General features: G+C 42.9%; 1 protein-coding gene across 4 annotated transcripts; it reads right to left on the minus strand.

The window, feature by feature from the left end:
* Window positions 1-20,183: 20,183 nt before the first annotated feature.
* On the minus strand, window positions 20,184-58,827 carry ube2wb (ubiquitin conjugating enzyme E2 Wb). Of its 4 annotated transcripts, none has more exons than XM_060899954.1 (6): window positions 58,617-58,827; window positions 41,124-41,215; window positions 35,487-35,589; window positions 34,238-34,393; window positions 30,499-30,574; window positions 20,184-24,355 (listed from the first exon to the last, which is right to left on the minus strand). In XM_060899954.1, the coding sequence occupies exons 1-6, from the start codon at window positions 58,629-58,631 to the stop codon at window positions 24,342-24,344; spliced, it is 456 nt and encodes a 151-aa protein (XP_060755937.1). In that variant the 5' UTR covers window positions 58,632-58,827; the 3' UTR covers window positions 20,184-24,341. The 4 variants fall into 4 exon arrangements, 3 of the variants coding, with proteins under 3 accessions (XP_060755937.1, XP_060755938.1, XP_060755936.1); XM_060899955.1 differs by lacking the exon at window positions 58,617-58,827 and adding an exon at window positions 57,987-58,044; XM_060899953.1 differs by lacking the exon at window positions 58,617-58,827 and adding an exon at window positions 52,822-53,118.
* Between the last annotated feature and the right edge of the window lie 2,121 nt (window positions 58,828-60,948).

The raw sequence follows: 60,948 nt of genomic DNA on the forward strand, positions 1-60,948 counted from the left end.
TTTAACACCTCACACTTGAAAGCATTTAAGTCCCTTCTCATTTCTTCCTTCAGGCTTTTAAATTCTTTTGAAAGTTGTGAAAGATGTTCGATAATAGTCTTTTGGTTACTTTCATTTTCTCCACACGCGGTTACCTCCTCTCCACCATGCTTCCCGTCTCCAGTTTTTGAATCCGTCCTCATTTTAGTTCTGTTCAACTTCTTATCACTTTTCTGACTCTGTTGCATTTTTCCTCCCTTTGTCGATGAATTTGAACAATCTCAGTACCTTATTATCTCAAGGAGGCTTAATTTTCTAATCGACTATTGCCGCTTTTCCACTACAAACGCGGCTGAGCCGTGCCGTGCTGAGTCGAGCTGAGCGGGGCTGTTGGAGTTGCATTTCGACTACAACCGCGCTGAACCGTGCTGGCTGGAAGTGGGTGGACACATTGGGTGGAGTTAGCAAAAGTGGGTGGACGTCACGTGATGTCGTTAAGCAGCGCAAACAGTGACATCAGTGACAGTGGCGGAACAAGTCAGAGCCGGGCCAGGGGCGGGGCAAATGACCGGGCCCTTTATTAAAGCTTATCATAACATCATTTTAGGCTACAAAATGTCCGCAACTGCGGTGTTTACCAATTTCAACACTACCGGGTGCAACTATGTTATTTAGTACATCAAGTCCTTCAAACGAACATGTAACTCAGAAACAAAAAACATTAGGATACTGTACATGGCTCATAATAAAACATCAATAGCCTACTGCGCACATTATTTGAAGGGCATACGAATGAGCGCTCAGAGGTTGCAATGGTGACAGGAAGAGTCAGAAATAAAAGGAGGGCGGTGCAAACCTCACTGAATGCACTGTGTTTACCAATTTCAACACTACGGGGTGCAACTATGTTATTTTGTACATTAAGTCCTTCAAACGAACATGTAACTCAGAAACAAAAAAAACATTAGGTGACATACTGTACATGGCTCATAATAAAACATCAATAGCCTACTGCGCGCATTATTTGAAGGGCATACGACGAGCCTTGCGCTCCGCGAACTCGTCCACGATGCTCTGTATGTCACTGATTCAGTGAGCTTTTAAGCGGTAGTCTCACGACCCGAATAGTAAACAATAAACATGGAGGACATGGAGTCGTTAGTGTTGCTGGTCTTGGTGCTGTGGCTTGTTGTCACCGACAACGCCAACAGATACTGGCAAGAGCGTATAGATGAGGCGAGGCGCATAAGGCTTCAGAAATTCTCGTAATTCGTAATTATTCTTCTTCCGGGTTTGCGGTGTTTACAGATCCCAGCGCGCTCGCGGGGTGTGTGTGGGCATGTGAGGACACTCCTCCTCACCAATCAGTGCACAGGGGAGTGTCTGCTCACGCCCCCAACCTCACTCGGCACGGCTTGGCTCGCTTCAGCCCCACTCCAAAACGGTGCGAGTTTTAGGGGCTAAGCAGGGCTGAAACGAGCTGAGTCGTGCTGGTTTTTGGTAGTCGAAACGCGAGCCGTGTCGGGCTGAAGTGAGCTGAAGTGAGCTGAAAAAGGGTAGTGGAAAAGGGCCATATGAGGAGCTCTCCTCTTACACGTCTCTCTCTAGCGCCACACAGGAAGTCACTTACGAATTTTTTAATAATATTTTTGAGGGTGCGGTTGAATCGTTCTACCAAACCGTCCGTTTGTGGGTGATACACGCTGGTGCGGATCGGCTTAATCCCCAATAACCCATACAGTTCGCGCAGTGTTCGTGACATAAACGTAGTGCCTTGATCAGTCAGAATCTCTTTCAGGATTCCAACTCGGGAGATGACGCGGAAGAGCGCCTCGGCAATACTGCGTGCTGAGATATTGCGCAGAGGCACTGCTTCCGGGTATCGCGTTGCATAGTCCACCAGAACTAATATAAAGCGGTACCCTCGTGCTGACCGATCTAATGGCCCGACGACATCCATCCCAATTCTCTCAAACGGGGTCTCGATTAACGGTAGAGGGCGCAAAGGCGCTTTTGGAATGGCCGCTGGGTTTACTAACTGGCATTCGCGGCATGCCGTACACCACCTACGGACATCGCCGCGAATCCCCGGCCAATAGAATCGGGCCATTATTCGGGCTAGTGTTTTATCCTGCCCTAAGTGTCCAGCCATGGGATTAAAGTGAGCCGCCTGGAATACCAATTCCCGGCGGCTTTTCGGAATTAAAAGCTGCGTGACTCGCTCTTTAGTTTGAGTGTCCTGCGTCACTCGGTATAATCTATCCTTCATAATCGCGAAGTAGGGGAAGGACGGGGTGGCGTTCGGCTGGAGCGTTTGACCATCGATTACTCTCACTTGGTCAAACGCATGCCGCAGAGTCTCGTCTCGCGACTGCTCTAATGGGAAATCCGCGAGGGATTCCCCAATAGAGAGAGGAGGAGCTGGCGGCTCCTCACTCTGACGCGGAGATGACGTAGACGGCTCTGTGACAGCTGCTCCCGCCAAAGCGACACCGGGACCTCCCCCTGTCAAATGGCAGGACCCACTCTCTACTAGGCGTGTCATTAAACCCCGAAATCCCGGCCAATCAGTCCCCAAAATTAACGAGTGGGTAAGGCGAGGATTAACCGCCGCCTTCACTATAAATTTTTCCCCTTTGAAAATAATGTGGACCGACACCAAAGGGTAGCTGTGAACATCCCCGTGCACACACAACACCTTCACCCCTTGTGCTCCCCCCAATGCCTTGTTTTGAACCAGGCTTTGGCGAATTGAGGTCTGATTACAACCAGAATCCACCAACGCCTGATATGTAGCCCCTTGGATACTCACCGGTATGCGATACGCTCCGGCCCGATCGAGGGCGGCCTCTGGCGCGTCGGGGATCCGAACCACCGCGCCCACTTCCATTGCTGTGCACTGCTGATGAAGGTGGCCCGGCTCCCCGCAGCGCCAGCAAACCGGCCCGGGCTTTCCCTCTGCACCGGTGATCTGGGGCTCACTCACCTGAGGTGGGGGAGAGACAGACACAGAAGGGAGAAACGGGAGGGCACTGCGGGTGCGGCGGGCCGGCTGGGGTGGAGCCAGCCCCCACCTCCGCGGTGGGGGAATGGGGCGAGGACGGGACACAGGAGGAGAGGGAGAGAGAGAGAGAGAAGAGGAGAGAAGAGACAATGCCATCTGCTGTCCTGCCGCCGGGACAGCCGCCAGATGATCCTCCGCCAGTTCGACTGCCTGATCCAGCGACGCCGGGCGGTGGCACTGGACCCACTCCGCGGTTCCGTCTGGTAAGCGGGCGACGAACTGTTCCAGTACCACCTGGTCGACGATTCCCTCAGCGTCGCGATCGTTGGCCCTCAGCCACCGCCAGCAGGCGTCCCGGAGCTGCTGGCCGAACGCGAACGGCCGGCCGACTTCCTCCAGTCGCAGCGCGCGGAAGCGCTGGCGCTGTTGCTCTGGTGTGCGCCCCACGCGCTGGAGGACGGCCCGGCGGAGGTCCGCGTAGGCCAGCCGGCGGTCGGCGGGGAGCTGTAGCGCGGCCAGCTGTGCCTCTCCCGTGAGCAGGGGGAGGAGGCGCGCCGCGCGCTGCTCCATCGGCCACCCCGAGGCTTCGGCGACCTGTTCGAACAACGTGATGAACGCCTCGGGGTCGTCCTGCGGGCCCATCTTGGTGACAATGAGGGGAGACGGGCCGGAGCGCTGGTGGACCCCGCTGACGCAAGGAGACGCCGGAACGCCTCGCGATCTTCCTGCTGGGCCAGCACCAGGGCTTCGAAGCGCTGCTCCTGCTCCTTTTGGAGCGTGACGAGTGCCTGGTGCTGGCTTTGCTGAGCCGTGGCGAGGGCGTGGACCAGATCGGCGAACGGGGAGGATTCCATGGGGCTGCTGGTTTGGTGCTCCACGTCCCGGGTTTCGGCACCACTGTAAGACTCCCTACGTGTGGGTGGAGCACTGAGGACGGCAGGACAGAGATCAGCTTTGCAAAAGGCTTTATTGCCACACTTTTCAGTGAACAATGTTATATTGGCTAGACAGACACACACACACAACCAGTGTCTAGTCCGGAGATCAGCTCCTCTGCTCTCACTCTCCCTCCTTAAATAGGGCGCGGTCACTGGGAAGACACACACAAACACAGGTTAATTGTTCTCAGGTGTCGTGATTCTGCCACTTACCTTCCCTGACTCCGCCCTCCTGTCACAGACCGGCGCTTGACCACGCCCCCGCTGCCACAGTGGACTTGTACTGTACTGAATATAGATTATTTCTCTTGGGTGGTGGAATGGTCAGCACTGTCACCTCACAGCAAGAAGGTTCTGGGTTCAAGCCCAGTGGCCGGTGGGGGCCTTTCTGTGTGGAAAAGAAACACTTCATGACTCAAATAGGTGTACTTGTACTGTACTGAATATAGATTATTTCTCTTGGGTGGTGTAGTGGTCAGCATTGTCACCTGACAGCAAGAAGGTTCTAGGTTCAACCCCAGTGGCCGGCGGGGGCCTTTCTGTGGGGGGGGGACCCTTCATGACTCAAATAGGTGGACTTGTACTGTACTGTATTGAATATAGATTATTTCTTATGGGTGGTGTAGTGGTCAGCACTGTCACCTGACAGCAAGAAGGTTCTAGGTTCAAGCCCAGTGGCTGGTGGGGGCCTTTCTGTGGGGGGGGGAGACCCTTCGTGACTCAAATAGGTGGACTTGTACTGTACTGAATATAGATTATTTCTCTTGGGTGGTGGAGTGGTCAGCACTGTCACCTCACAGTAAGAAGGTTCTGGGTTCAAGCCCAGTGGCCGGTGGGTCCTTTCTGTGAGGGGGGGAGACCCTTCGTGACTCAAATAGGTGGACTTGTACTGTACTGAATATAGATTATTTCTCTTAGGTGGTGAAGTGGTCAGCATTGTCACCTCACAGCAAGAAGTTTCTGGGTTCAAGCCCAGTGGCCGGCGTGGGCCTTTCTGGGGGGGGGGGGGGGGGGGGGACCCTTCGTGACTCAAATAGGTGGACTTGTACTGAATATAGATGATTTCTCTTGGGTGGTGGAATGGTCAGCACTGTCACCTCACAGCAAGAAGGTTCTGGGTTCAAGCCCAGTGGCCGGCAGCAGCCTTTCTGTGTGGAAAAAAAAAAACACTTCATGACTCAAATAGGTCTACTTGTACTGTAATGAATATAGATTATTTATCTTGGGTAGCATGGTGGTGTAGTGATTAGCACGGTCGCCTCACAGCAAGAAGGTTCTGGGTTCAAGCTCAGTGGCCAGAGGGGGGCCTTTCTGTGTGTGTGGGGGGACCCTTCGTGACTCAAATAGGTGGACTTGTACTGTACTGAATACAGATTATTTCTCTTGATTGTTATAGTGGTTAGCACGGTCCCCTCACAGCAAGAAGGTTCTGGGTTCAAGCCCAGCGGCTGGTGGGGGCCTTTCTGTGGGGGGGGAGACCCTTCGTGACTCAAATAGGTGGACTTGTACTGTACTGAATATAGATTATTTCTCTTAGGTGGTGGAGTGGTCAGCACTGTCACCTCACAGCAAGAAGGTTCTGGGCTCAAGCCCAGTGGCCGGCAGCAGCCTGTCTCTGTGGAAAAAAAAAACACTTCATGACTCAAATATGTGGACTTGTACTGTACTGAATACAGATTATTTCTCTTGGGCAGCGTAGTGGTTAGCATGGTTGCCTCACAGCAAAAGGTTCTGGGTTCAAGTACAGCGGCTGGCGGGGGCCTTTCTGTGTGGAAAAAAACCCTTTTATGACTCAAATGGTTGGACGTGTATTTTACTGAATACAGATTATTTCTCTTGGGCAGCATGGTGGTGTAGTGGTTAGCACTGTCACCTTACAGCAAGAAGGTTCTGGGTTCGTGGCTGGCTGGGGCCTTTCTTTGTGGGGAAAAAAAACCCTTCATGACTCAAATAGGTGGACTTGTACTGTACTGAATATAGATTATTTCTCTTGGGTGGTATAGTGGTCAGCGCTGTCACCTCACAGCAAGAAGGTTCTGGGTTCAAGCCCAGTGGCCGGTGGGGGCCTTTCTGTGTGGAAAAAAAAATACTTCATGACTCAAATACAGTAGGTGTACTTGTACTGTACTGAATATAGATTATTTATCTTGGGTAGCATGGTGGTGTAGTGGTCAGCATTGTCACCTGACAGCAAGAAGGTTCTAGGTTCAACCCCAGTGGCCGGCGGGGGCCTTTCTGTGGGGGGGGGACCCTTCATGACTCAAATAGGTGGACTTGTACTGTACTGTATTGAATATAGACCCTTTTCAGTCACGTGATCTTCGTAAAGGCGACCGCCATTTTGGACATGTTGTGGACTTCGGTTCGAATCGGTTTGAATGCGAGGAAGGAGACAAACGATAAACATAAAAAAGAAAAAGGAGCGAGATGCAGAAAACACCTTCACTATCCAGCGACGTAGGGCATTTACAGGGCGAGCAGAGGGAGAGGTATTTGCAAAAATTGAGGTTAGCAGGCTTAGAGAACGACGTTTACCTGCTTCCACCAGGATTGTTCACTGACGTACGGAAGTACACGAAGCCCTCGTCTTTACCTGACTTCGGTCCACATGATCTGTATACCTATGTCGTTAAAAACCCATCGCCATACACAGGTATTGATCTGAAAGCGTATAAGAGTTTGAATGCCTACAAATATTTTGTGTCAGGCTGGGTAACATGCCTACATCAGTGGGTCGTCCCTGGAGCCGGTGGTCGCCATCTTATTACAGCTAAGGTTTGTTCACATTTTCATTTACTTTCGGTCCTCAGGATAAACAAAATGTTACTAAATGTCATTGAAATAACTTCTTAGTCTGTTGAGACATGGCCCGTTATAAATTTGCTGTTACCAGGCAATGACCAAGAACTGTATTATTAGGGTCGGTGTCTGTGTTGTAGCAGTGTACTAGCAGCTAGCTGTTAGCACTAGCTAATGTCAACAACAAAGTAGCTAGTATGTTACTGTAGCAATGTTTACATTCAGTCATTTGGATGACTGTTAAAACCTTTCAGTCTCAAGTTTTTCCTTTACTGTATTTACTAGTTTACTGTAATTATGATGTCCGAGGTTCCGGAGCACGCTCCGGCTTGCTCCCCCTCAAATTAAGCCCTGTTTGTAGGACATTACCTCTGATCTGTCCTCCAGTCTACCAACAGCAAAGGAACACAACTTTAGCTAATGTCATTAGCTAATAGCTACTACAGAAGAACAAAAAGGTTACAATAGGTTATTTTAACCTATTTGGTTACACACTCGCCGCCACAGAATGTTAACAGCAATGTAATGCTTTCATCTCATCTCATTATCTCTAGCCACTTTATCCTTCTACAGGGTTGCAGGCAAGCTGGAGCCTATCCCAGCTGACTATGGGCGAAAGGCGGGGTACACCCTGGACAAGTCGCCAGGTCATCACAGGGCTGACACATAGACACAGACAACCATTCACACTCACATTCACACCTACGGTCAATTTAGAGTCACCAGTTAACCTAACCTGCATGTCTTTGGACTGTGGGGGAAACCGGAGCACCCGGAGGAAACCCACGCGGACACGGGGAGAACATGCAAACTCCGCACAGAAAGGCCCTCGCCGGCCCCGGGGCTCGAACCCAGGACCTTCTTGCTGTGAGGCGACAGCGCTAACCACTACACCACCGTGCCGCCCAATGTAATGCTTTTTCTGTCTAATTTTATTCGTCTTACCTCCAACAAAGTGGTCACTACACAAGCGTTGGTATGCCGACGGCTGCCAATCTTTCCTGTTAATGGCCGCTATCCATCTTCTCCGTCGGGATCCGATAAAATGATAAACCTTGCCTTGTTTGTTGATGGTTACTACATCCAGGTGCACAACAATATAATGGCATGATGGAAGTCTTGCTGAAAGTAAAAACTTTCTTTGCTGCCGTTCCTCAATGTTGGCTGTGGTAAACTACTGGTAGTACATGTCCAAAATGGCGGCCGCGTTTGTCGTGACGTCATGTGAAAAGGGTCTATAGATAATTTCTCTTGGGTGGTGTAGTGGTCAGCACTGTCACCTCACAGCAAAAAGGTTCTGGGTTTGAGCCCACTGGCCGGCAGCAGCCTTTCTGTGTGGAAAAAAAAAACACTTCATGACTCAAATAGGTGTACTTGTACTGTACTGAATATAGATTATTTCTCTTGGGTAGCATGGTGGTGTAGTGGTCAGCATTGTCACGTGACAGCAAGAAGGTTCTAGGTTCAAGCCCAGTGGCCGGTGGGGGCCTTTCTGTGTGTGGGGGACCCTTCATGACTCAAATAGGTGGACTTGTACTGTACTGTATTGAATATAGATTATTTCTCTTGGGTGGTGTAGTGGTCAGCACTGTCACCTCACAGCAAGAAGGTTCTGGGTTCAAGCCCAGTGGCCGGCGGGGGCCTTTCTGGGGGGGGGACCCTTCGTGACTCAAATAGGTGGACTTGTACTGTCCTGAATATAGATTATTTCTCTTGGGTAGCATGGTGGTGTAGTGGTCAGCATTGTCACCTGACAGCAAGAAGGTTCTAGGTTCAACCCCAGTGGCTGGCGGGGGCCTTTCTGTGTGGGGGGGGGGACCCTTCATGACTCAAATACAGTGGTGCTTGAAAGTTTGTGAATCCTTGAGAAATTTCTATATTTCTGCATAAATATGACCTAAAACATCATCAGATTTTCACACAAGTCCTAAAAGTAGATAAAGAGAACACAGTTAAAAAAAATAGACAAAAATATTACACTTGGTCATTTATTTATTGAGGAAAATGATCCAATATTACATATCTGCGAGTGGCAAAAGTATGTGAACCTCTAGGATTAGCAGTTAATTTGAAGGTGAAATTAGAGTCAGGTGTTTTCAATCAATGGGATGACAATGAGGTGTGAGTGGGCACCCTGTTTTATTTAAAGAACAGGGATCTATCAAACTCTGATCTTCACAACATATGTTTGTGGAAGTGTATCATGGCACGAACAAAGGAGATTTCTGAGGACCTCAGAAAAAGCGTTGTTGATGCTCATCAGGTTGGAAAAGGTTACAAAACCATCTCTAAAGAGTTTGGACTCCACCAATCCACAGTCAGACAGATTGTGTACAAATAAAGGAAATTCAAGACTATTGTTACCCTCTCCAGGAGTGGTCGACCAACAAAGATCACTCCAAGAGCAAAGCGTATAATAGTTGGCAAGGTCGCAAAGGACCCCAGGGTAACTTCTAAGCACCTGAAGGCCTCTCTCACATTGGCTAATGTTAATGTTCATGAGTCCACCATCAGGAGAACACTGAACAACAATGGTGTGCATGGCAGGGCTGCAAGGAGAAAGCCACTGCTCTCCAAAAAGAACATTGCTGCTCATCTGCAGTTTCCTAAAGATCACGTGGACAAGCCAGAAGGCTATTGGAAAAATGTTTTGTGGATGGATGAAACCAAAATAGAACTTTTTGGTTTAAATGAGAAGTGTTATGTTTGGAGAAAGGAAAACACTGCATTCCAGCATAAGAACCTTATCCCATCTGTGAAACATGGTGGTGGGAGTATCATGGTTTGGGCATGTTTTGCTGCATCTGGGCCAGGACGGCTTGCCATCATTGATGGAACAATGAATTCTGAATTATAGCAGCGAATTCTAAAGGAAAATGTCAGGACATCTGTCCATGAACTGAATCTCAAGAGAAGGTGGATCATGCAGCAAGACAGTGACCCTAAGCACACAAGTCATTCTACCAAAGAATGGTTAAAGAAGAATAAAGTTAATGTTTTGGAATGGCCAAGTCAAAGTCCTGACCTTAATCCAATCGAAATGTTGTGGAAGGACCTGAAGCGAGCAGTTCATGTGAGGAAACCCACCAACATCCCCGAGTTGAAGCTGTTCTGTATGGAGGAATGGGCTAAAATTCCTCCAAGCCGGTGTGCAGGACTGATCAACAGTTACCGGAAACGTTTAGTTGCAGTTATTGCTGCACAAGGGGGTCACACCAGATACTGAAAGCAAAGGTTCACATACTTTTGCCACTCACTGATATGTAATATTGGATCATTTTCCTCAATAAATAAATGACCAAGTATAATATTTTTGTCTCATTTTTTTTAACTGTCTTCTCTTTATCTACTTTTAGGACTTGTGTGAAAATCTGATGATGTTTTAGGTCATATTTATGCAGAAATATAAAAAATTCTAAAGGGTTCACAAACTTTCAAGCACCACTGTAGGTGGACTTGTACTGTACTGTATTGAATATAGATTATTTCTCTTGGGTGGTGTAGTAGTCAGCACTGTCACCTCACAGCAAGAAGGCTCTGGGTTCAAGCCCAGTGGCCGGTGGGGGCCTTTCTGTGTGGAAAAGAAACACTTCATGACTCAAATAGGTGTACTTGTACTGTACTGAATATAGATTATTTCTCTTGGGTGGTGTAGTGGTTAGCATTGTCACTTGACAGCAAGAAGGTTCTAGGTTCAAGCCCAGTGGCCGGCGGGGGCCTTTCTGTGGGGGGGGGGACCCTTCATGACTCAAATAGGTGGACTTGTACTGTACTGTATTGAATATAGATTATTTCTTATGGGTGGTGTAGTGGTCAGCACTGTCACCTCACAGCAAGAAGGTTCTGGGTTCAAGCCCACTGGCCGGCAGCAGCCTTTCCGTGTGGAAAAAAAAAAAAAAACACTTCATGACTCAAATAGGTGTACTTGTACTGTACTGAATATAGATTATTTATCTTGGGTAGCATGGTGGTGTAGTGGTCAGCACTGTCACATCACAGCAAGAAGGTTCTGGGTTCAAGCCCAGTGGCCGGCGGGGGCCTTTCTGGGGGGGGGGGGGGGCCCTTCGTGACTCAAATAGGTGGACTTGTACTGTACTGAATATAGATTATTTCTCTTGGGTGGTGTAGTGGTCAGCACTGTCACCTCACAGAAAAAAGGTTCTGGGTTCAAGCCTAGTGGCCGGCAGGGGCCTTTCTGGGGGGGGTCCCTTCGTGACTCAAATAGGTGGACTTGCACTGTACTGAATATAGATTATTTCTCTTGGGTGGTGGAATGGTCAGCACTGTCACCTCACAGCAAGAAGTTTCTGGGTTCAAGTCCAGTGGCCGGCAGCAGCCTTTCTGTATGGACAAAAAAAAACACTTCATGACTCAAATAGGTGTACTTGTACTGTAATGAATATAGATTATTTATCTTGGGGAGCATGGTGGTGTAGTGATTAGCACTGTCGCCTCACAGCAAGAAGGTTCTGAGTTCAAGCTCAGTGGCCAGCGGGGGCCTTTCTGTGTGTGTGTGGGGACCCTTCGTGACTCAAATAGGTGGACTTGTACTGTACTGAATATAGATTATTTCTCTTGGGTGGCATAGTGGTTAGCACAGTCAACTCAGAGCAAGAAGGTTCTGGGTTCAAGCCCAGCGGCTGGTGGGGGCCTTTCTACGTGGAAAAAAAAAACACTTCATGACTCAAATAGGTGGACTTGTACTGTACTGAATACAGATTATTTCTCTTGGGTGGATTTGGTGTTGTAGTGATTAGCACGGTCACCTCACAGCAAAAAGGTTCTGGATTGACAGCCGGCGGGGGCCTTTCTGTGTGGAGTTTGCATGTTCTCCCCGTGTCTGCGTGGGTTTCCTCCGAGTGATCCGGCTTCCCCCACAGTCCAAAGACACACGGTTAGGTTAATATGGGACGGCCTTGGGCTGAGGTGCCCTTGAGCGAGGCACCTAATTCCTAACTGCTCCCCGGGCGCTGTTAGCATGACTGCCCACTGCTCTGGGTATGTGTGTGTGCTCATTGCTCATGTGTGTGTTCACTGCTTCAGATGGGTTAAATGCAGAGAGGAATTTCACAAGCGTGTGATGAATAAAGTTGTTGTTCTTCTTAAAGTCGTTCTAGAATTTGAAAATCGCCTTTGCATGTAACGATGAATGCTAATATTTGTAGTATATTACAAAAAAAAATCACTAAAAAATGTTTATCCGTAATGATTTTATAGAGGATTTTCTGCGATAGCCCATGAGCAAAACATCGCGCCGTGATCACGTGACCGATGACGTAGTAAATTGACAAGCTAGACAGCTCACTGCCTGTACATACTGTGACTGTGAGTGACAATTCGCGGATCTACGAATTATTTCCACTGTATACGATGGTAAAAAAGTGTGTAGTGAAAGTTCATTATGTCTACCTATTGAAACTATTCTTTAAATTCGTTTCTTAAGACAAGGATTTTTTTAAGATGTTACTTTGACAGTTTCAGCGATAAACTTCCGCCTTCTTCAAAACAGTCACCAGATGTCGAGTGGTGACTTGCCTTATCAGCTGATGTTACTCTAAGGAGGCGTGAACGTCCCGCCCAATTTGACAGGTAGTTCACGCCTCCTGCTGTACCTGATAGCAGGAGGCGTGAACTACCTGTCAAATTGGGCGGGACGTTCATGCCTCCTTAGAGTAACATCAGCTGATAAGGCACGTCACCACTCGACATCTCAGAAACTGTTAACATTGCTTATCATATTAAAGGCCAGCGCGCAACTGTTTTTTTTTTTCTCCGCCGGCCCACACTGAACCACCGGCCCACCGGGAAAACTCCCGCTGGCCAGTCCGTGTGGTAACATCTTAAAAAATCATTGTCTTAAGAAACGAATTTAAAGAATGGTAAAAAAAGTGTGTCGCGTACAGCTGTTCTAAAACCAATAAAGACGGAGTATCTCTGCATCAGTTCCCTGATCCTGATCAGAATAATGGATACGACCTCGCTGAGTGGAACCGGCAAGTAAAGTGGACGAGGGCAGACTGGTGCTAGTTGAAGGCTAGTGCACATATTTATGCTGGTGAGTGTAAAGGGAAAAGTGTTTTTTATAGTCCATGGGAGAATCTTGAGGCGCGCTTTGAACGAGCTTCCCGAACCTTTAGGACAATTTAAGGGTTCTTTAACTAAACAAGAACTAGACGATCCCTGGACGAGTTCCTGCTTTGCACTTCTACGATACAGCCGTGACTGTCCCCATTCAGGCCCGCATTTTTCTTCTCCCCAAGCTCCGAACGCACACAAAGCAGACTTTGACAGCTGTAGTCATTTCCGTGTTGTTGGGAAGGCCGCTTGAACGCCATCGGTTCGCCCCAAATATACTGCCGATCACGACGCACATTTCGGCCCAGACCTCTGATTTAGTAGAAAAAATGTTGTGCATCGACTCACCTCGACTGGAACACGATTCACTTTCGTCTTCAGACGCAATTTTGTCTGAATAATCGCTGTCTGATTCACTCATTTCGCTTGTGTTTATACTGGATGCTGCCATCCTGGTCAATTTACTACATCATCGGTCACGTGACTCTCGACTGGGATTTCTAGGAAATGCTTCCCAGAAGCTCGGTTTTGTCGCTCAAATACACCCCTTTGATGGGGAAATTTTTTATTTTTAATTTGCATACATTGAATATATACCCTTATACTACATTTTCATCAATAGTGGGTTCTAAAATTCTAGAACTACTTTAAATGTTGCTTCATGTGGTTAATGTGAAATGGACTCAAGTTAAAATGACAAGATGTTAATTATGTTATCTTTTTGCTAACATTCTATTATAGTACACACACCTGTAAAATATCAGGATAAAAGGTTTTTTAATATATATTTTCCATTTTAATTAATTATTTAAAACATATTAATATATACACTATACACATACTTTTAGCCATATAGTGTAACATTTAAGATATTACTTATAGTAGAAAAATGTCTGGTCTTTTTTTTTGGGGTCTTGGTCTTCACCTATCCAGTTTCGATGTCCACTGTAGCCTCAGATTCCTGTTCTTGGCTGACAAGAGTGGAATTTGGTGTGGTAATCCGCTGTCAGGTGACACAGTGATGTAGTGGATAGCACTGTTGCCTCACAGCAAGAAGGTTCTGGGCTCCAGCTCAGTGGCCAACAGGGGCCTTTCTGTGTGGAGTCCGAATGTTCTCCCTGTGTCTGTGTGAGTTTCCTCCAGGTGCTCTGGTTTCCCCCACAGTCCAAAGACATGCAGTTAGACTAACTGGCTACTCTAAATTGTCCATTGATCAAGTTTGGAGAGGGATGGGCTCCGCCAAGGTTAAATGCTCTAGACACACCAATGATGGACTGGTAAAATGTTGTCAGTGGTGCCCCTATGGCCCTTGCTGGCAAAGAAAAAGATCTGCTGTTGTAGTGCATCCACTTCAAGGTTTGGCATGTTGTGCAGTCTGAGATGCTTTTCTACTCATCATAGTTGTAAAGAGTGATTATATTGGTACAAAAGAACAATGTTTGTCCTACTGTTGGGAGACTGCAGCTTTGGATCCAGATGAGGCCAGAGCCATCCCTGACCATGAGTCAAGGGAGCAAAATTTGGCCAAGCTCTCTGGATAGGAAGGATGGCATACTCTTGTTAGTGTTTGTGAGCTCATCTATGTGGAAGAGGGCAAGCAGCACTTTTCATCAAGTGTGTTCATTCTTAGCCAGTTACATCTTAAGCTAGGGGTGTCCAAAGTACCAAAAAAGTGCTGTAGTTCTTACACTGTTTTCCTGATTTGGATGAGAATACCCTCAAGGCTGACAGTCTGCAATTCATTGTTTAATTTGAACTCCAATATACAACTCCATGGTGGTGCAGTGGTTAGCACTATTGCCTCATAGCAAACAGGTACTGGGTTCGAACCTGCTGGTCGACCAGAAGCCTTTCTGTGTGCAGTTTGTATGCTCTCCCTGTGCCTGCATGGGGTTCCTCTCACAGTCCAAAGACACGGCTTCTCTAAAAATTGCCCATCTCTGTGTTAGCCCTGTGATAGATTGGCGACCTGTCCAAGGTGTACCCCTCCTCTCACCTAATGTCAGCTGATACTGGCTCAGTTCAGTTATCCTTGATTATCTTGGGTAATCTTCCTTCTGGAAGATTCCCAGAGGTCAACCTATACTGTTTTTTGGTTGGTAGGACAAGAAGGTTCAGTTTGTTAAACTTCATAGTGCTCAATAGGTTCAATTTGTTAAACTTCATAGTGCTCCCTGCACAAGCAGCACTTTGACCTTTATTTTCATTCGGTATGCAACAAGTGTACACAGAACGAAATTTCATTGCAATTTGGCTCAGCACAGAATTAAATATGAAGTGTATTAAATTACATTAGGCAGCAGCAAAAATGTTATAAAGTGCAATAGTATAAAGTGACCCGTGGAATTAGGAAGGTTCAAGTTATAAATAAAGTTTAGAACTCAGATTTGGAGTTCAGCAGTCTAGTGACCTGGGGGAAAAAGCTGTTACAGAACCTGGTGGTCCTGCACCGAATGCTGCGGAACTTCTTTCCAGAGGCCAGAGGGGAGAACAGTGCATAGTGAGGGTGTGAGGGGTCACTGGTGATGTTTCTGTCTCGAGACATGCAGCACCTTGGTGCAATGTCCTGAATGGAGGGAAGAGAAGTCCCAGTGATTTTCTCTGCTATCCTCACCACTCTCCTCACATTCTTCCAGTCAGAGGCACTGCAGCCTCCACACCACACAGAGATGCAGCTGGTTAGAACACTCTCTATGGTGCTTCTGTAGAATGTAGTGAGGATGGGCGGAGGCAGGTAGGCTCTCCTCATCCTATGCAGGAAATGCAGATGCTGCTGTGCCTTCTTGACCAGTGACGCGGTGTTCACAGACCACATGTTGCCCGTTACGTGCACCCCCAGGAACTTGATGCTATTGACCACCTCTACGGCCGTGTTGTTGATGAGAAGTGGAGCATGGCTGGGCTGGTTTTTCCTTTAGTCAACAATGATCTCTTTAGTTTTGTCCACGTTTAGGATCAGGTTGTTTTCCCTGCGCCAGCCCACCAGCTGCTCCACCTCCTCTCTATAGGCCAGGTCATCGTCGTCCCTGATGAGGCCCACCACTGTTGTGTCGTCCGCAAACTTCACAATGTGGCTGCTGGCAACCCTGGGGACGCAGTCGTGTGTCATCAGAGTGAACAGCAGAGGGCTCAGGACAAAGCCCTGAGGGGAGCCTGTGCTGAGGGTGATGACACTGGAGGTGTTCTGTCCGACCCACACTGACTTTGGTCTTTCAGTGAGGAAGTCTAGCAGCCAGTTGCACAGGGGGGTGCTGAAGCCCAGGGGAACCAGTTTGTTCACCAGATGCTGTGGAATGATAGTATTGAACGCTGAACTGAAGTCCAGGAACAGCATCCACACATGAGTGTTCTTCTCCTCCAGGTGTGCAAGGCTCAGGTAAAGAGCGGAGGAGATGGCGTCTTCAGTGGAGTGGTTTGGCCGGTAGGCAAACTGGAAGGGGTTGAATGTGGGAGGGAGCCTGGAGGTGATGTACTCCTTTACCAGCCTCTCAAAGCATTTCATCATAATGAGAGTGAGTGCAATGGGACGGTAGTCGTTGAGTGATGTGATTTGAGGGTTTTTTTTTTTTGGCACTGGGATGATGGTAGCAGTCTTGAAACATGATGGGACTTTGGCTTGATCCAGGGAGGTGTTGAAAATGTCCGTTAGAACATGAGCCAGCTGGTCTGCACATTCCCTGAGCACCCGACCAGGAATATTATCGGGGCCCAGGGCGGTATGGAGCTTCACTTGGAGTGAAGCTCCATACTTAAGAGAACATGGTAATGCATTGATCTGATTTTTTATGGCTTTTGCGGCCATATGACATCCGTACAAACGAACAACATACATGTCCCGCCACAGGGAACTCAGTTGTAAGTGCAAAGGAACGTATCTCAAGCCCTTGAACACCAGACAACAAAATTTGCAGCTTTATTTACATAAGATAGATGGGTTTTTATCCAGTTAGCTTTAAAAAAAAATAACATGGGATTATTTACTACCACATTTTACACTCATCAGGAGCTCTGCTGTTAGGCAGTGCCTAAATATCTACAACTCCAATTCCAAAAAAGTTGGGATACTGTGTGCAACATAAATAAAAACAGAACATGAAGATTTGCAAATCATGGAAACCCTATATTTCATTGAAAATAGTACAAAGACAACATATCAAATGTTGAAACTGATACATTTTATTGTTTTTTTAAAAATATATGCTCATTTTGAATTTGATGTCAGCAACACATTTCCAAAAAGTTGGGACAAGGGCAACAAAAGACTGAAAAAGTTGTGTAATGCTTAAAAAATAAAAATTTGGTTAACTGGCAACAGGTCATTAACATGAATGGGTATAAAAAGAGCATCCCAGAGAGGCGGAGTCTCTCAGAAGTAAAGATGGGGAGGGGTTCACCGCTCTGTGAAAGACTGCGTGGGCAAACAGCGCAAGAATAATGTTCCTCAATGTAAAATTGCAAATAATTTGGGGATCACATCATCTATGGTACACAATATCATTAAAATGTTCAGAGAATCTGGAGAAATCTCTGTATGCAAGAGACAAGGCTGAAAACTGACATTGGATGCTGATGATCTTCAGGCCCTCAGGAGACACTGCATTAAAAGCAGACACGTGTCTGTAGTGGAAATCACTGTATGGGCTCAGGAACACTTCAGAAAACCATCATCTGTGAAAACAGTTCATTACTGCATCCACAAATGCAAGTTAAAACCAGATATAAACAATATCCAGAAACACCGCCACCTTTTCTGGGCCCGAGCTCTTTTACGATGGACTGAGACGAAGTGGAAAATTGTCCCGAGGTCTGACGAATCAAAAGTAGAAATTATTTTTAGAAATCATGGACACCATGTCCTCCAGGCTAAAGAGGAGAGGGACCATCCAGCTTGTTATCAGTGCACAGTTCAAAAGCCAGCATCTGTGATGGTATGAAGGTGCATTAGTGCACATGACATGGGTAGCTTGTACATCTGGGAAGGCATCATTAATGCTGAATGATATATACACGTTTCAGAGCAATATGCTGCCATCCAGACAAAATCTTTTTCAGGGAAGGCCTTCCTTCTTTCAGCAAGATAATGCCAAACTGCTTTCTGCACATATTAAAACTGCATGGCTCTGTAGTAAAAGAGTCCAGGTGCTAAACTGGCCTGTCTGCAGTCCAGACTTGCCTCCCATTTAAAGCCTCGGTCACAACCGGCCGTACGTGCTCCTACGGCCGGTCTATGTGCAAAAAACGCAAGAAACGCACGGAGGGCGCGCGTGTGACGTGCTGATTTTCGAGCCATAGACTGGCCACAGAGGTTCTTTGTCATGTCAAACAAACTCTACGGGCGCTTATGTTTTTTTCAGGTTGCAAGACAAACTTACGGCCAACGTGCGTCTTTCTCCATGAACAAAAAAAAAAAAAAAGCAGCGATTTGGGAAACGCCAAAAATCGCACGGCCAAAAAATCGTACATCCAGTTGTGACCTAGGCTTTAAACATTTGGCGCATTATGAAGTGCAAAACATGACAAAGGAGACCCTGAACTGTTGAGCAACTGAAATTGTATAATCAGGCAAGAATGGGACAACATTTCAATTTCAAAACTACAGCAATTGGTCTCCTTGGTTCCCAAAAGTTTACAGAGTGTTGTTAAAAGTAGAGGTGATGCAACACAGTGGCAAACATGACCCTGTCCCAACTTTTCTGAAACGTGTTGCTGACATCAAATTCAAAATGAGCATATATTTTTCAAAAAACAATAAAGTTTCTCAGTTTCAACATTTGATATGTTGTCTTTGTACTATTTTCAATGAAATATAGGGTTTCCATGATATTGCAAATCTTTCACATTCTGTTATTTACAGTTTACACAGCGTCCCAACGTTTTTGGAATTGGGGTTGTATATAACAAACAACAGAAATTAAGTTATTAAGTCTTCATACCCATTAAGATGCTTTGGACCATTAGTGAGGGAAGCATTTTGCAGTATGTTTGGTGTGCATATAAAAACAAATGCTGCCATACCCCTAATTTACAGAAGTATTCCTTCATCACACTCATAATCATCTTTGTTGCCCCCAGATGTTGGATTCAGGGAGCTGAGGTAAGGCTCGTAAGGTTGTAGTTAGTGCCTCTGGGTGCTGTACTCAACCTTTGAAGAGTTTGGGCCATGTCTTAAAGCAACATGTAGTTAATGGCCTCTTTTTACAATAAGGCTTAATACTTTTAGAACACCGTGTGTCCAAATTATATGGTTTATTACTTTGAGTGTTTAGCCATTGTCTAGCAGCACAATGGATTAGTGCATTCATGAAGATAGAGAATACCCATAATGCACTTAAACGCAAGTTTGGGAACAGGGAATTTCGGTTTTCTCTTTCTCTCTGGCAAACTTTAATGTACTTGTTTGGGTTTTGATATTAGGAATGGTTCATCCAGAACACGCCAAAAAAAAAAAAAGATGCAAATCTGTTCTCATGGCTTTTTTCCTTTATTTCATGTCGTGATGTGAGATGCATGGGATTTCGATTATAGTGAGGGAGATTTGCGCAGTCAGCCTCACTCTCTGGTCTGTCCCTAGCATGCTCCAGTGGCAAGATGGCTGGTGATAGGGATGGATGCAGCAGATGACCACAGCTTCTTCTATGCCCCTCCATGCCCTGGGCATTCTGCAAGGCCCGATGGTTCGCCTTCATGGTCGTTGGACCTACTGTTGGTCTCATCTGCCGAGGTCCGGACTTCACATGCTTGGGAGGGCATCCTTATAGTTCGCTTAGGGTTTGAGACCCAATGGTTACCCTCACATGGTTTAGCCTGCCTGCCGAAGCAGTTTACCAGGGTGTGGCCACTGCGCATGCTACAGCTACTTGGAGCTACAAGTGAGACCTGAGTGCCAGGTGGAGACCAAAGATGGAGTAGCTTCCCAGAAAGGACATGGCAGAGATGCTACTCCTCCTTGACAACCCATTCATTGTTTCATAGGCCACTAAAAAAGAACCGACGACATTGAGCTTCCTGTTGGTCATCAGTGCAAAGTTTCCCAAAAGCAATGTAGCACAAAGATCATCATTAAATGTTAGCGTGAGCAGCACAATGAACACTCTCTCTTCTAGTTAAGATGCTCTTAGTGTTGAGGCTTTTGGGAAACCCACCCCAGATTAGTTTACATGACATTCGCACTGCTAATAAATGTTATTGCTTGTACTGCATAATAAAAAAAACTTTTTATGCACCAAAGTATCAACTCATTTTTATGCAGTGTGATAACGTAGCTGGCTAAATTAGCTAATGTTGTTATACTATTAAATAAAGACGAGTGATGTCACATGACCGTTTGTCACGAGCGGATGAAATTTACCTTGTTGACCTGGGGACGATCAATCAACAAAATCAAGACATGCGTACTTTGGATTTATGTAAAGATTTGGAACATCAGATAACCAAATGAAGGGAGACAAATAATATCAACATATAATATCACAGCATTGCTGAATTCCTGACTCTGATTGGTCAGAAGAATTTTCTATAACAGCAGCTCTGACACTAATTTAAATCACAGAATTATATTCGCATCCCTGTTTTAATGCATTTAATCATTTCTATAGTAACGACTCATTCACAGGGACTTGCCTGTATGGTCGAAATGTCCAAGGCTAATAATAAACAGATTAAAACCATGTTGTACAATCACTGATATGGTGACACTTTCTGTAAGGAGTCTCCAGTATCAGAGTTTTGTAAGAGTTTAACTAAGGGAAAAGACTTAAGGACAGAACAGTCTGCAATTTCTGGTGTGTTTTTTTTTTTTTTGTCAAAAGAAAACGAGAGCTCGCCGATAACAGGTACTAATTTGTCTCGCAGACGTTCTATGCGTTCAAAAAAAAGCAACATTACTTATTGTTCATTAATACATTTAAAATCATTATTATAATCAATCAATCAATCAATCAATCAATCAATCAATCATTACTCGAACCACAGGATTAGCCAAACTGAAAATGCGAATTCAGAGCCTAATTTACAAAAACAAAAAACAGTCTAAATAATCATTCTTTACTATACATTTCCATTCAGCTAAAGGGTAACACACAATTTAAATATACTTTGTTTTTGTAAAATATTTCCTTCAGGAAAAAAAAAAAAAAAGGAATATATACATAACAATAAAACACAACTGTAGGAAAGCTGATTTCTTCTGGAGGGGAAAAGTACCTGAGTCTGAAAAGTGTGACCAGGAAAACAAACACACAAGATAATCAGGATCAAAACAATTCTTCACATTTAGACATGTGCCGATAAGTCCACACCCGCACCATTATTATCGTGAACACTTCAAAAATGTTGTCAATGACATGAATTTACTTTAGTGGTAATTAAGTTGGAGCGTTTAGATTTAGCTTGCACCACGTGTAATGTGCTAGCTAGTTAGCTATGGTCATGACTACAAGAGGTAACGTTGTTTGTTTGAAAGCGCTCGTTGCTTCTAAGAATACATTTTTCAAATCAGAATTAATCTAAAAACAATGTATAATTTTTTGAAAAATGCACTTACAAAGCTTACCTCAACTAACGTTTTCTTTATAGTCGTCATTCCTATGGCTACATTTAGCTAGCTAAAGTTAAAGCTTTACTCATTACTTAGCGAGCTAGCGCTACGTTACAAGACTGAACTCTGTTTAAGAACACTGTCCAATAAGAACAGGTAAACATAATAATAATAAATGAGATCACGTCGTAGGCTTGAATAAAACATGAGACAATCGTGATATGAAAATCGTTAAGTCGTACCGGCACATGGCTATTCACAAACAGCTACGCTTTACGCTTTCTAACTTACAGCCCTTTTGGAACCCTTCAAAATGCCATTTATACAATTAAATAAATAGATAAAAATACACTCCAGAAGCCTTGCTAACATTCATTACAGTCATCATTCTTCACTGACTGATCCAGAATAATGATATAAACAAGAAACATTGTTAAACATACTGAAAAAGTTTTGCGTCGCGTACTTTCTGGATGATTAAATGAGGAAAAAATAAAAAAAATACAGTAGCATACAGGCATGTGCCGACATTAAGCATGTGACTTTCCAAATCGCAAAACCTGCTCATCCTTTTAATCACTGCTTCCCAATATCCCTACCATACTGTACTGGTATCAATGTTATGGTTCTGAATAGCCATTTTAGATTACATGCGTACTATGCATTCACCAGCCACTTTATTAGGGACACGTGCTCATTCATGAAACTACGAGGGTACATCAAAAAAGTTCTCGGCCTCACCCGGAAACAAGGGGCGTAACTCCCATTCTGGGGTCTAACCGTATACTATAAAGCCTTATATCACGGTCCACAAAAACTCAAATGAAAGAAGCAATCAAAGGGGAGGGGAAAAAAAAAAAAAGAAAGGAAAGCTTCGAGATGGTGTACTGTTGCTCCAGGACAATGCGCCTGTCCGTACAGCACAGGTGGCAGTGACGGAAGCAGCCAAATGTGCCTTTGAACTGTTGCCCCGTGTACCTTAGTCACCCAACCTGGCACCGTCTGACTTCTATCTGTTTCCCAAACTGAAATCCTACTCGCGTGATCGCCATTTTCAGAGTGATGATGAAGTCATTCCTGCTGTTGAGGAGGATCAAGATGTGACCACCTTCCACGAAAGGATAGCGAAGCTTGAACATCGGTGGACCCAGTGCATTGAAGTTAAAGAAGACCATGTCGAAAAATAACGCAAGAACAATCTTCCTCCGGTGATGTTTTCCGAGTGAGGCCGAGAACTTTCTGAAGCGCCCTCGTATCCAATTAGCCAAAAATGTGACACCGGAACAGCGCATACAATTATGCAGCTACAAGTCTTCAGTTAATGTTCACATCAAACATGAGAACAGGGGTGATTCGGACCATAGCATGGCTGTTGGTGCCAGTTTGAGGATCACAGGAACTTCTGATCTCCTGGGATTTTCACACGCAACAGTCTCCGGAGTTTACAAAGACTAGAGAATGGTGCGAGAAACAAAAAACATCCAGTGAGTGGCAGTTCTGTTGGCATGAACGCTTTCTTCATGAGAAAGAATGGTCAGAATGATTCAAGCTGACAAGTAGTAACTCGAATAACCACTCTGGATAACCGTGATGAGCAGAAAAGCATCTCAGAAAGTATAACCCTGAGGTGGATGAGCTACAAAAGCAGAAGACTACATCGGATTGTACTCCTGTCAGCCAAGAACAGGAAGCTGAGGATAAACTGAGGACAGGCTCACCAAAACCAGACAGCTCAAGATGGCAAGGCAACATTATCCCCCGCCCCCAGTCACTGGAATACGTTTTTCTTTATGATGTTTGATATGAACATTAACTGAAGCTCTTGACTTGTATGTACATGATTAACTGCATTAATGACCGGGTGCACAAGTGTTCCTAATAAAGCAGTTGGTGGATACTTTTTTTTTAAATTAGCACAAACCAAGCTTAAACAAATGTAAAATTGAAGAAAATAAATCCGAATTAAAACAAAAGTATAATTAAATAATAATATCTTACGGAATAAATATAAAGTTGCCTCTACTGACAATTTATTGAAGTATTCACAATAATATTCTCATGCATTTTTAAATAACGCCGCATGTAAAATAAACAATGATCAGCACATGCCGGGTTAATGAAAGGGAAAATCAACTAGTGATTGAGGTTTCGATTTAAACCGTTCTGTGCCTTCGTGGAGAATTTCACAGTGCATATAAACAACAAAAACAAATGCACGAACGCAAAGCACTTAATGCTAAACTCGTTTCCAGATGAACCAAACAATTTAGGTTCATTATTGCACAACAAAAATAGAAAAGAAAGTTACATTTCATCGTACGTTAAATAAAGTAGAAAAAGACAAGGGCTTCGTCTCAAATTGCACACTACTAACTGGATGTACTAACTTCTCAATTCCTTTGCTGTTTCTGAAAATTAAATCGAAATATTTTCTAGCATGGATACGGAATACAATAATAAGCCCGAATCTAGCAAAAAGCATGGTCTTAACACTTAAATTCATTCTTCAATTCAATTTTCCCTTCTCCTGAACTGATAATCCGACTCGCAATTTTAATTTTACACTCTTATCCAAGCCAAGAGACTAAACATGCAAAACCTGCATAGTCTGCGTTACCTAGATATCGGACTCAACTCTGCGACTTCAACAGGGTTATCTAGAGTCCTTTTGTACACGACGCTCGCCCTGAAAGGGGTGGGTGCGCGACAAAAGCATGCGATTTGAGACACAGCTAAGAACCAAAAATTGAAAAAAAAACAAACAAACCCCAAATTAAGACTCATTGCTTAATCCGGCATCCTTCTGGAGTCAATCCTGACTGGGTGTTTCCGCCTTTAATTCTTGACGTCTTTTGCTTTGATTGAAGCCGTTTTGTTGGTGTCGTAATGCTGGTCCTTGAGTAAAAGTTCACGTTCCTCCGTTTTCAGTCCGAGGCTTAAGTTCAAAGTTTAAAAAGTGCTAATGTACGTCAGCAGGAACTTCTTTCTAAACATGTCGTCAAGTTCAGCATCAACATGTATCGTCTGCACAAAAAAAAAAAGAAAACACACATTCACATGTTGACTGATCATTTACCGTATGTACAATGTACCACTGGTACCAAGTGTGTCACATGAACTGCCAAATCTTTTTTATTACAGTTTATGTTTAAACAGTTCTGACTGCAAAGTTGAATTCTGGGTAAAATTGTCCATTTCTGTTGCTGTTGGAGCTTTGAGATGTTTCTCTGCTGCACACACACACACTGTGCATCCTGCGTATAAATGTTTTGCCAAGAAGGAAAAAAAAAGTGCGTCCAACGTTTTATGATTCCGGAGATTGCTGAAGCAAGTGAACGATAATATCACGTGACCACTGTGGGGCGTTTGACCGACTTTTAATCAAAACAAGTCGGCATGGGTGAACACGGCGGACTCCGTTCTCCCGCCAACCAAAAGCCAGCGGAAAAGAAAAGGAAAGCCTGTACTGACTCATCCCACGTGACGTCACGACAAATGCGGCTGCCATTTTGGACATGAACTACCAGTAGTCTACCACAGCCAACAACGAGGAACGACGGCGAAGCATCGAAAGGAACATAGCCATCAAAGAAAGTTTTTACTTTCAGCAAGACTTCCATCATGCCATTATATTGTTGTGCACCTGGATGTAGTAACCATCAACACACAAGGCAAGGTTTATCATTTTATCGGATCCCGACGGAGAAGATGGATAGCCACCATTAACAGGAAAGATTGGCAGCCCTCGGCATACCAGCGCTTGTGTAGTGACCACTTTGTTGGAGGTAAGACGAATAAAATTAGCCAGAAAAGGCATTACATTGCTGTTAACATTCTGTGGCGGCGAGTGTGTAACCAAATAGGCTAAAATAACCCATTGTTACCTTTTTGTTCTTCTGTAGTAGCTATTAGCTAACGACATTAGCTAACATTGTGTTCCTTTGCTGTTGGTAGACTGTAGGACAGATCAGAGGTAATGTCCTACAAATAAGTGTTCAAAACAAGAGGAACATGTATTTGTCTCTTAAATCCAGGCCGTTCCCTGTAATCTGTAACGACGGTTGGAGAAAGTAATGGCAAATAGTGAGTGCACAAACCATAGAAGGTAAACTGTACACAGCGCCAGGGCAGTGTGATGGTATGTCTACTTTTAGATTGTGTTAGCTTATCAATGAACACACTCGTCACTCGACGAGTTTCACGTCTTTACGACGGACACTTAAATGTGTGTTAGGTATTATTGTTGCAGTCTAAGCAGTCATTGTAGCAGCTAGATGAGCGAGAACCGAAAGGGTCTGTGCCATAAACCGTTTCTTCATGTCCAAAATGGCGGTCGCGTTTACGAAGGTCACGTGAGTGGGAAGGGTCAATAGACCCCTTCGCAGTAAACGTCATTCATACGAAAGCGGAAATTGCGTGCGCAGCCTGGACCCAAAAAAGACTCAGAAATGCCTAGTCATTGTGTTGTCGGGTGTCAGAATCGTAGCAGTGATGGGGTTAAAATGTACAGAATTCCAGCAGGATCTCACCCATTCCAAAAAAATCGCCGACGTCTATGACTACAAGCCATCAAACGTGTAGACTGGGATGAAAGCACCATCAAAAATGCGCGGGTTTGCAGCGCCCACTTCATCACAGGTAAGATCAGGCTATTTATTAAATCTTTCTTTTTTATTCTTTCTAGTCTTCGTTTATTGATGTAGCAAAATACTTTGGTAACGTTTGTCTGATTAGCTGGGTCATAGTTACACAATGTAATGAATATTGTTAGCATGTTAACTTAGCTTTGCATGCAATTTTGTTTGTAGGAGAGCTCTCGCTTGACTCAAGCAGTCCAGATTTTGTGCCATCATTATTTGTGTATGCCAAAAATCACAGTTTTAAAGCAAGGATGGAAAGGTAAAATTGTGTGCCCTCACTCTAAATGCCAACTTACGTTGACTGCTCTAACCTAGCTCCCGCCCCGTTCAGTTTCATTTCTGCTCTCTGCCTCTCGCTTTTTACGCAGCTCTGATTTCTCTTAGCTGCACTCTTTACACTATCATTCCTTTCATGCCATCACCTCCTGCAAATTGCTGTTTAGTGTTGGTATTTGCTGTTGTAGCTAAAGCCGCATTGCCATCACATCACTGGCATCATTTGATTAAAACAAAATGAATATGAATGACCCATTGTTAATCAAGTTGTACATGCCCGCACATAACAATCATATGCGTCTAAAGACTTGTAGGCACGAAGTTTTTCGTGGGTGTACACTGAAGTCTTGTCAATAAGGTACGAGTATATATCTGGCCAAAAAACTTATTAACATCGTCCGTCCACTCTTTAATTAAATGCGGATCCGGTAGGCGATGTCCACTTGTTAGAGTTAACTTATTTATGTAGCATTCTCGATCTTGTAACGACAATTGTTTGGCATAATCTGACAGCTCATAATGCCGGTCTATGGGCAGCGCCATTGTTTCTGGGTCCAGGCTGCGCGCGCATCCTGGCAACGGTCGGTTTGTTTACAAACATGCGAAGGGGTCTATAGTGAGTGCAACTGCAAGATAGAGCAAGGTTAAATGACGTCATTTTTCTGGACAGATAACTAAATAGTTCTAGCTAGCGCTTAGCTATCTTAGCTTTAGAATGCATGAGCTCGACTCCACGGGAGCAATCATGGAGTTACGCACCTACTGTTTTGATCTTACAGAGAAAGAAACGATAGCACAAAAGTAGTAACAGAGAAAAGATTTAGTCATCTTTTGTTTCACAGATCTGTTCACAAACGTCAACCACAAATTACATCCCTGCGACTCAAAACTCCCCGAGTCAATATCGATGCAGAGTCACGATGTTTTCCGCGCGTCGCCATCTTATTGTGACGCAGTTCCATAGTCATGCTAATTTGTTAAAGCTTTTCATGTTCAGCTGTTTCCGTCAGGCCATACTGTTTACCTCAAGAGGTCGGAAAACAGTCTCAAACTGGAGAAAAGCAACCCTCAGCATATCAAAATGATCACGTCTCGTCCACGACATGGTTCTTATGAGCCATTAGCTTAGTAAACTAGACCCACCCACCTAGCGGCCAAAAATATTTTTGCCTAGCGAGTGGGTCTAGCCTCGCACCATATAAACAAAAACATCCCGGGCATCAAATCGTGCCCGCCAATCACAACGCAAGGTTTTTGTTTGGATTCTTTGGGCGGGCTTTTGCAGGAGTGACGGCAAAGCTGCGCGACGCTGGAGAAAGCACAACAGGAAAGATGGCTACGGCTAGTGAACGGCTCGCGTTTGACTCCGCTTTGGAATCAGTTTTAGAAGAATTAGACTTGGAGTTTTCGTTGAAACATGAGCAGGAAGAGGCTCTCCGCTCATTCCTTTTCAAGAAGGACGTTTTCGCTGTTTTGCCGACCGGCTATGGCAAAAGTCTGATCTACCAGCTGCTCCGCTCGTAGCCAAAAGGATGGGGCTAGTTTGTGCAGTACGAAGAATTAATAAACAGCTTTGAAACATTACTTTTTGATTGTTTCTTATTTTCCCGTTATTTTAAATTTAAGGGAAATTATTTCACCAAACACCACTAAATAAAAACTCTCAAAAACAGTTGAAGCAAACCCTTGAAAACACTTGGAAAAAAAAAAATGTGTATGTGGTACAGACTCCAAACTTGTGGTCATTATCTCCAAACTTCTTAATATCTAGAACCTGTTTATTAATTAATACGCATTTTGAAAAATTATTTATTTCAAGGCCTCCCCCACTGCTTTCTGTCGCTCTGACTACGTCACAGTCACTGTTGCGCTGATTGGTCAGAGCGTTGGCCTATACGCACAGAGACAGTTTGAAAGACAGCGGGTTGTCCCTACCCACACCCGTCGGAAATGTCTACGGATCGAGGCCAGACTAAATATTCACATTAGTCTGGCTTGCCAGGCTAATGAGCCATAGCATAATAAAAAAAATGGAAAATTCCAGATGACTTTGCAGTCAGCACCTTTAAGCATTTTTTTTTAAACTACAATATCATAAATCACAATAAAAAAAAAAAAAAGACAAGTAACTTTTGCAAATGTTATGCTCATTTGCTCAATGTTATGTTATTTACCTCAGAAGTCGGAGCTGGGAATGATGTCGCACCCAAGTTGACCATGTTCCAGTACAAGAAGTCGGAGGTTTTTTTTACTTTTTAATTAAAATTTCCACTTCCAATTATTTTTTCCCCCCACAGGGTGGGAAATGTGCTCTGGCTAGGTTAGCGATAGCAGATAATAACGATGCGATATGCAGTATTTTGGGTATACAGACACCGTAGCAACATGTCCGCAGATAGAAATTGGACAACGCTGTGTCTATGACTGATATAACGAGAAACAAATAAGACAGAAGTGCTAATAAACAAACAGTCTATTACAACAGCTTTCACTCTGTAGCTGCATGAAGCAGCCATCTTGCATATTGAGGTCAGGATTTGGCGAGGGTTCTCTGAATTTCCGAGTCGTAAAACTGACTTCAGGGGGCGTACAAGCTGAAATTTCCAATCTTCAGAAATTCTGGCTTCCCAGTTCAAATGGAACTCCACTAATAATCTTTATCATAAACTATAATACATACTAAATCGAATATTGCAATTTATACCGCAATGCTGTTGAATTCTTGGATCTGATTGGGCAGATGGTGTTGATTAATTTTCGAGAACAATCAAACCACAAACATTAGTGTTTCCAGAGTAACAACTGATACATGGACTTGTAATGCAGGCACTTCACAAACAGATTGTTCAAGTGTAATTATTCATATAGTGAAGTTTTCTTTTAGGACAGGGGTTTTCAAAGTGTGGGAGAGTCAGCCCCCCCCCCCGAGAGCAAATAAACAACAGCCCCCCCCTTACAATTTTTGTTGTTGCTATACTTAATGTTCCATTCGTATTTAAAAAAAATGGTTGTTGTACACGTTATTTTTTCTTTTACACATTTTAAAAATCTGTGCTTTTTAAAACCTCTTTTTTTTTTATACATTTTAAACATCTGTGCTTTTTTAAAACATCTTTTTTTACACATTTTAAACATCTGTGCTTTTTTAAAACTTATTTTTTTACACATTTTAAACATCTGTGCTTTTTAATAACCTCTTTTTACACATTTTAAACATCTGTGCTTTTTTAAAACATCTTTTTTTTACACATTTTAAACATCTGTGCTTTTTTAAATCCTCTTTTTTTAATACATTTTAAACATCTGTGCTTTTTTAAAACTTATTTTTTACACATTTTAAACATCTGTGCTTTTTAATAACCTCTTTTTACACATTTTAAACATCTGTGCTTTTTTAAAACCTTTTTTTTTACACATTTTAAACATCTGTGCTTTTTTAAAACATCTTTTTTTTTTACACATTTTAAACATCTGTGCTTTTTTAAATCCTCTTTTTTTTTTACACATTTTAAACATCTGTGCTTTTTAATAACCTCTTTTTACACATTTTAAACATCTGCTTTTTTAAAACCTCTTTTTTACACATTTTAAACATCTGTGCTTTTTTAAAACCTTTTTTTTTTACACATTTTAAAAATCTGTGCTTTTTTAAAACCTCTTTTTTTTTTTTTACACATTTTAAATGTGTGCTTTTTTTTTTTTAAACATCTTGTTTTACACATTTTAAACATCTCATAGCATCGTTAGCTAGCACCTCTTGGCAGACAACACACTGTGGCAGTGGAGCATCTTCAGATCCAGTCCATGAAAATCCAAACTTTAAATAATCGTGGTCATACTTCCTTCTTTTTTTGCTTGGCCCAGACTCTGTCTCTTCACTCACTGGAGCTTTAGGTACTAAAAATCGATCCATTTTGTCTCTGGCAAAGGCTAGCTGAAGTTCGCTAAATGTCCGCAATAGTAATTTATTCTGGTTTATTTTTCGTCACGTTGCGCCCCCCCTGAAGAACTCTGGCACCCCCTAGGGGAGGCGCGCCCCACACTTTGAAAAGCCCTGTTTTAGGAGATGCTGATTGAGCATTTTGGAATGAGTCTCCAGCGTCAGTGTTTTGTATAAAAGATAAATCCCTTAAGTGTTACATGTTCTGACAGTCTTCATTAGGAACAAGTGTAATAAACAGGAATGTTCCCGTTTCGTTTTGTTCTGATAATCCCTGACATTAAATGTAATTATAGCAGTAATGTTCTCACCATGATACCACCATTTCGTCTTCTTTGGGTTTTTGTTACATGTCCTTACATAAAAGGAGTTATCAGGAGGCCGTCTCTGAAACAAACAAGTGAAAACAACTTTAAAGGAGCAGTATGGGATATTTACACCACTAATAAGTTCAAGTGTCTAATTTTTTGGCCAGGGAAAAAAAAAAAAACCTGAAATAAAGAACCTGCTGTGATTTATTGTAGATCAAAGTATTTCTGAACCTGTTTGCTTGTAGTGTTTTTTGTTTCTTCACTGGCAGGATGGTACCTTGATAGGGATTACCTTCATACTGTCAAAACGTGGATGGAAATGTCTCCAAGCCACATTTAAAGCAGATTCAAATCTGATATCTCAAACCGCAGGAAGTCTGAGACTAGGCTTGTGTAATATAATGATTTAGAACTGTATGTACACTATATTGCCAAAAGTATTTGCTCACCTGCCTTGACTCACATATGAGCTTAAGTGACATCCCATTCCTAATCCATAGGGTTCAATATGACGTCGGTCCATCCTTTGCAGCTAGAACAGCTTCAACTCTTCTGGGAAGGCTGTCCACAAGGTTTAGGAGTGTGTTTATTGGAATTTTTGACCATTCTTCCAGAAGCGCATTTGTGAGGTCACACACTGATGTTGGACGAGAAGGCCTGGCTCTCAGTCTCCGCTCTAATTCATCCCAAAGGGGTTCTATCGGGTTGAGGTCAGGACTCTGTGCAGGCCAGTCAAGTTCATCCACACCAGACTCTGTCATCCATGTCTTTATGGACCTTGCTTTGTGCACTGGTGCACAGTCATGTCGGAAGAGGAAGGGGCCAGCTCCAAACTGTAAAAACAGTCTGCATGCCTAGGTGCTTGATTTTATACACCTGTGGCCATGGAAGTGATTGGAACACCTGATTCCGATAATTTGGATGGGTGAGCAAATACTTTTGGCAATATAGTGTATGTGTGTTTAATATATACAGTGGCATGCAAAAGTTTGGGCACCCTTACTGAAAATGTCTGTTACTGTGAATAGTTAAGTGAGCAGAAGATGAACTGATCACCAAAAGGCATAAAGGTAAAGACGACATTTCTTTTCAGCGTTTTCTGCAAGATTTGTGTATTATTTTTGCTTTGTACAACTGGAGAGTGAAAAAAGAAAAGGAACACCATGCGAAAGTTTAGGCACCCTAATGCATTTGAGTTCTCAGGTAACTTTTACCAAAGTTCCAGACCTTAATTAGCATATCGGGCTGTGGCTTGTTCAAATTCTTCATTAGGAAAGGTCAGATGATGCAGATTTCAAAGCTGTATAAATTCTCTGACTCCTCAAACTTGTCCCTAAAATCAACAGCCATGGGCTCCTCTAAGCAACTCCCTCGCATTCTGAATAATAAAATAATTGATGCTCACAAAGCAGGAGAAGGCTACAAGAACGTAGCAAAGTGTTTTCGGGTAGCTGTTTCCTCAGATCGTAATGTTATTAAGAAATGGCAGTTAACAGAAACAGTGGAGATCAAGGTGAGGTCTGGAAGATGAAGGAAACTTTCTGAAAGAACTGCTCGTTAAATTGCTAGAAAGGCAAATAAACCCCCTGTTTGACTACAAAAAACCTTCAGAAAGATTTAGCAGACCCTGGAGTGGTGGTGCACTGTTCTACTATGCAGCAACACCTGAACAAATATGACCTTCATGGAAGAGTCATCAGAAGAAAACTGTTCCTGCGTCCTAGCCACAAAATTCAGCGTCTGAAGTTTGCAAATGAACATCTAAATAAGCCTGATGCATTTTGGAAACAAGTCCTGTGGACTGATGAAATCAAAATAGAACTTTTTGGCCATGATATGTTTGGAGAAAAAAGGGTGCCAAATTCCAGGAAAAGAACACCTCTCCAACTCTGAAGCATGGGTGTGGATCGATCATGCTTTGGGGTTGTGTTGCAGCCAGTGGCACAGGGCACATTTCATTGGTCGAGGGAAGCATGGATTCGAATAAATACCAGCAAACTCTGGAAGCAAAATCACACCATCTGTAAAAAAGTTGAAGTTAAAAAGAGGATGGGTCCTACAATAAGACGATGATCCAAAACACACCTCAAAATCTACAATGGAATACCTCAAGAGGCCCAAGCTGAAGGTTTTGCCCTGGCCCTCACAGTCCCCTGACCTAAACATCATTGAAAATCTGTGGATAGATCTCAGAAGAGCAGTGCATGCAGGACAGCCCAAGAAACTTGTAGAACTGGAAGCCTTTTGCAAGGACGAGTGTGTGAAAATCCCCCAGGTAAGAACTGAAAGATTATTAGCGGCTACAAAAAGTGTTTACAAGCCGTGATACTTGCCAAAGGGGGTGTTACTAGGTACTAACCATGCAGGGTGCCCAAACTTTTACTTCAGGCCCTTTTCCTTTTTTGTCATTTTGAAAATGTAAAAGATGAAAATAAAAAATAGTTTTTGCTTAAAATATAAAGGGAATGAGTCATCTTTAACTTTATGCCTTTTGGAGATCATTTCATCTTCAACTTGCTTAACTGTTCATGGTAACAGGAATTTTGACCAGGGGTGCACAAACTTTTGCATACCACTGTGTTTATATATATAAATAAATAAATACACACTTGCATGTACACACCGGACCATCAAACCCCTTCCAATGCACGATGCCTCTGAACAATTCAGGATGCGACAAATAAGAACAGGAAGTGAGGAACACAGTTATTTGATGATTTGAGCAGATCTGAATATTCTGCATGATCAGCTTTTAAATCTGGCTAGTTAGCATTAGTACCCCTCAGCCCTCCCTTACGGACATCTATCACTCCCGTCTCACCCACACAGCCATCAGCATCGCTGGTGACACCTCCCACCCTTCACACTCACTCTTCAGCCTCCTGCCCTCAGGGAAAAGGTACCGGAGCCTCCAGGCCCGCTCCATAAGATTACTGAATAGCTTCATCCACCAGGCTGTCAGGATGCTGAACTCTGTCCACTACCTACCCCCTGCCCCTGGTCTGTAACACATTCATTCACACAAGAAACTCTCTCTCATCCGTTTGCACATCACACTACAATCATTTGCATTACTGCTGTATCTGCTGCTATTGCTCATTTGCACTACTGCTCAAATACACCTCATAAGCTACTCTTCAAAGCACCTTCTCCGTTACAGATATTGTGCTGTATTTGCACGACTGCTATTTTGTACATTGTTTGATTTTAGAGTGTATTTTTACCAATATTATCTATATTTTATAGTTTTTCTTAATATAAATATATTTTTATCTGATTTTGCAAATAAGGCGAGAGAGAAACGGCATTTCGATTCTCCTATATGTCCTGGATATATAGTGAATTGACAATAAAAAAATCTTTAGCTACGAGTGTACGTTAAAACCTCATCATGATATAATCCAGACACAAGATGCATAAAATGACGATGTGTAATCCGACTGGTCTAGAAACACAGTCTAATCTGAATATCATGTGCTTTCCCCACTACAACATGACTGCTGTTTGGTTCGTAAAATCAGTTCCACCAGAATCCTGCCAGTCTTGAACCACTGTGTCACCATGACAACTCATGACAACTGAATAACTACATAAAAAAAAAATCTAAAAAAAAAAAGACTGAACGCGCAGTGGCTCCATGTCAGTCAAACAAGCAGCGATTCAGAATTATAGTCAGTAACAACAACCAGGAAACTTTACACTAGATGAAAGATTTCTTGATTGGTGTGCGTGTGTGTACCTTCTCCTTGCAGCTGGACAGCATGCTGATGATGCTGAGACACACTGACTGGACAGACAGTGCTGGTGACCAGTCCTCTGTTAGAATGGACAGGCAGATGTGGCCGTTGCTATAAATATGAGGATGGACAGGAATGTTCTCTCCTGTAAACATTACCTGTACACACACACACACACACACACAGGTGAAAGAAAAGGTTGGAACGAGATATGTAATCAAAAATCCAATGTATCGAAGATACATTAAAATTAACCAATAATTTAATATGATTGATAAATATTTCAATGCAATAGTGGGCAAATACTACTGTTTCATACATTTAGAATGACACACAGGCCACACCTCTTTTCCTGGGCCTGACAGTTATAGACACCACACCCCTTTTAACAAGACTGCCAGAGACGGGCAGCACTTCACTGAGCCTGCTTGGAAGAGGCGACACCCCTGACATGTGGATTAACAAGCACATAGGCCACTCCTCCTTCACAGACACTGCTAAAAAGAAGCCACACCCCTTTTAATAAGAGTGCCAGCAACCCCTTCACTGAGACTGATAGGATGAGGCCACACAAGCACATAGGCCACGCCTCCTTCACAGAGACTGCTAAAAAGAAGCCACACCCCTTTTAATAAGAGTGCCAGCAACACCCTCACTGATACTTATAGGATGAGGCCACACCCCTTACATGTGGATTAACAAGCACATAGGCCACTCCTTCACTGAGACTGCTAAAAAGAAGCCACACCCCTTTTAATAAGAGTGCCAGCAACACCTCCACTGATACTGATAGGATGAGGCCACACCCCTTACATGTGGATTAACAAGAACATAGGCCACTCCTTCACTGAAACTGCTAAAAAGAAGCCACACCCCTTTTAATAAGAGTGCCAGCAACACCTTCATTGATACTGATAGGACGAGGCCACACCCCTTTCATGTGGATTAACAAGCACATAGGCCACTCCTTCACTGAGACTGCTAAAAATAAGCCACACCCCTTTTAATAAGAGTGCCAGCAACACCTTCACTGAGACTGATAGGATGAGGCCACACCCCTTACATGTGGATTAACAAGCACATAGGCCACACCCCCTTCACTGTAATGATTACTGAGGTCTAAATTTATTCAAAGATTTGCTTTGACATGATTTTAACGTCTGTGTAAATGAATATACATGCAAATGCTACTCCACAGCACTGTATTTAATAACATTCTACTTATTAGTGTGTGTGTAAACTGCAATGTACCTGAGGCGAGTCAAACGGATATCGACTACTGAATTTGAAAAGCAGCTGGAATTTTTCTCCTTCATACAGCGTTCCAGAGGCTCCTTCCATATCAATAACCCACCTACAAATCGCAGGAGAATTATCACACAAATATAAATGATATAAAATGTTATGCCTAGGAACATATGTGGAAAAAACACATTATTATTTATATATATTACTAGTTACTTTGCATTGGTTAGAGCAGGGGTCACCAAACTTTTTTCTCTGGGGGCCGCATTGTCGCTCCTGACTGTGATGGGGGGCCGGGGTCGGGTCAGCTATATAACATAGAATTCTATGACCCAGACAAATATGACCACCAGCAGGCCTCATTGTGTAGTAGAGATTACTAGCCTGGCACAGCCATCCACACTACTATATCCACACCGCTATATCCCCACCCCACTATATCCCCACCCCACTATATCCCCACCCCACTATATCCCCACTAGTACATCCCCACCACTATATCCACACTAGTACATCCCCACCACTATATCCACACTAGTACATCCCCACCACTATATCCCACCACTATATCCCCACCACTATATCCACACTAGTACATCCCCACCACTATATCCACACTAGTGCATCCCCACCACTATATCCCACCACTATATCCCCACCACTATATCCACACTAGTACATCCCCACCACTATATCCACACTAGTACATCCCCACCACTATATCCACACTAGTATATCCCCACTACTATATCCCCACCACTATATCCACACTAGTACATCCCCACCACTATATCCACACTAGTACATCCCCACCACTATATCCACACTAGTACATCCCCACCACTATATCCACACTAGTATATCCCCACCACTATATCCACACTAGTACATCCCCACCACTATATCCACACTAGTACATCCCCACCACTATATCCCACCACTATATCCCCACCACTATATCCACACTAGTACATCCCCACCACTATATCCACACTAGTACATCCCCACCACTATATCCCACCACTATATCCCCACCACTATATCCACACTAGTACATCCCCACCACTATATCCACACTAGTACATCCCCACCACTATATCCACACTAGTACATCCCCACCACTATATCCACACTAGTACATCCCCACCACTATATCCACACTAGTACATCCCCACCACTATATCCACACTAGTACATCCCCACCACTATATCCACACTAGTATATCCCCACCACTATATCCACACTAGTACATCCCCACCACTATATCCACACTAGTATATCCCCACCACTATATCCACACTAGTATATCCCCACCACTATATCCACACTAGTATATCCCCACCACTATATCCACACTAGTATATCCCCACCACTATATCCACACTAGTATATCCCCACCACTATATCCACACTAGTATATCCCCACCACTATATCCACACTAGTATATCCCCACCACTATATCCACACTAGTATATCCCCACCACTATATCCACACTAGTACATCCCCACCACTATATCCACACTAGTATATCCCCACCACTATATCCACACTAGTATATCCCCACCACTATATCCACACTAGTATATCCCCACCACTATATCCACACTAGTATATCCCCACCACTATATCCACACTAGTATATCCCCACCACTATATCCACACTAGTATATCCCCACTACTATATCCCCACCACTATATATCCACACTAGTATATCCCCACCACTATATCCACACTAGTATATCCCCACCACTATATCCACACTAGTATATCCCCACCACTATATCCACACTAGTATATCCCCACCACTATATCCACACTAGTATATCCCCACTACTATATCCCCACCACTATATATCCACACTAGTATATCCCCACCACTATATCCACACTAGTATATCCCCACCACTATATCCACACTAGTATATCCCCACCACTATATCCACACTAGTATATCCCCATTACTATAGCAACACTTGATTCCTGGCATATATTTGTTTATCTTTACTAGTGGTTTGCAAAAGTAGTAACTGAGTCTTTACACTTTGTTTTAATTTGAAATACCACAGATATTCCATTTATTTATTTTCTAATAAAAATAACATCAAAGCTGTCAAGGTAAGAAACATCTGCCGAGTTGAGGTGATTGACACTGGCAAAGGTGAGTGGAAAATTATAAATTGTAGGTAGGCCTGTTGATATTATTAATAATAATTGTGTGCAGCACTTAATAAAGGTCAAATAAATAGGCCTATAAAATAAATAAAAAAAAAAAAACAGTGAAATTGTACTAATATGAGCAATAGATCACAGCAGTTGTGCTGTGTCCTGCACGTCACTGCTCTCATCCATGGCCAAAGCAAAAAACTCAAATTCTGACACTCTCTCATTCAGCTGGTTATACACGTTGTCCTCCAAATCTTCGGTTCACCTGGTCATAGCAGGTGCGGAGAGACTCACTGCGCTGAGCGCATCCTTCTTGTCGGGACACGCCTCCTCGGCCACAGCAAGCATGCATACTTTAACAAAGTCCCCATCAGTAAACGGCTTTCCATGGGTAGCTAGTAGGTGAGCTACTTTATAGCTAGCTCGGACAGCAGCCTGGTTGATCTGGGTTTGGGGAAGGAATACATTCTGTTGTGCAGCCAGTCCGCATTTCATCCTCCGAATCCTGCCTTCTCTTGTTTGCCCTCGCAAACTAGCATACTCTTTGTGGAGGGTTTCGTAGTGACGACGCAGATTATATTCTTTGAAAACCAACACACTTTCTTCACATGCAACCCCGATTCCAAAAAAGTTGGGACAAAGTACAAATTGTAAATAAAAACGGAATGCAATGATGTGGAAGTTTCAAAATTCCATATTTTATTCAGAATAGAACATAGATGACATATCAAATGTTTAAACTGAGAAAATGTATCATTTAAAGAGAAAAATTAGGTGATTTTAAATTTCATGACAACAACACCTCAAAAAAGTTGGGACAAGGCCATGTTTCCCACTGTGAGACATCCCCTTTTCTCTTTACAACAGTCTGTAAACGTCTGGGGACTGAGGAGACAAGTTGCTCAAGTTTAGGGATAGGAATGCTAACCCATTCTTGTCTAATGTAGGATTCTAGTTGCTCAACTGTCTTAGGTCTTTTTTGTTAGGGATGTCCCGATCAGGTTTTTTTGCCCTCCGATCCGATACCGATCATTTGATTTTGAGTATCTGCCGATACCGAGTCCCGATCCGATACTTCTTATAATCCATAAAAAATAAAGACGAGGAAAGAAACGGATCCAGGATGTTCCTCATTTTTTATTTAATACCTTATTTTAACATCCAACAACTCCGTTAGCAAACAGAGCACTTACGTGAGGCAGTTTGAACAATAAATAACAAATTAAAAAAAATAACCTTAAAATACCTGGCAGGAATGTAAACAAATAAAAAAAAATAAAGTGCCACAGTGCCGGTAATTTGCTTTTAAGAACGTATCTCACAGTGGTGTACAGTAATTTCAATTAAGGAAATGAACGTTTTTCTTGATGAAAATAAGCATTTCTACCCTTTCAGGTTTGAGTCCGTTTCTTTTGTCATCCAACGAAAAAAAAAAGATTTCATGCTTTGCTTTCCGCTTCGAACTGCTTCCGTGTTCAACTTTGCCGGCAACAGGCAGCCAATAACCAATAGCGTCTCCGCTACAAAGTGATGTCATGCCGCACGTGTTGATGTTGCTGTGTTGAGACAAGAGGTCTGGTCTCACTCTGTGCCAACGCATAGCTATTGATGTGTTAAAAATGAGAATATATTATATAGATATATATCCGATCCCTGATCGGAAGGCAGTGCCCGATTCCGATCGAGTCTGAAACCATGTGATCGGGCCCGATTTCCGATCACGTGATCGGATCGGGACATCCCTATTTTTTGTCGTAGCTTCCGTTTTATGATGCGCCAAATGTTTTCTATGGGTGAAAGATCTGGACTGCAGGCTGGCCAGTTCAGTACCCGGACCCTTCTTCTACGCAGCCATGATGCTGTAATTGATGCAGTATGTGGTTTGGCATTGTCATGTTGGAAAATGCAAGGTCTTCCCTGAAAGAGACGTCGTCTGGATGGGAGCATATGTTGCTCTAGAACCTGGATATACCTTTCAGCATTGATGGCGTCTTTCCAGATGTGTAAGCTGCCCATGCCACACGCACTAATGCAACCCCATACCATCAGAGATGCAGGCTTCTGAACTGAGCGCTGATAACAACTTGGGTCGTCCTTCTCCTCTTTAGTCCGAATGACACGGCGTCCCTGATTTCCATAAAGAACTTCAAATTTTGATTCGTCTGACCACAGAACAGTTTTCCACTTTGCCACAGTCCATTTTAAATGAGCCTTGGTCCAGAGAATATGTCTGTGCTTCTGGATCATGTTTAGATACGGCTTCTTCTTTGAACTATAGAGTTTTAGCTGTCAACGGTGGATGGCACAGTGAACTGTGTTTACAGATAATGTTCTCTGGAAATATTCCTGAGCCCATTTTGTGATTTCCAATACAGAAGCATGCCTGTATGTGATGCAGTGCCGTCTAAGGGCCCGAAGATCACGGGCACCCAGTATGGTTTTCTGGCCTTGACCCTTACGCACAGAGATTCTTCCAGATTCTCTGAATCTTTTGATGATATTATGCACTGTAGATGATATGTTTAAACTCTTTGCAATTTTACACTGTCGAACTCCTTTCTGATATTGCTCCACTATTTGTCGGCGCAGAATTAGGGGGATTGGTGATCCTCTTCCCATCTTTACTTCTGAGAGCCGCTGCCACTCCAAGATGCTCTTTTTATACCCAGTCATGTTAATGACCTATTGCCAATTGACCTAATGAGTTGCAATTTGGTCCTCCAGCTGTTCCTTTTTTGTACCTTTAACTTTTCCAGCCTCTTATTGCCCCGTCCCAACTTTTTTGAGATGTGTTGCTGTCATGAAATTTCAAATGAGCCAATATTTGGCATGAAATTTGAAAATGTCTCACTTTCGACATTTGATATGTTGTCTATGTTCTATTGTGAATACAATATCAGTTTTTGAGATTTGTAAATTATTGCATTCTGTTTTTATTTACAATTTGTACTTTGTCCCAACTTTTTTGGAATCGGGGTTGTACAAGACAAACTGCACGGTCCTTACACTGAACGAAAAAATAATCGGTGGTCCACTGTTCTTTAAAAACTCTGCACTCTCTGTCAGCTTTTCGCTGACCGTTAGCCATTTTGCTGTCCTGAACACTGACCGTTCTCTGCGCGTGCGCTGCCTGTCACTGCTTGATCGCGAACATATGACGAAAATTCGGAAAATATGAATACTTCATTTTATAACTAAATATCAATTTTAATTGATAAAATCAACAAAATACAAGATGCAGACATGTTATTATTTGTCAAAAAGCAATTTAAAAAATAGGCCATGACCACTTTTGGGGATTGCCTCATAGGGCCGGTTCAAGTGGTGGGGGGCAGAGGGGCCGGCGGGCCGGAGTCGGCCCGCGGGCCGTAGTTTGATGACCCCCGAGTTAGATTATAGCATTTCACTGTCATTTCATAATCTGGAATTCAGGAGTGTAAATTATGTCTGGGTTCAAATTGGGGAAACACACTTACTGCGTTATCGTATTCTCTACACTCTTCTCATTCAGAGTCATTCCAGGAGGAGGATCGTTCTGCAAAGCCAACAGTTCTTTCTGAAGTCTTTTCTGTTCAGGAGTGTACAAGAATATAAGAAACAAAATGTTAGTTTTTGATAAGACTGATAAACAATGCCACAAGTGATCACAATATTAACTCCAAAACTTTTTTTAGACTTCTTTAGCAACTTTATTTTGGAGGAGAAAAAAAAAAAGCTTAGCGACAAATCTAATAACTTTTTGAGCAGATGTTAACGACTGTCCTGCAATACGGCTCTCTGGCTCACGACACAGATGCTGCTTGTACGAGTTGAAAGAGAAGGTTTGATTGACTCACCATCAGTGTGTAAAGGTGATGATACACGGGGCAACTCTTTGGGCAATGCTGCTGGGCAACTGCGCTTTGACACGTTCCCATTGAGGCTGGGCAACATAATTTCTATCTGAATGATTTTGACAGTTTTGGGCAACTTTTTAAAGGAGATATGCAGAACCTTTATTTTTAAATCTATTCACTCAGGAATTTTATCTCCATCCTTGACTCTCGTATGCTGCATAAATGGGAATTTTAAAAAATATATATTTTTGAGAGTTAAAATCAACCGCAAAGTTGGCATTCGAGCTGCCCCGCTGAGCCAGCCAGCCCTGAGTGCGTGACGTCACAGCGGGAACCGGTTTTAAGGCCGAGGCCTTTTACAGCTATAGACCAAAGCCATATAAATAAACATTTATGGTGAAAGTAAGAAATACCGTCACCGACTTGCTCAACTAAGACTGATTTGACTTCACTGATTGTGAGTTGACTCTCATTAAAACAGGATAGGTGTTATAACTTATGCAACATACATGTACATGCATGCATTTTCACTGATAAAACGTAAAAGGCGAATTAAATAAATCAGATGAACTGAGACAATCACATTCTGAAACAAATTAAATAATCTTATACCGGTTACTTAAACAGACAATACAAGTTACATGGATTAATCTAAATGCAGGTAAACGAGTGCCGTTTTTGTTGTTTTGTATCCAAATGAGAGTCGGAGCTTACCCGTCTGTGTTCTCGCTTCTTGAAGGCCGATCTTGTGGCCGATTGTTTTGAAACAATCTGACTTTCAGTTGTTTGTTCAGTTCTCCATTCATTCACTTCTTCCACGTAAGGGCGAGATGGCAGCGATATCCAGCAGAGAAATCAGACGGCTGGTCCACTCATTCTCCATTTTCTCCATACAGAGTACTCCGCCATTACTGCTCGGCTCAGGCAATTACTAAAACCCGGGACGGGACGTCATGGGTTTTAGCAACAACCGCGGGGAGGTCACTGCCTGAGTGATGTGTCCCGTCCCGTTCCCACCGGGTTTTACCAACAACCCTCGGCTCACACTCCGGGAGAACTGGTGCAACTGAACTTACTTTCTTTTTCTTGTAGTTTTATTTTTCTTTAATTGTTGGTACTGCACCCTCTTTCAATACGGACTTATAGCCAACGCTCCAACAGATCAGAGGTTTCGTACGAGTCTTAAGCAAAATGTGCAGAGCAGAGGAGAGACCACTTCGTAGGCGCCCAATGTGCCCATGAACTTCTTGCAAAACGCATCCAAATCTTTGCAGTTTGAACATTCTTGGGCCATGAATGCAACGTAAATCCACCTTCTGTTGTGTTGCTGGCGGGTGCAGCAACACATCTACGTGGCATGGCGATAAATTAGCTCAAAATGGAGGATCGGCGTTGCAGTCAGCTCTGTGTTTTAGTATAGCGGAAATGGCGATGAGACCGATAGACTTCCTGCTGTGACGTTACGGACGTCAAGGTCATTCACTCAGACCGCCGCCTATATAAAATCACTTTAATCGTAAAAATTACTATATTAGATTTATTGTTAACGCTTAAAACTATTCCTTTGCCATTCTTGAGGTCTCAAGGCATTTATAAACCAAAGTGAGGCCATGGTTCTGCGTATATGCTTTAAGTTCATCCAATCAGAGTGTTAGCAGTGAATCACATGACCACCTGAGAGCTTCTGAAATTTTCGACAAAGATGGCGGCGTTTCCGGCAGTGGAGCGAAGAAAAAGCGAGACAACTTGTATGGTTTTATGCCAGTAAGTTGTTGTGTGTAAACCCAGAGTGGTGAATTTACCTCATCAAATGCTTAAAAAACCAATAGACATCTATTTTTCTGTGATCAGGTGGTAACTGAGACATCTTTTTTTTTTCAGTTAAGTGTAAACTGCTGTTAGCGAAACACTGCTCCATGGAGATTGAATGGGATTTAGCTAACTGGTGGTGGTTTTCCTAACATAGTTAGCTGAAAGTTATTGGTAGCTACGTAGGGATAATTTTAGCTCTCTTGCGTCAAGTTAAAAATGATGGGAAGCTCGTGATTTTTTTGAGAGTTGTCATAGAGATTATCGAACTTACCATCTGATCTAATTCCCATACAGAGTACAAGTACTTGTGGAACCTGAGGGTGAAACAGTATAAATTTTGGGATCTAAGAAAGAAAGCCTTTCAGGAGCTCCATCACCCCCTTTTCCTCCTCAGCAGCCGTCTCCTGGTCCATGTCCTTTTTTTGCTGAGATGAGAATTAAACAACTGTTTTTGCGATGTATGTTTCAGTTATTAGTTATCGCACATGTGATTGAGGCTAGTAGCATTTTAAAGAGATTTGAAGTGTTTATTATTAACAGAATCATGTGGTTATTTTGACTTGTAAATGTTAAAATAATGGCAAATTATCTTTTGACCAGAGTATCTATTCAGTTTTGTTCAAGTGATAACTTGAGCGAAATAAAGGCTGAAACCAAGACAAAAGCGACAAACGCAAATGTTTCAGTGCCCATCTTTGCCGTGTCCGTCTCCCTGGCAATAGATTTGCTCTTGTCTGATTGGTTTTTGCAAATTGTCTGATGCCCTAATTAGTTGTCCTGTGTCTCACCTGGTTGCCCATTGCCCGGCAACACTGCACAAAAGGTTTCCCCACGTATCATCACCTTAAAGTGCATATCCTGGACCAATTTCATGCTTTTTTTTTTATATGAAAGTATGTCCCTTTACACACTCATCCAGAAGGGTAATCTTGCACAAGGCCATCTGTCTACAGCAGAAAAAAACAAAAAAACAAAACGCGTCTGGAAAAATCCCAAGGGAGTCTGGAGCCAGATTCGTGACGTTATCTGCGGAAGCGCCAGCAGGCTGCGCGAGCTTGCACGGTTTCAGTGCGCAGCCTGTGTAGACCAAGTTTAGCAGCGAGCGATTTTGCATTGAAATATGGAATTGTCACCTGAGCACAATGCAGGGATGAGAATGAAAAATATTTTAAAAGTCTGAAAAAACCGGGGCGGGGCCCGGGGGGGCTAATGATTTTTGGCTATTTTATTTTTTTTTACCCCAAAACCATTAATTTTATCAGCAAAAATTTGCAATTTATTTGGAAATAAATTCCCCTTCTTGGTGGACTCCCAGGTGAAAATGATTAATATGGTACAAGAGACTTGTTTTTAATCAATTCACATTTGATGATTTCAAAAAAATCAATGCACCTTTTAATATAAACGAGCTCGACAGTATTATATTTCTGCATTTTAGCTATTCATGTCTTTGAATATTCTAATCCTTTAAAATGAAGTGCAAACCAGAAATAAGTTCTATCATATAATTCTCTTAAGCTTTCTTCTGATGTTATCATGGTAGCAGGAGGTCTTGCATATCAAGCAGGAAACATTCAACATCACTCATCACTTCCCTTTCAGCTGCTGTGTGGACTAACGAGGTTTTATCTGGACAGGATGTTGTGGAATGTAATACAGATACCATACGGTCAATCTGAAGATCGAGATGGTGATTTTGAATTAAAGAACAGGCATGTACAATGGGCATTACATATTGGAAATTTTTTTTTAAAATCAAAAACTATAAGTTCATCTCGGCCTAAAAAGTTTGGGCAGACGCTCCCGCGCAGCATACGCCAGCAATTCCGTCCCCCTATGAAATGAGCAATAAGTAGGAGAGTTATACACGGTATCATACCTAAAATTTTATCAGAAATATAGATATGAAACTATGATTCTCCCCAACATGCTACATTAGATAAGCTAACCCCATTTATAAAAGATACACACTTATATATGACATGTAACTGATATGTTTTGGGGCGCGCGCTCTCTCTCTGCCATGCTGATCCTGTAGGCTGCAATGACTCAACTGAAAACGCCGGTCCTCGAGAAAAGAGATAAAAGCCCACCCACACTGAAAGCTGATTGGCTTATTTTGCTGAGTAACCCAATCAAGATGCTCTTTGTCTGGCATGCGCTACATGAACAGGCACACAGGCAGTGTTGCCAGATTGGGTGGTTTTAAGTGCATTTTGGGGGGTTTTGAACATATTTTGGGATGGAAAACGTCAGCAGTATCTGGCAACACTGCACACAGTCTCCCTCGCGCGCGCACATTCTAAGATGCGTGATGCAGACCTTAATGTTGCGCGCGCATGCTCTTGCTCGCTTCTATCAATATGCAGGAGACTCCCGGAACTTCATTACCGCCCCCCCCAAAAAAAAATTTCTCAACGGATTTACATCAATCTCAAAAACGATCATTTTGGTCTGAAAAACTCGGAAATCCGCCAATCGGTGGAAAATTCTCATCCCTGACAATGTTACTTCACCTTTGGATGAAGAATATAACAAGATGTCAGAATTATTTCTTACCCGGCAACAGTCAACTTGTGAATTGCCAATTTTCTTAGTCTTTTTCTCAGCTCTACTTTAGTCCTCGGCTTCCGGGTGCCTCGCGCAAAGCACTCCCATTTCTCTCTCATTGTCCGGTCTTTTGGGAAACGATGAGTACTAATCCCATCAAGACTGGTGTTGCTACACCCTCCTACGATACATCTGTTAACCATTTTAATAATTACGTGATAACGTTGAAGAAATTTGCAGAAAACCACCAGGTCGTTTTCTCATAAACAAACCAGCGCTGGCGTAGGATTCAGAGGGAGGCGTCCCGCACGCGACGTCACGAAAATCAATGTTTCCCGGGAAATCCAAATGCCAAGTTTTTTCAGAGGCGGACCAATTCGCCTCAAATGGCTTGATTTCAACTGAATTTTTCTGGTATTGCTCAAGGTACAAAAATTGCACAAAATGCAGAATGTGACAGATATTTGACCAAAGTTTAATATAAAATAGGAGAATTACTTTGATCTTGCTCCTGAATTTACCCGTGATATGCACTTTAAAGCCTGACTGAGTTCAGCTTGCACAAGCCCACGTTCCCAAAGACCAATTACTGATCACCACTATCCCTTGTGCTTTGTTTACCATTTTCCTTTGTGTCTCTTCTCACCAAAGCAACTCAATGTTGTCTACATTCTTGATAAAAACATTTTGTAAATACAGAAACAGATATTTAGCTGTGCCATGACCAAAGGCTTATCCATTCTCGAAGAAATAACTTCTAATCTATTACACCACAATGCTCGGATCTGATTGGTCAGACGGGGGGCGTTATGTTCATAGGACAGCACGGCTTCGAAAAAAGTTTATTTATATACCCTACCAGTCAAAAGTTTCGGCACACTTATTCATCGTGATTGTGTACGTGCAACACCCACATGCAACGAACCGGTGCTACAGGTGCTCTAGCCCCTGCCCCTTTTCTGTTTGCTGTCCAAAGTGCCCTTTTCATAGGGACTGTTTTTTTTTAATATTTGTAAAAGATAAGTTAGCTCCAACATCAATATTCTCTACAATTTGACAATAATATATGAAATTATAGATTTATAAAATAACGTTTTTCTATGTAAACGCAGGCATCAATCCGTGACGTCATGCATTCAGTGACCCTCTGTGCAGAAAGCGCATGCAGGCGGTTGACAGTGGGAGACAGTGCGAGGAACGGCGTGGTAAGGTCACACTGAAAGTCTCCTTTCATTTCTTATCTGAACATGCTGCAATATTGTGCAGCTTAGAACACAACAGTAAATGCGTAGGGTTGTTTATCATTTAATGAAGCCGCCTAGGCTATATTTAAACCGTTTGCTCCATCCATTTCATTAACGTAGCAGATTCGGAAACTTTAGTTTGAACGATGGCGTTAATAACATATTCTAGCAGCTTCGAAAACTTAAGGCTGAATGACGACGTCCACAACATATTCTAGGCTGTCAGACCTTCTTCTGCTGGCAAGTGAGAAAGATATCCATATTGAATACAGTGTTGTCATAGACATTTTCAAGAACATGGCAAACCGAAGACTGCTGCTTTGAAGAATACTGCAGCATTTAGATGGATCTCACACACACACACAATGTTCAGTTGCAATTGAAATTTAGTTTTGAATAAAGTTAACTTGTGTGAAAAATTTGTTCCAAGTGCCCTTTTTTGAATGTTGAGCCCCTGCCCCTCCAAAGGTCTTTGCACGGCCCTGGCGTGCAAACTTTTGAATGGTACTGTATATTTATTTTATAAGAACTGTACAAAAAATACATTTCAGTTAAATCTTTCTATGTAGATGCCATTAATTAGATTAGATTAGTTTCAACTTTGTCATTGCACGTCACAGGTACAAGGCAACGAAATGCAGATTGCATCTAACCAGAAGTGCATAGCAGGAAATAACAAGTGTAATATACATAAACAGAAATGTACAGAAATTACAGGGTACAGAATGGTATAATGATGCGATATAGATCTTTATAGCATGTACAAATGTGCGATATGAATGTATTATAATGCAATGGTATGATGTAATATAAATATTTGCAGTTTTGTTGTACACATTCATTAATGTGTACAACTGAAATTAACTTTTTTTTTTTAATAGCTAAACGCCTTCATCTGTTTGCCATGTTACTCTGCATGACTGCTTGGTTCAGCTGATTGTTGGGATCTGTGACCCTCCAAACACATTGCCAACAGAGGGCTTGTGTTTGCCCTCTGGTGGACAAACTAAGTAATGACAACACTCATAACATGGTTAAAGGAACAGTCCACCGTACTTCCATAATGAAATATGCTCTTATCTGAATTGAGACGAGCTGCTCCGTACCTCTCCGAGCTTTGCGCGACCTCCCAGTCAGTCAGACGCGCTGTCACTCCTGTTAGCAATGTAGCTAGGCTCAGCATGGCCAATGGTATTTTTTGGGGCTGTAGTTAGATGCGACCAAACTCTTCCACGTTTTTCCTGTTTACATAGGTTTATATGAGCAGTGATATGAAACAAGTTCAGTTACACAAATTGAAACGTGGCGATTTTCTATGCTATGGAAAGTCCGCACTATAATGACAGGCGTACTAACACCTTCTGCGCGCTTCAGCAGTGCATTGATACGGAGCTCAGATATCAATGCGCTGTCGAAGCGTGCAGAAGGTGTTAGTACGCCTGTCATTATAGTGCGGACTTTCCATAGCATAGAAAATCGCCACGTTTCAATTTGTGTAACTGAACTTGTTTCATATCACTGGTCATATAAACCTATGTAAACAGGAAAAACGTGGAAGAGTTTGGTCGCATCTAACTACAGCCCCAAAAAATACCATTGGACATGCTGAGCCTAGCTACATTGCTAACAGGAGTGACAGCGCGTCTGACTGACTGGGAGGTCGCGCAAAGCTCGGAGAGGTACGGAGCAGCTCGTCTCAATTCAGATAAGAGCATATTTCCTTATGGAAGTATGGTGGACTGTTCCTTTAAAGGATCCAAGAGACCTTCCATCTCTCGGTTTCTTTTTTTAATTGTCATTTCTCCACCATTATAAACACGGATACTAATTTTATCAGCAATTAGCTCATATCGGCCGATAATACCGGCACGTCGATTTATCATTCGAGCCCTAATATTAATGCGCTTGTTCTAATACATTATTGTTTCCATAGTACACAGGGCCTTGTACAGCAGACACCCCACATAATCTAAGATTAATTAATAACAGATTGAAAATACATGTTATTTAACAATTAAAACCTATAACTGTGATATGATAAATTTTTTTGAAAGGAGACGTTAATTAACTAAGGTTGTGTTTTTCTTAAGTCATGTTTCCTGACTACTTCTCTTGCAGTTTTCAAGATATTGACCCCAAACCAACTTCAACTCATCTGTCCTGTGTCCATACAGTGTTTTTATATACAGCTTTTGGAAACATGCACTTCTTCATTCTCGTTTTTCTGTCCCCCCCCCGCAATAGGAACACATGGAGTTTCAGAATCCGTCCGTGTCCAAAATTGCTCACTCGTTCACTACTCCCGATATAGGGAATTACTATATAGAGGACTATCGTCAGCTCATTGGTAAAATGAAAAAACGCTTTCAGACACTAGTCCGTCGCGCTGGTCCTTACGTCATTACTGTTGCACAATTAAAACATGCCAGATCAGACGGCTGGTGGGTTTTCAAAATAATAAATACATATTATACTGAGCGCATTTCCCACATTAATCAATACAAAGTACCTGCATCTTTCAGTTTTTTTAAATCAAGGCTGAATGCTTTATTCTTTACCGCTGCCTTTTATTAAATCAAATTTAACGCATGAACGCAATGCATGATGTTATATATTGCTTGGTCAGTGACGATTGGTTGTACACTACATTTCGCGATGCACTGTGGGATATGTTGAGTGCACTATATAGGGTGTAAATAATCCTCACTATCGTTTCGGACAGCACTACAAAATGGTGTCCTCACTATATAGTGCCCTACATAGTGAGTAGGGAGTGAGTTCGGACACAGGGCAAATCTTCCTGCTCGGTTATGCTTCATCAGAAAGAGAGCCACTAAACTTAATATGACGTCTCAGGACAACTCACAACTCACCCAACGTGTACATTATATCCACGATGACCCGCACTTGTCTTTTTTCTTGCTTTTCATCCATCTTTTTCTCCCACTGGCAGCAACGCGTTATTGGCCCCACAGAAATACACTGGCCATGAGAAGCCAAGCTCTCCCACTCAGTCATGATTCATCCAACAGCCATTAAACTTCATTTCATCGCTCAGACCAACTCACTCGATATATATATATATATATATATATATATATATATATATATATATATATATATATATATAATAAAAACACACACACACACACCCATCCATCCGAGCCGCACTCATCTGTTTTTTGTGCTTTGGCAATGACAATTTCTTCAGGAAATGCAGTTTTTCTGGTTTTCTGTTCTGATCAAATTCGAAGCTACTCTAAGCAGGGGCGTAGCTAGGATTTTTCGGGGGGGGGGTTGGTTTGTAATACACTGACTGGCAGCCTGAGTCCATTACGTAACAAAAAATAATTCCCATTGCTAGTTTTAGGCAGCTTAGAAACCGGCTCCTCCATTATTGCTGTTTCTTCCACGTTTTCTTGATGTGTTTTAGAAACAGCACTAAAACTTAGCTTCGAATCCACAAAATGCAACTTTGATGGAAAAAAATATAAATTGCTTACCTCTCTTCACGTCGAAAGAAGGAGGAAATTTTTGCTTGTTTTGACATGACGAATTATTAACACAAGAGGAAATACTCGTACAACCCTGATTCCAAAAAAGTTGGGACAAAGTACAAATTGTAAATAAAAACAGAATGCAATAATTTAGAAATCTCAAAAACTGATATTGTATTCACAATAGAACATAGACAACATATCAAATGTCGAAAGTGAGACATTTTGAAATTTCATGCCAAATATTGGCTCATTTGAAATTTCATGACAGCAACACATCTCAAAAAAGTTGGGACAGGGGCAATAAGAGGCTGGAAAAGTTAAAGGTACAAAAAAGGAACAGCTGGAGGACCAAACTGCAACTCATTAGGTCAACTGGCAATAGGTCATTAACATGACTGGGTATAAAAAGAGCATCTCGGAGTGGCAGCGGCTCTCAGAAGTAAAGATGGGAAGAGGATCACCAATCCCCCTAATTCTGCGCCGACAAATAGTGGAGCAATATCAGAAAGGAGTTCGACAGTGTAAAATTGCAAAGAGTTTGAACATATCATCATCTACAGTGCATAATATCATCAAAAGATTCAGAGAATCTGGAAGAATCTCTGTGCGTAAGGGTTAAGGCCAGAAAACCATACTGGGTGCCCGTGATCTTCGGGCCCTTAGACGGCACTGCATCACATACAGGCATGCTTCTGTATTGGAAATCACAAAATGGGCTCAGGAATATTTCCAGAGAACATTATCTGTGAACACAATTCACCGTGCCATCCGCCGTTGCCAGCTAAAACTCTATAGTTCAAAGAAGAAGCCGTATCTAAACATGATCCAGAAGCGCAGACGTCTTCTCTGGGCCAAGGCTCGTTTAAAATGGACTGTGGCAAAGTGGAAAACTGTTCTGTGGTCAGACGAATCAAAATTTGAAGTTCTTTATGGAAATCAGGGACAACATGTCATTCGGACTAAAGAGGAGAAGGACGACCCAAGTTGTTATCAGCGCTCAGTTCAGAAGCCTGCATCTCTGATGGTATGGGGTTGCATTAGTGCGTGTGGCATGGGCAGCTTACACATCTGGAAAGACGCCATCAATGCTGAAAGGTATATCCAGGTTCTAGAGCAACATATGCTCCCATCCAGACGACGTCTCTTTCAGGGAAGACCTTGCATTTTCCAACATGACAATGCCAAACCACATACTGCATCAATTACAGCATCATGGCTGCGTAGAAGAAGGGTCCGGGTACTGAACTGGCCAGCCTGCAGTCCAGATCTTTCACCCATAGAAAACATTTGGCGCATCATAAAACGGAAGCTACGACAAAAAAGACCTAAGACAGTTGAGCAACTAGAATCCTACATTAGACAAGAATGGGTGAACATTCCTATCCCTAAACTTGAGCAACTTGTCTCCTCAGTCCCCAGACGTTTACAGACTGTTGTAAAGAGAAAAGGGGATGTCTCACAGTGGGAAACATGGCCTTGTCCCAACTTTTTTGAGATGTGTTGTTGTCATGAAATTTAAAATCACCTAATTTTTCTCTTTAAATGATACATTTTCTCAGTTTAAACATTTGATATGTCATCTATGTTCTATTCTAAATAAAATATGGAATTTTGAAACTTCCACATCATTGCATTCCGTTTTTATTTACAATTTGTACTTTGTCCCAACTTTTTTGGAATCGGGGTTGTAATTCGCAACTAAAAAGACTGCAGCTACACTGGCAGCTTGACCATGCTTTCTAGTGCGATCGGGTTGTGTTTGCGCAGAACCGTGTCAGTCCTGCGCGCTAGGGTATTAGGCAGAAAAAGAAATTTACCAGTCAAAAAAAATATTTTATATAATCCTGATAAGCGCCGCAGGTGCGAAGACGAGCGCCGCAGGCGCGAAGTCCCTCTAGGGGGGTCTGGGGGCATGCCCCCCCATAAAATTTTTGAAATTTAGACTTCATTTCCTGCATTCTAGGACATTTTCAGGGTGAAATGGCGTGTAATTTTTGATCAGAAATATTGCATATTTTTACTTTGTATTTTTTTCAGTTTCACTCCTGAATGTATCAGATGTATGTATGGTGTTTGATTTGGTAACAAAAGTGAAAAGAAAATAAACAACAATGAATTGTATATAATCTTTTGATCTAGTTACAGTATTTAATAAAAAAAAAAAAAACCAACAGTATTCTATTTTACCATACCCCAATGAAACCCCCTTGTTAATCAATGTATCACACATACCTTTTCTGTCTTTTTGTGGAAAAACGAATCAGTTTTTGTCACATTCAATTTGGGGCGTTTGTTGGGATTCATCTTGATCCAGAAGAGTGAGTCAGCAAAAAAAAATGCGGTTCTCCCGCCAAGAAAGAGGAATCTACAACGCAGGGTGTTTGGCAATTTTCGACCAATCAGAATTCGCGATTTATTCAGTCCGCATGTTACAAGATTCAGTGCGGGCCAAAATGGCGGAAACGATGAAATATTCTGATTTTTCATTTCAAGTTTTCAGTATTTTTCGTATTAAACTGTGTTTCTTACGATTTGTAAATGATGGCGGAACCACACACGGACTGGCCATCGGGAGTAGCGGGAGTTTTCCCAGTGGGCCGGTGGTTCAGCGTGGGCCAGCGGAGAAAAAAAAAAAAAAAAAAAACAGTTGCGCGCTGGCCTTTAATATGATAAGCAATGTTAACAGTTTCTTTAACAAACTGTTAACATTGCTTATCATATTAAAGGCCAGCGCGCAACTGTAATAAGCAATGTTAACAGTTTGTTAAAGAAACTGTTAACATTGCTTATCATATTAAAGGCCAGCGCGCAACTGTTTTTTTTTTTTTTTTCTCCGCCGGCCCCCGCTGAACCACCAGCCCACCGGGAAAACTCCCGCTACTCCCGATGGCCAGTCCGTGTGTGGGCGGAACATAACTGGATTTATCGGATGACATGTGGGAGTATTCATGTGCGAAAATTTTCGGCATTATCGTCCGTTTCAGTATCCGTCTGTGTGTATACTTGCCCGTTGAAATCGGCAATCGCCCGTCAAATTTACGGGTGGACGGGTCTCTGCCTAATACCTTACTGCGCGCCTCGGGCTGCACGCGCCTACTGAGCTCCGGCACACACACCGTTAACGAAGAACACCTGTCTTTCATCAGTGAACTATGTTTGGGCTATTTAAGGACTGCGCCCATGCAAGGATGATGCGAAGTATTACACCGCGTCTCGTGTGCCTTACTGAGCCTTGTTCCCGGTCCTTGTTGACCTCCTGGTTTTTTGACTCCTGTTTCTCGTCCTTTGATCTTGTATAGTTTTGCCTCTGATATTCTGTCCGCAACTCGATTGACCTCCTGCCTGTTTCCTCAATTACGACTTTGCCTGCTGTTTTGGACTGTTTACCTGTTGTGTGCATTTCACAAACTTTATGCTCATATTGCACTGTGTATTATGGACTGCAGTTGACTTGCTGACTTTGGGACTGTGGTTGTCGTGAACGGTTTTGCGCTCGGGTTTCCGTCAGTGGGGGGTTTATAGCATCAATGAAGCTGACTTTATGTTAAAACTCTTAATGTTATAGTCATGTTGTCTGTTGTTGCCCGGATGGGAATGGGTTCCCTTTTGAGTCTGGTTCCTCCCGAGGTTTCTTCCTCATGTCGTCTGAGGGAGTTTTTCCTTGCCACCGTCACCACAGGCTTGCTCATTGGGGATAGATTAGGGATAAAATTAGCTCATATTTGAAGTCGTTCAAATTCTGTAAAGCTGCTTTGCGACAATGTTTATTGTTAAAAGCGCAATACAAATAAACTTGACTTGTATTATTTAAAGTGCATATTCTGGCCCAATTTCGTTTTTTTTTTATATATATGAAAGTATGCCCCTTTACACACTCATCCAGAAGGGTAATTTTGCACAAGGCCATCTGTCTACAGCAGAAAAAAATAAAATCACAAAACGCGTCTGGAAAAATCCCAAGGGAGTCTGGAGCCAGATTCGTGACGTCACCTGCGGAAGCGCCAGCAGGCTGCGAGAGCTTTGCACGGTTTCAGTGCACAGCCTGTGTAGACCAAGCGCTCCCATTTCTCTCTCATTGTCCGGTCTTTTGGGAAACGATGAGTGCTAATCCCATCAAGATTGGTGTTGCTACACCCTCCTACGATACATCTGTTAACCATTTTAATAATTACGTGATAACGTTGAAGAAATTTGCAGAAAACCACCAGGTCGTTTCCTCATAAACAAACCAGCGCTGACGTAGGATTCAGAACGAGGCGTACCGCACGTGACGTCACGAAAATCAACATTCAAATGCCAAGCTTTTTCAGAGGCGGACCGATTCGCCTCAAATGGCTTGATTTCAACTAAATTTTTCTGGTATTACGCAAGGTAAAAAAAAAATTGCACAAAATGCAGAATGTTACAGATATTTGACCAAAGTTTAATATAAAATAGGAGAATTACATTGATCTCGCTCCTGAATTTACCCGTGATATGCACTTTAACATATCTGCATTTACATCCTCCTGTCCCGCACGCACTCTGACAAACTGGGTTTTCGTGCCCAAACCACAGGAAGTCCATACAAGGTGATGGAAACCGTAACGAAGCTGAGGTGACAATCGAGTTTAAAAAAAAAAAAAGATTAGAAAAATTACAGTGGGCGCTTTTCTGATATTCTTATGCGGCTACTGAAAAAATGTATGGTCCAACAAAGGGGGACCGGCGACACCGTGCTAAGTAGGGCTGCGTACCGGTACTGTATACCGGTACTGTACAGTGAAAATCGATTCGGTACAGGTCCAAAATACCGGATCATGAAGTACCGGTACTGTACCGATATAAATTTACACCAAGTATATGCTTATTTTGTGACTGAAGATGCGTAAATCCTACCACAAAGACGAAAATTTAGCACTAGAAAAGACGTAAAATGCCACGCTGAAACTTGAAATCAGAGCCGTCTTTGATTTGAGATCCTCTCGCCACAGTCTCATGAGACATTGCGAGAGCTTGGCTGATCCAGTGTTCTGATTGGTCAAAAAGACTCAAAAGCAGGTCAGCCATTTTTCCTTTGCTGGCACTGGCGGCCTTTGTTGGCACTGGCGGCCTTTGTTGCTTTGTGTAATTTTGCTGCGCAAGTTAAAGGCCGCGGACTGCACGTAGTCTGTAGTACTCTAGTGTAGTCACTTCTCGCTGTGAGACAACTTATGACTTTTTGTCCCAAGTTAACTAAGTGTGAGACTGAGAGGGTGACTGAGAAGTGAGGTAGGAAACCTAGTTATGTTCGGTTTTCTTTGAATAAAGATACTGACAAGTTGTCAACAGTTTATTAATGTTTCTGTCATTAATGAAGAAGTTCAGAAGAACACATGCTAATTTGTCAAATTGTTCAGGTCCAGGTACAGGTCCGGACCTGTACCTAAACCTCTGTACCGATGTTACATTTAGGTACGCAGCCCTAGTGCTCAGTGTTTGAGGAACATTCACTACGTTCAGACTGCAACCTGAAACGACCCATATCCGATTTGTTGTGAAATCCGATTTTTTTGTTAGGCCGTTCACATTACCAATTATATGAGACTTGTATGCGATCTCCAATATGAACGGAAAACGACCCAAAAGTGTCCCGCATGCGCAAATTGACACGTAATAAGCACATCTACGTAATACGTAAAAAAAAAAAAAAGCGCACTCTTCAAGTTTGCAAGTAAAGCATGGAGATGAAGCGAGACCTGGCGATGTGGTTTTTGTGGCGGCGGCGGAACTCACACAATAATCTGATTAATGTGGGCAGCAGACTAATGAGACCGAAGGTGTCAAATTACTGGAAATTTCCAGAACAATCTTATAATCTTGTAATACAGGATGGTTTAAGTTATAAATCAGTTATAGAAACTGTTTTATTTAATCAGGCTAACAGATCAACATCCAGGTCCCTACCAAATCCACCATTAGCTTGATCAATTCTATAAAAGTCTATTTAAATTCTGAAAACTGTACAAATGTTGTTGTTTTCCACCAAAGAGGCGGGATTAGCCAACGCAGAATAATGACGTTTGTCTCTTGTTGATGACGTGTAGGTCGCATGAATGCGACCTGTCCGGTCAGACTGCAGTCACATGTGAAAATAACGGATATGCATCGGAATTAGGACCACATATCCAAGCGGCCTGGGTCGCATGTGAAAAAATCAGATCTGTATCGTTCAGGCCCTGTTTACATTATTTCGAATCAGCGGATCATCAGATTAACGTTTTTAAAACGATTCGTGTACACACACAAAATTTCTGTGCCCGCAACAAAACCGTTCCCCGTGCACACAGCAACGCCAATACACGGATACGCTAATCACATGACTAATTAGACGGCACGTCACATGATCCCAGTGCATATCGGGCATGCGCAAGTCACTCACCACTTGCAAGTGGAAGGATGTCGTTGTAAAAAATGAAGTATGCCAGTCTGTTATCGGCGGTACTGGTACTACAATGACGCTTTTTTTACACCGTGTATGGCCTTCGTGTTTATGCTAGAAGGCTCTAACAGTGTTCGGTACACTCTTCACCTCGCAGAACGGCCGTTTTTTGCGATTACAACAAGACTATTTAGTGCTACGGTAACCAACACACTTCCTGGATTGCTCATTCACATGACCAACGTGGCATGACCAACGCCAGCGAATCAGGAAGGTGGATGTCACAGTGACGTTGTCCAATGACGACGTCAGCTAGAGCTCAGCACTGCGTTTCCTCGTTCCTCAATGTTTACACAGCACCGGATCAGATACGTACCGGGTTGAGTACGTGGGCCCTGGCGGATTCAAACTGTTCCGCCTGTGGAGTCGTTTTCCGGCGTTTTAATGTGCACGGACAGTGCATCCGCGACGAAAACGATACGGATACGGTCTAATGTAAACACCACCTCAGATTATCAATAACAAATCGGATACAGGTCGCATATGGGCAAAAAAATCAGATATGGGTCGTTTCAGGGTGCAGTCTGAACGTAGTCATTGTCCTTCTTCATGGAATACATTTATTATGCAGATGAGCGTGACGTAATTAATATGCAAATCAGCACTCGACGTCACCTGTCGACTTTTAATGAATGCAGGAGCGACTTTCCCCTGAAAAGAGCTGGCTGGGTTTCTGTTTTAGCGCCCTCTTTAATAAATGCTCAACAAACCTACAACTATCAGCACTTAGCATTTACAAAACATGCCAATATCTGCACATACTTTCATAAAGTTACTCATTAAAGGGTTTTTTTTTTTCCAATTAAAATGTGGGCAAATTGACGGTCATTTTGTTAGAAACACCAACAGAAGCAGCTATAAACAAACGGGCTTGTGTTTTAATCCGGTTTTAAGCTTAATACTAAACGTACATTTAAACAACAGATAAAATACTAACCAGAACATGCAGAGCTAACTGTCACGGTTCGGGTTTTTCACAAAGTCTGAGGAAACTTCTCAGCAAATAAACAAGCTTAGCCGAGAAGGGAATGAGACTGAGACCGAATTCCAAACAGCTCCCTGCTCCCTATACATGTGCACTATGTAGGATATGAATCAATGGCGTTCTGCACACTACATAGTGGACTATATAACTACCAGGGCGCTATTATAGGATACAGCCTACAAGTAAGCTAATGCAACCGGTTAGCTAGCAAACATGTTAGCTAACCTTACCGTATAGAAACCGCAATAAATATATTTGACCGACTGTTAATTATTATATATTGTTTTATTTAAAGCTAAAGACACCCATGTTACGTTTTTACCTCGTGCTATGAGGTTGAAGTGACATAACTTAACCTAAAGTCTCGTTTAGCATGCTAAGCTAACCAGCCTTAGTGCTAGGAAGGAAGGATGTTTCTCCACGAGCTTTAAGTACAGCTGATGCGAACTTGATTTATTAAATAAATACACAAGATAAACTTTCAGTCTCGTCGGTTCAATAGACACACGATAAAGTGCCGATAAGGATAAAGAAAGTAATTACGCTAAAGAGACAAAACAAGGTAACTGGTGACACCTTTACCTGCATGGACGCCATGCTGGAATAACCTGCATCAGCAACACACACACACACAGAGCGACACTGGAACACTGACTTATCGCAGGCGACACTTTCCTCTGTCCCTTAACCCTGCGCAATTCATGACCATCAGAAAGCCTTCACACTGACTCATGAAATGATCCACTGGGTGATCAGACTTGCCATATATCCAGCTTCATTTACATTAATGGCTTTGAGCAGATGCTCTATCCAGAGCAGCATACAGCAGACCCAGAGCAGCTGGGGGTTACATACCTTGCTCAAGGGCAATTAAAGTGCATATCCTGGACCAAATTCGTTTATTATTATATGAAAGTATGTCCCTTTACACACTCATCCAGAAGGGTAATTTTGCACAAGGCCATCTGTCTACAGCAGAAAAAAATAAAATAAAATCCCAAGGGAGTCTGGAGCCAGATTCGTGACGTCACCTGCGGAAGCGCCAGCAGGCTGCGAGAGCTTTGCACGGTTTCAGTGCACAGCCTGTGTAGACCAAGCGCTCCCATTTCTCTCTCATTGTCCGGTCTTTTGGGAAACGATGAGTACTAATCCCATCATGATTGGTGTTGCTACACCCTCCTACGATACATCTGTTAACCATTTTAATAATTACGCGATAACGTTGAAGAAATTTGCAGAAAACCACCAGGTCGTTTTCTCATAAACAAACCAGCGCTGGCGTAGGATTCAGAGGGAGGCGTCCCGCACGCGACGTCACGAAAATCAGTGTTTGCCGGGAAATTCAAATGCCAAGTTTTTTCAGGGGCGGCACGGTGGTGTAGTGGTTAGCACTGTCGCCTCACAGCAAGAAGGTCCAGGTTCGAGCCCCGGGGCCGGCGAGGGCCTTTCTGTGTGGAGTTTGCATGTTCTCCCCGTGTCCGCGTGGGTTTCCTCCGGGTGCTCCGGTTTCCTCCACAGTCCAAAGACATGCAGGTTAGGTTAACTGGTGACTCTAAATTGACCGTAGGTGTGAATGTGAGTGTGAATGGTTGTCTGTGTCTATGTGTCAGCCCTGTGATGACCTGGCGACTTGTCCAGGGTGTACCCCGCCTTTCGCCCATAGTCAGCTGGGATAGGCTCCAGCTTGCCTGCGACCCTGTAGAAGGATAAAGCGGCTAGAGATAATGAGATGAGATGAGATGAAGTTTTTTCAGAGGCGGACCAATTCGCCTCAAATGGCTTGATTTCAACTGAATTTTTCTGGTATTGCGCAAGGTAAAAAAATTGCAGAGAATGCAGAATGTTACAGATATTTGACCAAAGTTTAATATAAAATAAGAGAATTACATTGATCTTGCTCCTGAATTTACCCGTGATATGCACTTTAATGGCTAGAGAAGCAGCTTTGGGACCAAAAGTTTGCCTGTTTGATTGCCTGGAGCAGCAGAAATGTCTTAAAGTGCATATCACGGGTAAATTCAGGAGCAAGATCAATGTAATTCTCCTATTTTATATTAAACTTTGGTCAAATATCTGTCACATTTTGTGCAATTTTTTTACCTTGAGCAATACCAGAAAAATTCAGTTGAAATCAAGCCATTTGAGGCGAATTGGTCTGCCTCTGAAAAAACTTGGCATTTGGATTTTCCGGCAAACATTAATTTTCGTGACGTCGCGTGCGGGACGCCTCCCTCTGAATCCTACGTCAGCGCTGGTTTGTTTATGAGAAAACGACCTGGTGGTTTTCTGCAAATTTCTTCAACGTTATCACGTAATTATTAAAATGGTTAACAGATGTATCGTAGGAGGGTGTAGCAACACCAATCTTGATGGGATTAGTACTCATCGTTTTCCAAAAGACCGGACAATGAGAGAGAAATGGGAGCGCTTGGTCTACACAGGCTGTGCACTGAAACCGTGCAAAGCTCATGCAGCCTGCTGGCGCTTCCACAGGTGATGTCATGAATCTGGCTCCAGACTCCCTTGGGATTTTTCCAGACGCGTTTTGTTATTTTATTTTTTTTCTGCTGTAGACAGATGGCCTTGTGCAAAATTACCCTTCTGGATGAGTGTGTAAAGGGACATACTTTCATATAAAAAAAACAAAATTGGTCCAGAATATGCACTTTAAGATAAGATAACCTTTTATTATCCCACAAGGGGAAATTTACAAAAGTTTTCTCCAGGTGCTCTGGCTTCCCCCCACAGTCCAAAGATATGCAGGTTAGGCAAATTGGTGGCTCTAAATTGACTGTAAGTGTTAGGCCTTGCAGAAGTGTTGCAGAATTGGTGAATTTCCGAGAGGAAATTTGCATGGGCGGTGGTGTAGTGGTTAGCACTGTCGCCTCACAGCATGAAGGCTCTGGGTTTGAAC

The sequence above is a fragment of the Neoarius graeffei genome, chromosome 19 (assembly GCF_027579695.1).
Source record: "Neoarius graeffei isolate fNeoGra1 chromosome 19, fNeoGra1.pri, whole genome shotgun sequence".
Classification (NCBI taxonomy): Eukaryota; Metazoa; Chordata; class Actinopteri; order Siluriformes; family Ariidae; genus Neoarius; species Neoarius graeffei.

Excerpts from the sequence above, each read along its gene's own strand:
- ube2wb (XM_060899953.1), bottom strand. The coding sequence starts at position 53,076 with ATGAAAAATCAGAATATTTCATCGTTTCCGCCATTTTGGCCCGCACTG. Across the intron at positions 41,216-52,821 it reads TCCACAAAAAGACAGAAAAG|AAAAGACTTCAGAAAGAACT; the intron begins GTATGTGTGATA and ends ACTCCTGAACAG. Across the intron at positions 34,394-35,486 it reads ATCCGTTTGACTCGCCTCAG|GTAATGTTTACAGGAGAGAA; the intron begins GTACATTGCAGT and ends GTGTGTGTACAG.